Source organism: Ammospiza nelsoni, chromosome 16 (genome assembly GCF_027579445.1).
Source record: "Ammospiza nelsoni isolate bAmmNel1 chromosome 16, bAmmNel1.pri, whole genome shotgun sequence".
Lineage (NCBI taxonomy): Eukaryota > Metazoa > Chordata > Aves > Passeriformes > Passerellidae > Ammospiza > Ammospiza nelsoni.
The window spans coordinates 10,493,742-10,560,667 of record NC_080648.1 but is presented as its reverse complement, the minus strand read 5'-3'; the positions used below and the strand labels follow the sequence as shown (position 1 = coordinate 10,560,667).

General features: G+C 44.8%; 1 protein-coding gene across 3 annotated transcripts; it reads right to left on the bottom strand.

The window, feature by feature from the left end:
* Positions 1 to 17,974: 17,974 nt before the first annotated feature.
* On the bottom strand, positions 17,975 to 32,661 carry SLC25A48 (solute carrier family 25 member 48). 3 transcript variants are annotated; one of them, XR_009419558.1, is made up of 9 exons: positions 32,616 to 32,661; positions 30,315 to 30,358; positions 26,482 to 26,553; positions 25,587 to 25,839; positions 24,125 to 24,373; positions 22,782 to 22,915; positions 20,338 to 20,467; positions 19,358 to 19,767; positions 17,975 to 18,747 (listed from the first exon to the last, which is right to left on the bottom strand). XR_009419558.1 is itself a non-coding variant. In XM_059483522.1 (8 exons), the coding sequence occupies exons 1-7, from the start codon at positions 32,659 to 32,661 to the stop codon at positions 20,345 to 20,347; spliced, it is 921 nt and encodes a 306-aa protein (XP_059339505.1). In that variant the 3' UTR covers positions 19,083 to 19,767; positions 20,338 to 20,344. The 3 variants fall into 3 exon arrangements, 2 of the variants coding, with proteins under 2 accessions (XP_059339505.1, XP_059339506.1); XM_059483522.1 differs by lacking the exon at positions 17,975 to 18,747 and having other exon boundaries at positions 19,083 to 19,767; XM_059483523.1 differs by lacking the exons at positions 17,975 to 18,747; positions 20,338 to 20,467 and having other exon boundaries at positions 19,083 to 19,764.
* Between the last annotated feature and the right edge of the window lie 34,265 nt (positions 32,662 to 66,926).

Genomic DNA, 66,926 nt, shown 5'->3' with positions numbered 1-66,926 from the left:
AAATCTCCCTAATAAACTGAGCACAGTATGGGAACTTTTCATTGAACCTTGCTGCTGCTTCTGTCCAGCTCCTGGAGAACACAGCCCATGCACAGCTTGCAGTTGAGGATCTGGGTTTGCTGCTGTTGGAGCTGTAGATACTCAGGGTGGCTGGTTTCCTGGGAATAGGAGTCAGCTTCCATGTGAACATGGGCCACCTTGTCTCACCACTGGGGTGTGTCTGGTCCCTCACACATATTAACAAATACAACAGCACTGCTGTTAGATTGTAGTGGCCCTTTGGCTCATCACATGGCAGTGAAGCACTGCAGTCCCACTGGAGCAGGGGACAGACCATCAGGTGACACTTACAGCACTCAGGCAAACTGCTTGATTTGTCTGTCAGGTGCATCATGTCCTTTTTGCACATTTTCCATTTTGTCCTGTGCATTCCTTAGCTCCCTTTAAGTGTTATTTCTGTTCTACCCTTCAACTGCAGCCTTGTGGAGAGCATCCCCGCCATGGAGACAGTGCTGCACATGCAGGGGCTGTTGGGCTGCACGTCACTGATGTGCTGCAGTGGATTTGGGGCCCTTTGAGAAAAGAGGTGTCCTGCACCAAAGGGGGATTACTAGAAGAACTACTACATGTTTTGAGATCTGGGAGATGTTTGGATTCAGGAAGCCCAGAGTTGATTCTGTTAAACTGGCTCTTGTTTATTCAGTGAAAGCCACTAAGGATAGAAGTCAGCTTTCCTAACCTGAACTTACTTACTGATCTGTGAATCACAGTTGATGTCTGTCAGTTTTGATAGATAATACAGCTCCTAGTCCTGAAACTTCTAAGAGAAGATAATGCATAAGTAATCATTAGCTATAATCTCTACATCTGATTTATTAAACAGCCTAATTACCTATATAACTGCACCACACCTGCATGCCATTATCCTATTAGTTTGATTTTGTTGGATAACAAAGTTTGCACAATCTAATTTTCAAAGTCTTGAAAGACTGGGATTAGTCCAGAAAAGCTACAAATAATGTTAGACCTCAAGCCAGGTGTAGCAGCCAAGAGCATGTCTCATGCTGTTAGAATTTACCACATCCTTTGAGAGGAGGAGGCTCTGGCGGGACCTTATCACTCTCTACAACTGCTGAAAGGAGGGTGTAGCCCGGTGGGGGTCAGCATCTTTTCCCAGGCAACCAGCTGATGGGAGGACATTGTCTTAAGTTGCTTCAGGGGATGCTTAGGTTGGACATTAGAAAGAATTTCTTCCCAGAAAATGTGATTAGACATTAGAGTGGGCTGCCCAGGGAGGCAGTGGAGTCACCATCCCTGGAGGTGGTAAAGGAAACAATGAACATGGCACTCAGTGCCATGGTCTGGTGGCATGGTGGTGTTCAGTCACAGGCTGGACTCAGTGATTTCAGAGATCTTTTCTAATTTAAATGATTCTGGGATTCTGTAATTCTGTGTGTGGTACCACAACCTGGATGTGGGCACAAACACTGCTAGAAAAGGGAAGAAAGACTCTCTCAAGGCTGTATCTTTTAACTGCTATATTTTTGTGTGCTGCTGATTTTGTGTCTTGATTGTGTCTTGATATACTTTTAGATGCCCTTTACTGGTGTGTCTTTTTGTAATATACAAAGCCAAAAGTGCAAGCCTGGGTGGTCCTCCTTGGAAAAGGGTGTGTGTTAATTTTGAGTCTGGGCTCTAGCTAATCTAATCCTTGTGGATTAATCTGCAATAACTGGTTTTCCAGTTTCATCACGAATTTCAGTAGGGATGACTGCAAATTTGTAGTGTGAAGTATAACCAAAGCACAGCAAAAACTGAACTTCATTTCAAAATGGAGCCAGAGGAGTGCCAGCTGTAGAACTACATGACAGGTTTGCTTGATTCCAAGAAATTTTGAGGAAAAATCAAATGGGAACAAAAAGCTTGTACTCTTCATTATTAATTCTCCCAAGGTTTTTTCAGAACACCTCATTGAAAAATAGGGGGTTTTCTTTAGTTTTCAGTTGTTGAAAATAAACAACATTTCTGAAAGTTTTCAGTAAGAATAGAGTTTTCCAGTAAGAACAGATAGGTGTTGCTTGAAGATAGTTTTGTTTTGAGACACAGACACTTAGGATGAAAGGATTCATCATAGATCCATCCATTATGTTTACTGTATCAGATAAGACTTGTAAGGAGTGATAATTCTGCCAGATTTCCTTTCGTTACTGATAAATCTGAATGGATAAAACTTGCTGCCACAAGTACTTACCCGGGTGTTGATTGAAAAGATACCTTTAGTGAATGTACTTAGAGTTGGCCTTTGTGAACAGAAAAACTGACAGTTGTCCAAGTATCGTTTAATGATTTGCCTAATCTAATTTCAAAATACACTAACTTAACTGAGGGCACCCAGTGAGTCTCATTCTTCTTTGCCTTCTCCCTCCTGTGTGAAGAGTTGGATGGAAAATGAACAATTGTTTTTGGGTGGGACAGTTTTTCATCCCACACAGCCACGTTTTCTGCATACAAAACTGTTAGGTACAGCCACCTCGTTCCAAAGTCCCAGGCATTTTGTAGTCACCCCATCACCTCCTGGGATCAGTAGTAGCAAAGGTGTCACTTGCTGGTCCGTATCCTCTAATCACTGCTTCCCTGGAGAATTTTTGGGGCTTCTGTTTTGATATTATAGTCAGCCTATAATATCTTGCCAATAACTTCAGATACTTTGTTTATAGCAGGAAATCTGTCTGTATTTTGACTGAGTACATTCTAAACCACTTCATAATGTATTTGTATTGAAGAACACGACCATTCCTAGGATGTGTCATTTGATAAATATCTCTGGTATCAAATCAGCACCAGACTAGGCTTCTGTATGCCTCCATGGTTGTATGCCTCCATGGCTAGTGCCTGATGCATGACAGAGGTTTTGCTCATGAACTTGGTAATAGTCCTTCTTCCTTGTGTTAAATAAGTATAAACTGAGAGTAATATAACATTCTCTGTTCATTTCTGTAGCTGGTGTTGCCTTGCTGTCAGCAGTCATGGGGTTGGCAGCAGAGCATTCCTGCACCTCTTGCTTCTGCTTTGTCCACATTATTCCACTTCCCTTGTGGGTTTTCCTTCATGCAAGGGGAATTCTCAGAGCCTGGGAATCTCTGCATCCCTATAATCAGTTTGTTCCAGTCCCAAGCTTGTTCTACCTACTGGACCTCTACAGGAGGTAAGTAGTAAGAAACAAAGTTTTCAGCAGTCATGGGAATGGTCTGCCCTTCCAGTCTGACCCAGGGTTTGGCACAGTTAAGCAGGGGCAGAGTGGCAAAACCAGCAATATTCCAACAGCAACATGGAATAGCAGCTCCCACATAACCCAAGAAGTCTGTTTGATTCATCAAAATCAAACAGATTTGATGAATCTGAGGTGTTCAGGGCCAAGTTGGACAGGGCCTTGAGCAACTTGGACTCATGGAAGGTGTCCCTGTCTATGGCAGGGGGTTGGAATAGTATGAGCTCTAGGTCTCTACCAACTCAAGCAGTTCTGTGATTCCCTGATTCTTGCCACTCCTTTCTTTTCCTCATCTTTATGCTCTGTGTTAATGAGGGCATTATATTTAAGTATTCAGAATATGTGCTGTGCTCAGAACTCTTCTTAATTCCACAAAGATCAGTAAGAGGATTAACAAAATGGTGAAAACTGAATTAAATTATCCTTCACTTGCACATCTTGTCCTCAGTATCAGAGTGTGTGAGGAGCAGGGACACTGTACTTAAAAATTGATAAATTTCTCTTCCCTGTTCCCCAAAACTGTTGTACAACTTTTGCTGCCTCAGTCAGCCATCACTGAAGGTATAAATGCCTGTTCTCTTAAACCTTTGTGAGATGTGCTAAAGCAAAAGGTCTTGTAGGGTACTTGCTTCTGTGTAGGTGACAACAATTAAATGCCTGTTTGCACTTTCCTTCTCTTTGAGAATTCTCCATTCTCTTTGAATGCCACAGCCCGTCTTTCTAAGTGCTCTATATTGCTGAAAATCCCTTGTGGTCAGTAGGGATCTTCAGTTTCATGTTTTCCTTTCTGTTCTGTTTTACTTAATTGCTTGATGTCAGACATATGGAAGTATGGCAGAATGAGAGTGAGAAACTTTGTGCCACTGTGGAACAATCTTATATCAGTGACTGATTTATATCCTGCCTGAAGACAATGTTAGACAAAAGATGTTTCTTCTCTCCCACAGGATGCTTGCAAAGTCAGAAGTTTGCAGATCACTATCTTCTTCTCTTCAGTCATGATTTCCCTCTTCTTTTGCTCTTTTACAATTCCAGTTTGTGGGGAGTTAGGGGGAACTCCCCACACTCCTGGGCTTTTTGTTGACTTATTGGGAAATACTTATTTAGTCTGAAATTTATCAAATTAAAAATAAGCAATATGAACACAATGAAAAAAATCAAGGGCATCTGTTTTCTTGTGAAGTACCTTGATGATGCTGTTTCCAACTTAAGTAAAAAGAAATATCACTGGTACTATACACAGAAAATTATCTTTAAGGTAGTTTTGTACTTATTGATTTTTAAAATATTATAATCTGATATACGCATAATATTTTATCATGTGTTACTTCATTACTAGATTTAAGATAGCAGAAGCAATTTAGACACAATCACTCATTGATAATAAGCATAATTGATTTTTTTGTGTGTGATTCACAAAAAAAAAATATTGCAATCATGACATTGTGTTACTGAAGCTTTTTGCCTTCTCTTTTCAGCTCTTTCACTCCTTTGTGACCTGAACTATATCTGTATCCCAATAGGAAAAAGGCAGCCTTTATGTTGTATCTCATAACAGTGGTGTAAAAATTGAGGATTTTTACAGAGGCTCATGGAAGATGACAAAAGATTTATTCTTTGAACACGTGCAACTTGTGCCATGGAGTGTGTCCATGAAGGTGCTGCAATTTATAGATCACTGTGGTTGTTTCCATGGCAGATGCCCCCAGAGGTCCTGAAGAATCTTTAGTGCTCACTACTGGAGATTTTTCAATTGATTGAATCAAAGGTGGGAGGCCAATAGAGGAGATGGGAAGGGAGCTGCAAGCACCTATGAACAGGTAGAGATTTATCTGGGACTTGGAACTGTAGTTCCTTTGGCTTTAGTCTTCCCATTACCACCATCTGATATTGTCACTGTGATATAACTTTATGTGATATTATTGACTCTTCACAATGTTAAACCCTGGTGTGTTTTGAACTTTACAAGCAAACACTACCAGTCTTCAGAAAACTGTAAAATGCAGAGAAATGAGTTCTCCATCTTAGCAAACTAATTTCCTTACTTTTTTGTAGAACTAGAAGAGGGAGGCTTGTCCACATGCCTCAAGAGGGTGTTGTGAGGATAACCCAGATAAGATCAGCTTTCTTTTACAAGAATGCAAAGCTGCTTTTGTATACTAATTGTGATTTATGGCTGGGAGCATTTCAACAGCAAGGACAGCCTGTGCCTGTCCTTCCCATAGCATGGCATATACCAGACTTGTTCTTACAGGGGTGCAGGAGATTAAGGTAAGAACAACAACATGCCATATGTGTTGGTGCAGTTCTAGTGCCTCCAGAAATATCTTCAAAAGCTGTTTTCATTTGTTTGTCATCAGAGACAGATTCATATTAGACCATTGCCACTGCTCAGGGCTTGGGCTTGTCCTGAAGCAGGTCATGGAGTTAGGTAAAATCAGGGATAACAGACTGCAGCACAAGAGCTTTGGATCTGCTGCTGTACTTCTGCCCTGGGAAGAGTCCTAGCAGAGACTCCACACATAAAGCTGTCCTGCTTTCTGAAGACAACACTACATGTTTTGCAATATCCATGCTGCTATGTGGATGCCTGGACTAAGAAAATTCTGCTGTGAAACTGCAGATTTTGTGAATGAGTTTCTAGCTGACAGCAACAAAACCCTTGAAAGAAAGAGTTGTGTGCTGGCTGCTGTAGCAGCATTGGGAGAGTTCCCCTTTGCTGAAGAGCAAAATAGCTTCTCAAGTGTCTTTGGGTCACTCTTAGCATACAATTTTGCATTACTTCATGCTAAGGAGGAAAATACTACAGTTGTGGTGGAACATGGTATGGAACTGGTCTGTGTATGCTCAGCACTGAACTCTCCTGAGCAGGCATTCCTGAAGAAAGAGGTGCTTTGTACACAGGTAATGGTGTTACTTCCCAGTTTGCAGAAAATAGCCACTCCTATCCTGCATCCTCAGCTACCAAGTGCTTCTGTCTTTGAAATCAGAGAGCAAATTGTCCACCTTGTCTCTGAGTTTCCTGTAGCTGATGTGAGGGGTAGAAACAAGGCAGATGTGGAGCTGTGCACACTTTAAAACAAGCTCACACTCTGCTGTGGGCTCCTGGGCAGGTCTGAATTGCTGGAATAAGGGCTCTTTCCCAAAGTCACTGTTGATTATCAATTAGTAATTGTCAATCTTTTCCACAATACAACTGACTTGTGCAGACAGGTTGGTTATCTTGCACACGGAATGTCTGACCTTCTTCACCTCCCCTGTCCCCCCTGCCCTAGGCCACATCCTCTCCATCAGAGCATGATATGACACATCCCGCTAGAGAGCTGCAACAGGCAGATAATTGAGATAACAGAAGAAGGTGCTTGTTAGGGTAATTAAGTAACTAATGGATTAGTTGCCTTTTGTTTTCATCTCTCAGTTTCCAATCCTATTGAGATGCAAAAACAAGAGTGAGAGGAGGACCATGGGCATCCACAGGGTCCCAGATCCCCCAGGAGCCAGCCCAGAGTCAGCTGAAGGGATGTTCTGGCCTGCCAAGAGACATCCAGCCCTGCCCACAGCCTGCCCTGGGGCTTGCAAAGTCTTGCAGGGTGTAAGAGTACCTGGGGAGGAGATCTGAGTATGCCTGTGGGGAGGCAGACAGTGAAAATATTTGAGGATGAAGGACTGCCTCATTCCTGGACTCACAGGAGCTTGGGGAGGTCACAGTGCAAGCAAACACTTTGCAGCAGCTCTCAGGGGTTCAGTGGTAGCCGGCAGTGCAGCTCTTCTTTCAGGTTGCACAATCCTGCGCTCAATGGTTTAAGCACACAGTGATCACTTCTCTCACGAAAGGGCAGACTGAGGCATCAGATAAAAGATATTTTGCAGATGTATCTTTTGCAGTTTTAAAGCTAGGTTTGTTTTTTTTTTCAAAATCTGGTCAAGAGTTTCCTATTATTGTCTCTTGACTGGAAGTTGACTGACTGTATTCCATTCTTGCCAGCTTATGCTGGAAAAAGCTGAATTTATTGTGTATCTTTTGGATCTCACCATTCCTGTATTTCATAAATTTAATGAAGCAAATTTGGGAATAAAAAGTATTAGACAAAGAGTTGTATTTTTCCTTGCAGTCCTATGACTTGGGAAGTCTTTTTGCTCATCCATAAAAATGAATCAAATTCTTTCAGATTTTCCTCTTGCTACATAATATGTCTACACACAGTGCAGGTGAGCTGCGCACACAAAGCAAAACATCAGCAAAACAGAAAGACTGGAATAGCTTGGATTTGCATTTGGGAAATATTAACAAGACTGAATATCAGTTTGGTGGAGATGATACTTAGAATTTTGGGATCTAGCATCATAGATTCAATATGGATGTTAATGCACCTTTTTCTTCTGCTTAGGGCCAGGAGCAGACATAAGCATTGTGCTGATTTGTCAGATGGATATTTTGGGATTGAATCATTGTGCTGATTTAATCGTACGTGATTCTTCTGTGCATTAGAATGCAAAAAAAATTGGTTATTTAGGGGAGAGCTGCGTGAGGTGAATGGTATAGAAAATGTAGGAAGATATGAAAATGTGAGAGAGATGAAGTAGTTGTTTTATTACTTGGTTTCATCTTTGTAGGTGTTAACAGAGAATAATCTTTTCTATTTTAGCATTTGTTATTTCTTTATCATATTTGAAACAAGCAGCAGAAACAGATGAGAAAATGCTTCTGATCTATTACATAAGTTTAACTCCTTTCATATAGGTGTATCAGATGCATTTTCTACGACCCAGTTCTGTCTTTTCCTGAAGCCCATACAAATGAGAGGCTTAAGAACAGCAGTGGAGGTGAGCATTTCCACCATGCTTTTGATCCCAGAAACACATCCATCCCATCAATGAAATAAAGAAAGGAAATTAGTTGCTTTTTGTCTCTATCTGGAGATTCTGAAAAATCCACCCCACTCCACTGGAGGTGGTGAAGATATGAGTCCTAGAGATATTTAAGATATTCCATCTCAAAGGCCCTGTTACAAAGCTTTTGCTTCTCTCTGAGCCACAGCAGAGATGAAATTTGGGATTTCCCTGCTGTGAAGAGATCTAAGTGAGATGTTGGTAAGGGTGGAATAGGTGGCTGAGATAAGCATCTTCTCTTACACATTGGTTGGTTTCTTTTTCCAACAAAGCTCCATTTTTGACTTTTCTGTTGAGCTGACTAGAGAAGTGATAGAGAAGCATTGCTGAGCTCATGGCTCTGTATAAAAAAGCCAGCATTAAATACTGAGAAAGAAACAGTTGTCCACAACACATTCCAAATGCATAACCCCATTAAGAGCTTGTAATTAACGCTGGGTTTAGTCTTGTTTTTGTAAGTTATGCTCATGAGTTGTCTACTGCTGAATATTTAGATGAAAAAAAGGTGGCTATGGGCAGGAAAACCTGCAGCCTTGCAAGGAAGAAGTTAGGTGACTTGTTTATGGTGTGCAGATATTATCAAGAAATAAGTGATGCAGAAAGAAAACACAGATTTTTTGTTTCCATCTCAAGTCCTGAAATATTTCTTTTGCTATACAGTGGGCAGAGTGTGAATTTTGCTGGAGCATCTCCTATTGGTGAAATTGTTGGACTGCAGCTTTGCAGAAGCACTTTGACACCTGCAGGTATGATAACAGGGTGTTCCAACCTTTCACCAAGTACAGAACATAAAATGAAGACTCAAATACATTTTGTGGTCAGGCAAATTATAATTTTATTGGTTTGTTAATGATTATTTCTACCTTATGTATTCCAGGTGGACAATAAATACAATAAATAACTCTTCTGTTCCCTGTGCTTTTTAAAGACTTTGGATTTTAAAAAATCTTTTAAAAAATCCCATTAAGCATTGAATTTCTCAATTTCTTGATAGGTTGTCAGGATTTTTTTCAGAAATTCCTTCACATTTCCCTTGGTTTCATATTGACATTGGTCACCATGTGCCAGTCTCTGTGAAAGAAATAACAAAGATTGAGTTAGCAAAGATTTTAAAGCTAAATAAAGAATTTAGATGAACCAGTGAAAATATACATTATTTGGAGCTACACAAGGATTTCAAAATCATTCCCAGAGAATTGTTCCTTGAGCAGTGAGTGTAAGAATGGCTTTTCATGGTGACTAAGAAGGTGGACGGTGGATTGTCATATAATTCTATATATTCAGTTCATATATTCAGTTATAGCTGAAGTCATTTAAATGAGGCTGTTTCAACCCAGAAAACAGGAGCTGGGTAAGATTGGGGCAAGGGGTCAGTGTCTCAAAGCCACCCAGACTATTCCTCCTTGCAAGTTTGAAGGCAGCTTTAAGGAGCTGGAGACACTGCAGCGTCAGCATCCTCTGTGTCTCACCGAATCACACAGGAGCTGTCCTCAGTCTGTAAATAAAGGATGTTTCACTGCCAAAGAAAAGGCACCTGAGGGAGGACCCAGGAGCCTTCCTGAGCATCATCACAAGCTGCAAGATGCTGCAAGTCACAGCTGTATTTCACAGCTGAGAATCAGTGAAGACACTGCTGCTTGGGTGGGATTAAAGCTGCAGAGGAGAAGGATGCTCTGTACACCTGGCTCCAGCCAGGCAACCCCTGCACATCCAGTTCCCAGTGTTAGATCATTACTATTTAATGCCAAAACACATTTTGAGAAGGGAGAATAGAAAAGCAATTTAAATAAACCTCCTTTCCCACATGTTTATGTTCAAAGGGTTTGGAGAAGAGAAAGGGCACAATGGGGCAGAGCCCATCCCTCTTCTTCCTCTGCCAACTTAAAAAGCTTTTCACTGCCTCACACATGTTGTGGCTTTATCTGGCTCCTGCACAATATGAATATTTAAAACACATCTGAAATCAATGAAACACTTATCTGCAAATGTTTAGATTATTTAAAAAATCCTTTATTTTGTAAAAGATAAAAGAAATCTGTAGAAAAGTAAGAAAGTCTTACTTTACAGAGGCTTCTGTCCAGTTGAGCCTGGAAGGTCCAGTAAAGCCTTTCAATTACTGGATTGGAAGGTGTGTTTTCCTTCAGGTGTTTGGTTCCATCCACAAAGCATGCCAGTTCATGACCACTCTGTTCAACAAAGAAAGTATTAGAAAAACCCAGAATGCATTGTGTTTGTCCACAGAAGGAAGAAATTTGTATTCCTAAATGTGGCAGCATGTCACAGTCAAATGCAACGTATTTTGCAATATATTGAAAACTGATAGAAGACCTTTGGGGGGACTGTAAAACAGTGAATTCTCATGTATGCCATAAGAAACAACTGTCCTATCTCTCAGAAAACCTCAAACTGTAGAAGTTACCTACAGAGGCATAGTTTCAGCAGATGCTGGGGCTTCACCACATCTGAGGAGGTTTAAAACAATGAAACAGTGCTGGATACACCTAGAGCTAAGTCAGAGGCCTGACATCTCTAGCCCAGGTTCACTTAGTATTTAGGCACCCAGCCATAGAACAAAGCGTTGCAGAGATTTTCAAAGCAAAAGCCTGTATCTCTTGATATGCAAGTCAAGCCTACAGAGGACTTTTGCCTGAAGCTGGGCTCGATTCTGATTGCTCTGTAGTGGGAAGGCTTCTGCTCCCCTCCCCACAAGTATTCAACAAGCTCAGTTTTGCTGCTATTGGTGTATTAAAGTCGTCCTTGTAACTGAAAGCAGAAGTTACATAAGGAGCAAAGTGAATAAATTTAAACTCAGTTAATACCAAACTTCTTTAACATCTACAAGACCTTGAAAAGAAATATACTTACTTCAGGAATGGGGAGACATGAACATGACTGAAAACAAAAAAGAATGAGTGTTAACATCCAGCATTCAATGTACAAGAACAGATTTTTTCAGTCTCATTATATTCCCAAAAAACATGTACTCACACTGGTAGCTGTCTGCCTACATGGGCAACTCACAGAACTATCATCCTGGAAGAAGAGCAAGTGAGAAGTCAGTATTTGCTATCATCTCCTGCACAGGCATGCATTTGGCAGAATGAAGGTGCTGAGCAGCCACTTACAAGCAGGAGCTGTGTGTAGCGGATAATCTCCCGGACACCACAGTACTCTGCTTGCACAGAGAGCAGCAGACAAGAGAGGAGAATGTATGACAGCATGCTGGCATTCATGTCAACTCAGTCTGATGGGTGACACAAGAATGGGAGGACGCTCCTTTTAATTGAGTCTTCACAAAATTCCCATTCTAATATGGAAAAACCCAATTATAAAACCGATACCAGGTGCCCACTATTTTTTCCCATAGCTTGGACAGCATTTTAAAGAAATCAAACATGGAATTGAGTCACCTACTTCAGTGACTTTAGTACTGTGGAAATTCACAAATGCTCCTCAGAAGTGATTAATTTAAACATTATGATATCACACCCCAGCAGGAAACAATGGTTAAAAAATCTATGAAAGTTTTTTTTTTTTTCACATGTGAGGTTTGCCTCCTTCACTTATGTAAATTATAGTTACATGAAAGCAAAGAGATTATGATGTTTCAGCATTGCCAAAGTTCCTGAGAAAGCAAACTGATGTGCTGCAGGGTGGCTTTCCCAAGATTCTGAGCAGAACCTTGCTCAAAGAAAGCTGATGACACTGCAGAGGTCCGTGGAGCAGACAGACAGACAGATGGATGAAGTTGTGGAGCACTGCCTGGACAAGCTGTCACACTGAGTTACAGCTGCTGCATCCAGAGAGCCATGCCATAGTCCTTGTCCATGGTCTCACCTCTGCTGAGTGCAGGTGCAGCAGTGTGTGGCTGAGCGTGGGGCCCTCAGAGTGCAAACGGGCTGGCATCCCACCATTGCCTTTTGAGCTGGAAGGGCTGGATGCAAAAATAGTCCTAGGGAACCCAAATGGTATCAACTTGGAAATTCTCTTGGAAATTTGGTGGCCTCTCCAAATACAGCTGAGTGCTGGTGAGAGCCCTCCCTCGCCGCAGAAGTTTCCTTTTTGCAAGTTGCACACCTGGGCAGAGCAAATGGTAGCCCTTCAGATTTCTTTTAAATCCCCAGGGTTGACTTCTAAGCATCCCTTCTGTTTGCCATAAGTCCCATTATGCCTTAAAGGTCTCCTCCAAAAGCTTGAGACTTCTTCAGGTCAGTGTGGCTGAAGGAGAAGTGTGATCCCTCTGGAAACTGTCCTGGAAAGAGAAAACACTGAGCTACAATTAGCTGTTTTTTCTTTGGCATGTGCCAGCCAGCAGTGGGTTCACCTGGCTGAGCGTGGCTCCACTACCAGCAAGGGGAGCAGAGGAGAACCTGCCTGCTGCTCCTGCCCCTGCCTCCCTGCCTGCACAGCAGCACCTCCTCTGGGCTGGGCTGGATGCTCCCTGCCTCAGGTGATCCAGTGTGGAAGGTGTACAGAGCCCACAATTAACACCTTTCCATGCACAAGGTGTAATTATGGACTTTGGGCAGTGAGCAGAACTTCTTCCCAGGCCTACAGCCCAAAAGGCAAGGTCTGTGTTTTTGTTCCCAGGTGCAAATGAGAATGGCAGAGCTTCCAGAGCTGCTTCTGAGCTGCTCCCATGCCCCGTGACTCCTCCTTGTTCACGGTCACTCTCTGCCAGCAGTGCCAGCATTATCTCTACATCTTAGCTTTTCTATTTGATTGCTTAGTGAGATCTGCCTCACACTGTTGTTGCTCCAGGCTAAATGAGCTGTCAGAGAAGCTGCACTCAATTTACAGTAAAAGAGAAATCACCAGAAGTCAAACTAGCACTGAAAGATATTTCCATGTATTGGTTGGAGCCCAGGTGGATGAGGTGCAGGAGCAAGTGGCACCAGTTGCAGCTTCTCTTTAGAGAGTTTAGATTCTTTTCTGGCATTTAGAGGCTGATCCAAGGCTGTAGAAATTAATATCTGATGCCATCCCAGCAAAAAGACTAACTTTTTAATAGAATCTTCAAACATTTAGCTTTGATATTTTAAAACTATTCATTATGATGACAACCTGCAGCAGCATATTTTCACAAATAGGTCATCATTTGCCAGTTAATTTTCTGTCCTCATGTCTAGGTAGCTGATCATCCACTCTTCTCCCTTAATCTCTCTTTCAGCAACACAGACCATCACCACAGGTACTGCCAGCACCAGGGCAGCCGATCAGCTTGGATTCTTAATATCCCATCAATATCCAGTGATGGGATATTAACATTCCAACCCTGAACAGATTATTTGGAAAAGGGGTATATATAAAACTCTCCAATGTATTTCTGTGGTTTTACAGGCAGCTTGTTCTCATTCCTTTGGAGACTCTAATGTCCTGCACATTTTGGTTTATGTGTAAATACTTTGGGATATGTATTTTCTTATAATGCCTTTGCTTTGGTGCTAGGTTGAATGGCCAAAAATGCTGCACACAACATCCAATTTCCAGATTGGTATTTAATCTGGTTTGCATAAACCTCCAGAGTTTATGAGCTCTCATGAGAGAATTTGCATCCCAGTGTAGAGTTTCTAAGAATCTCTACGCATTTTGGGTTTTCTAATGTAGAAAAAACCAATTCCCTGCAGAGGAAAAACACCCAGGTAACAAAGCAGTTTGTTTTACGTTTGCTGTGTGCACTGATCAAGATAGAAGAGATGCAAAGACCACAAACGAAGAGATCATTCATAGTTTCGTTTTCCAGTGATAAGGCGGCTTGGAGGATTTTTTTCCCTATCTCTTACATAAAGATGACATACGCTAATGTAGAAATCAAGGAAAATAGGGGCATTCTAATCCCTTTGTGAAAGGGTAAACCATAGCATAGTAATAGCAAGATTACTTACAACAGAAAGGCATCAAATCCTGATGAACATTTCAGAGTCAATCCAATCCAAGGGGGTAGTGCACACCCTGAGAGCCCTAGCAAGTGGACCACAGGATTTTCTCAGGACTCACATTAGCTTCTGTAGGTAATGGAGCTCTCATTACTTTCAGAAGAGTTTTAATTAATTTGAAACCATTTAAGCTTATTAACAAACACTAGTGGCACTCAGGAGCCGTGAGAGGGGAGAGCACATGAGAGAGACCTTCAGGACTGCAGGTCCTCCTTGTTTCATGCACTAGTACAGTCACCAGAGCTGGGGTGGGTTCAGCCAAGATTTCCATGTTGCAATGATATTTAGCAAGAGCCAAGACATCTAAAAGAAAAAAGCCCTGACAGCAGCAGGCCAGCTATGATGTGTGTCATGCCTATTAAAAATGCTTCCCACAACCAGCTATCTTTAAAAGCAGGCAGAAGGCAGCAGGAATTGATCAGACAGGTCACCAGTTCTCTTGTATTTTAAGATTTTTCCTAGTGTCCTCTTCCAGTGTCTTCTTTTGTGGCCTTTCATACCAGGAAAGGGAAACACTGAGGGCTCTCACATCAGAAGTCCACTCACCCTTCCTTGCTTGTCCCACTGTGCGATGACCCTGTGGGCTGGATTCCCCACTCAACACAGCATGCAGAGGGCGGCTGAACATGCAGGACACACAGACAGCACAGGGCATTCACTCCATGGCAGTGTTAGAGCTCTTCACCAGCCAGCCCCACATCACAGCTCTGTTTTCATGCTGGAAGTGTTGAAAATCCACCTGCAGGCTGCCTGATGGAAACACAGCAACAGCAATTTGACAGGGAAGCAGGGACGGATATTGGTTCCCACCTGGTTGCATAAGTAAGAACAAGCTGGCCCTTATCCATGAGAATTGGCAGGATTTCTATACCATGTGTCTCTAGACTGTGTGTGAAGTAGGCTACAGTAATGATAAAATGTTTTGAAACATGGGAGAATAGAGCAGTCCATGAAGATGAGCTAAGTCCTGGTGCTTTCACAGAGGTGCCAGTTTGTTGCAGCAGGTGTTGGTGGCAGGGCACCTTAACATGTTTTTTCCCACTTGCAAGGTTCTGGTTTCTCCAACTTTTTTCTCCTTGTGACTCAAGGTTATCCATTGCTTTCTCCACCACTCAGAGGACCTTTGTGTTCTCTTCAGAGACTGGGTGTTGTACAGCCAAGTAGCCTTGGAATTTCACCCTTACTAAGCAAGGATTTCTTGATGTGTCCAGCACTTTATATCTTACAGTGAAACTGCACATGGGACCTCTAAAACCCCTTTAAAAATACACTTCTGCTGCACAAGTGGCTCCTAACTGGTTAATTGTTCCACTTGTGTGTGATTCCAGAGCTGTCACAGGACCTACAGATTAGGAAAACTGCCTTGAATATTACTATAACTACTTAAATTTCCTCTCACTTCATGGCTTCATTTCTTTTGGAGCCTGTCTCTGGAAGGATATTCTACATAGTGCTTATCTAAGCTGGCAGTGATCAGTCTGTGCAGTACTGAAGGAGCATGTACAGGAAGAAAAGGGCTTTAGAGAGAGGAAGCTTTTCTTGTGCAGTTTACATTCAATCTAGCAATTGAACTTCTTCCCACTTGTCTCCTTGGATCTCATCATTTTTCTGACTCTACACTTTAATTTTTTTCTTAGGAAATACAAGACAGGCATTGGCCTTCTTGGCTGACATGGATGCCACGCCTAGGGAGAAGAATCTCGACTATAACAACTTCTATGACGAAACAAAGAACTTCAGATAAACCAAAGAGATATATCTTAATGCCTGCAAAGACGTCACCTACTCCTCTGTCTCAGAAGAAGAGAAACTGAGATGTGGATTGTGATCTTGCCTTCCCCTGTGGTGGGGAAACACCAGGCAGGGACTCCGAGGCATGAGAACATCACAGCCTGGCCTGGAGCCACCATGAAATCATTTAGGCTGGAAAAGTCCTTTACAGGCAGGGTTTCAGTAGATGCTAAAGCTGCTGGGAAGCTTCTTCCCACTCTATGCACCACAGACATCATGAAGCCTCTCCCAGCCCCAAAGGCCTTCATCCAGGTCAGGGCTGTTTTCTAGAAAAATGGATTTTCACTGGGACATTTGTTCCTGTTTGATTGGTTTTTTTGAAGGAAACAAGCTGCTGTTTCCTTTCATATCACTAAATAGTTTATAAAGTGTGAAAAACAGCCTGCATCTCATTAAGTAATACAGGCTGTTGTAAGAGCTGGAATGCCACCAGAGACGTGAAAGTTGGGCAATTACAGACTTATTTGAGGGATGACAGGTCTGAATATGCTTTCATAATCCAGGCAACAAACACATAGAAGTATGTGTCCCTGGTTCTTCAGGTCTCACTTCTCATTTTTTGACCATTTCAGGATTTACTGCATTTATTTTAGAAATGAGCGTCTCTGTAAACACCTTGAACAACCTACCAAGCAGATGACTTCTACCACTCTGGCACGTGTGGGGAACTTGCCACTGATGGCAGGTCAGTACAGACACAGCACTGACAAAGGAGCCGGGTCCATATTCTGAATCCTGTTGACACAAGGGTTTTCTTTCTTGTCTCTTCAGAGACAAAATTGCCAATATATGTAATCAGTGCCCCACTGAATCAGCTGTGTGTCTGTCTGTCTGCCTCCCAGGAAAGGCTGTTTCAAACTCCCATCACCAGATCCCTGAAAAATTCTTTGAAGATCCTAATTTATATCCATGGATAATGATAGTGATTTAATTTCCAAAAATTAATGCATTTGATATATCATACAGAAGATTATTCACAAGACACAGACTTGGCAAGTCTCTGTGTGTATAAATTTTAATTGCCATCCCTCATCTTTGGGAAACAGGGCTCGGCCTCTGTGGTGTCACACAACCCCAGCCCCACTGGACCTCTCCCACTGGTGACACAGCCTCACACTCACTACTGCAAAAGCAAGACTAAACATCTGTCAGGATCAAGGATCATAGACCCATAGAAGGGTTTGGGTTGGAAAGGACCTTAAAGCTCATCTCCTTCCAGCCCTCTCACCATGGGCAGGGACACCTCCCCTAAAGCAGGGCCCTGTCCAGCCTGGCCATGAGCACTCCCCAGGGGTGTGATCGGTCACAGCGAGGGTATCACACAGTGCTGTGCCTCAAAAGCTGCTTGTCCCGGCCCCAAGGTGTCCTTGGTCACCAGCAGTGGCCCAGAGGCAGCTGGATCTCCTTCACCTGTGCTGCTGTCACCCTTGAAACCCTCGTGCTTAGCCCGGAGTTGCTGTGCCTCTTTTGTGGTTCATGAATGCTAATGGTGCACTAATTAACCAGTGTGTCCAGGGCTTGCCTCCAGTGCTGCCAGACCAGGGCAGCCTTTGGCAGGGCAGGGCCACCTCAAAATCATCCAGAGGCTGTGCAGTGTGGGGCTGCCCATGGGGAAGGGAATGTGGGTCGGGCAGCAGAATGGACAAGACACAGAGGGATTGCTTGGCAGCTCCACTGAGCCACACGTGCCCTGCCAGGGATGAGGATGCCATCAAGTGGCCAAAGCTTTGTATTCACTTCCCACTTGATCTTCATGATTTTATATTTATGTTATATATATTTATATCATGTATATCTGTATTATTTAGAATAACTTTCTGCCCTCTGCTCCCTTTCCACACCAAGCTGCCCATGGCACTCCCTGATAGCTCCTTCTGGCAGGTGTGTGCTACACGGGAGATTTGTCCAGGCAGATCCTGGGCTCCAATCTCAAAATTGGTTTCATTGGATGAATAATACCATGAAATATCACTGTGAAACTCCTATGTGGGTGTCAGGGCTTTACACCCAGAGAGCACTGAACAGATCAAACCTGGACACCATGAGGGCAGGATCATGCAGATACACAGCTTGTTGTGAACTCCTCAGTTTAATTCATTCATGATCCATTTTACATTATGCAGGCAGATGAACACACCATTTATTTGCATTAAAAAATAGTCTGCCCAAGTATTATCCCTGGAGACACATGATATTGTCCATCTAAAAACATATTTTACATACATGCAGTAAAATAGGCATCATGAAAAGGATGAATCCTTAAATGCAGCCAGCAACAAATATTTGTGTGAAGGATCATCAATTTTTTCCATATTGTTCATTAAAAACTGTTCCAGGTATCCTAAAGAGGATCAAAGGCACTGTGAGCCTTTTGAGATGAGGCAACACCAGCTGTTTCTTCCCCATTTTAAGGCCAGTTCTGGAAGCACCCGCAGTTTTGTTTTTAGTCCCCATTTCCAAGTACTGCTCCAGACCCAAAGTTTTAGGCACTTTCTGCTCTGATCTTCAGGTGTTGTGACCAATTCCCTCATTCATCCAGGGAAGAGGATGAAGGAGTTTCTTTTTCTTTCTCCTCATTTTATGGGGGAAAGCTGTACATCTGCTCCACATTGTCTTCAGAAACCTTGTTTTGAAGGCATCTGCTGAAACTGCAATCACTGGGCTTTCCCCCCAGAGCTCTTCTCCAGAGGAAGAGCTGTTCCTCTAGAACATTTCTCTGATGAAGTGTTGTCCTAGATTATTCCCCCATGTCATGTGTCACTCTGCATGTGAGCTCCCTTGGCCTGTCCTGCCAGTGCCACCAGAGTCCTCTTGTCACAGCAAAGCTGGTTCTCCTTGGGCTTTGGCATCAAAAGCTCCATGCTTAGAAAATAAATCATAAGGATATTTAACATTATAAACAGAAAAAATAATTATGTAAATGATCTTGGAATAATTGAGATGCTGAGGTAGACCAAAGAGAGACTGGGCCTGCCCCAGTGGTCTCAGTGGGATTCCAGCAAAGAGCTGGAGGTCTCAAGCATGCTGTGTCCTAAAGAGACTTCCTTTGGTCATGGTCTGCTCATGGCTGCAAAGTTTTGTCTGCAGGTTTTGGCAGCTGGCAAATCATGCCAGGGACCTCAGAGGGTCTAAAGAGATACCTCAAGCCAGTCCCTGGAGGGCTGCACCAGGCAAGCTATGTAAATTAATAGGCAGCCTTCTATATAAAATGCAAACTTGTTTTATTGTTTTCTGTATTTAAAAAAAGCACCTTAGTGTCTGAATTTAACATCCTCCTGTTTCCCAATTTAATTTATACCTTGGTAAACAGACTGGAGTTGTTAAAGCCTTTACATTTTTCATGATAATGTGTAAATTGTGCTAAACTGCGTTGTAGAGCATACGTGTTTGTATGGGAGGAGTCACCCACTTCTTTGAACCTGAAAGCAAGATAGGATTTGTTGGCTACCAGAAAAAGCACCTGTGTACCCACCATTTTCTCCTTTCCTTTTTCACCAAAGAAGATGAGTGTTCTAACACCATGTTGTACAAAAGACACTTCCTTGGTGATTTGAGGTGGGCTGGGTGTGGGTACATCCCTTGGGAAAGGGAAGTTCTCTTCCTGGTTCAGTACAAAAAATGCCTTTGGTGAAGAAGCTCACCACCACCACCAGAATTACTAGGGTGCTCTTAGTCAACAGTGAGAGATTTGGTAATGAAATAGTCTTTGGGTTTGGTTGAGCTGGTGTGATTCTCGGCGTGCTCCACGGACCACGTGTCCACAGCAGGTGCTGCAGGTGCAGGAGGGGAGTCTTCAGTCAGGGCAGCTGAGCCCTCACCAACACCACACTGCTGATCTGGCTCAGGAAGGCAGCAGACTTTCTGGTGCTCTTGGCAACACTTCTGAAATAAGAAAGAAGGAGATTTATGAAGTACTGCAGAAAACAGCAAAGATTGCCAAGAAAAATCTTGAGTATCTAGCTGCTAAAAAAGTTTCTTTAATGAGATATTTCTAATGCTGCTCCTTTATGCAACTCCGTTACCGAGGGAAAGAGTGAAACAGTGACTTGATAGTCAAGGCACTTTGAAAGAGGTTAATTTCATATCTTTGGGAACAAGTGAGGAAAGAATACTGTGCAGGGACTATAGTAAAAATTATATTTCAAAACTCATAAAATATTAGAGAATAATCTCCTTTCAAATGTTTACTTCTGATTGATATGAATTAAAAGAATCACAACAATCATAACAGATTACAGTGAAGCTGCAGGAGATGTGGACTGAAACTAAAATCCATTGGCACATTTGCAGTCTGCTCTGAATCCCACAGACCCAAATTGTGTTTGGCTATTCAGGTGTAGATATCCATGTAAGTTATGCAACTTTCAGAGGATCTATAAAATTGCAACTCTATTTGATTCAAAGATTAATATTCTGTAATTTTAATAAAGCTAGAGGTCCTTATATGCTGACCTGGAAGTTAGGGATTGGTCTCACTTTGCCATCCTTTCATTGCTCTGAGACAAAGTTCATAGCCAAGAAACATGGCTGCACTCGATGGGAATCCTCTTATTGTATTGACCAGGAGGCCCCTAAAAAAGACCTGTTGGGAATGAGCAAGGTTAGAGGATAGGAATATATGGGCTGTTTTAAGAAGAGAAGGAAAACATTGAATGAAGTCATGGTGGGATTCTGAAGGACCAAATCTTTTGGGTTTGCTTGGAAGATGTGCTCCCATATGGTCTTGGCTGAGGTCTGCACTGGGGAAGGGGAGCACGGTGGCAGAATCACTGGTTTGGCATCATGGTGCTCCTCACTACAAACACCACACCCTGGCGTGTGTGACAGTGTGCACAAACTCTTTACTTTGGGGTGAGTCTGCTCACAGTGTGGTGCTTCCAGGAGGGATGTCTGCTGGCTTACTTCTCACAAAATCACTCCATTAACCACCAAGGCTCATCACCACAAGTCACTAATCTAAATACCCCAAGTTCAGGATAGATGTGAAAAGGAACATCAGCAATCAAACTCCTTTCCAGGCTTTATAACAGCAAAGTTCCCACAGCTACTGTAAAAAAAACATGAAAAATCTTGGCCCCAACATCAGAAGCCCTTAGATTTAAGCATATAACCAATTTTTGCCCTGAAATTACTGAACTCTACTAAACACCATCATATCTTGTGTCCAACAAATCCTAAGAATAGTGCTGACTTGAGACAGAATCAAAATATGTTGACGTAGTTTAGATAAAGCTTGCAATGTGAAATTGCAGTACTGGGACATTTAGGATATTATTTGATTTATTGGGATGTTTTATTTTGTTAGGAAAGACACATTTCTGGGAGTAAATTCAATGTTTTTGCATTATCCATAAAGTACCATGAGAGACACAAGTTAAATAATAGTAAAGGTTTAGGATGAAAAGCCCAGAGGCATAAATTTTTCTTATCTGAGTGAACACACCTGGCCGTGGAGAAAGACAAGGGTGTAGCTTTGTTTCTTTGTGTACATCAGGCAGTTATTGCCAGCACTGAGAATGCTGTTCCTTTGTCCCAGAATGAAAACATCCAGCCCTGCATGTGCCATTTGTCAGTTGTGAGTCTCCCAACATTTAAAAATATTTTCCTTGTGAGAGCAGGTTCCAGTCTTGCTATCAACTAATTACTCAATCCTACTGATGGCTTTGGGGCAGGTGCCAGATGGGACAGCAGAAAAACTGCAAGAAGTACAGAACTCTGCTGTAAAACTCTTTTAGTTGTTAGTTCAGGCAGGACAAGGAGGGCAGAGGATGAGGATGGAGAGAGAAAGGAAAACCCATGGAAATTCCCATTTCAGCCACCCTGCTGTGGAAGTGGAATGGTAAGGCAGGCACCATAGAGCCTGGCACCCTGTCCCCCATATCTGACTGTCCAAGCACTGTCCTCAGCATCTCTCCAGGTGCTTGTGCTTCACATGAATGTGACTTTCTTCACTCAGTGGCAAAAGCTGAACCAGACCACAGGCTCCTGAGACAGCTGGCATAACGTAGTGGCATGTTGGCAAATATTGAAATCACACTGACTTGTGATTTTGCAGGATATTTTCCTGTTTGTAACTTGTTACATTTCTCTCAGAATGTGAAAATTAACACTTTTCAGCTAAGAGACCACATGCTGTTCCAATGATAAATAGAGATTTATTTCAATAGCAGAAGACGTTACTTCCCACAACCGTGCCTTGGCAACACAATAAAGCTGCAAACCATTATTCTCTGCCATTCACATTTAACTGAGGCAAAGTTTCCAGGTAGAACAAATATCTTTTATTACACTAACAGACAAAGTCAGAAAAAGGAGATAAGTTATTTGGCACGCAGCCCTTCTTCATGTTTAAAATGAAAGCAATTCTGATATAATAACGCTGACATTCAACTCCACATTGGTGCAAAATGAGGGCAAGCAGTGCAAAAGCAGCATTAGTTCCACCGAAGCATTGCCCAAGGTGACCAGGCACACCCAGAATGCCAGGACAGTCCCACTGGAATCAGTTTAATGACACCAAAGTCAATGGGAAACATTTGACCTCTGCATTTTGCAGAAGAATCGCAGAGGTAAGGCTTTCTACCTCTGATTTATGATAAGTCAAATTATATCCATGATTAAGTGCACTAACATGAAATGTTGTTTGAAGTTAATTACACCAGCAATATGTGACCCCCCCAGTCATTCATTTCTTCATTATGTAACATGTATTATAACTCTCACTATTTTGATTTAGAATGAATCTACACAATAATTACCTACTGCCATAATAATAATTTAGCACTAACTGGCTTTAGCTGTCTCTCAACACTGTAGATAGGTTTTTAACAGTCACTGTATTTTCCAATGGACAAGTAAATACCTAATAACCAGATTTAACTTCAAATGTCACTTACTTTTAAGCCCTCATTCTGGTAGCTCTGCAATATGCAGTCAATGGTCCCTTTGTACTGCTTTGAATAAACTCCATCTGCCTGAAGTCGGCTTTTCACAACATCCATTGGAGTACATACTGCCCAGGAAACAGCTCCTGGAAAAATGCAAAAGTATTTGAATAATTCCTTCTCTATACTTCCTTGCCTGCAGGTCAGTGAACCCAGAAATTCACATCTATCACATCATATTAATGTGATTTTCATTCAGGGCATTCACCCTGCTCAGGCACAGAAAGAGTAGTTCTGGGAGAAAGTTCCCTGTTTCTGGAAGGTGTTCAGATTTTGGAGGTTATGCTGCTGATCAGATGCAGGCAACCCAAGAGAGGCTTCTCCAGGTGCAACTAGATCTCCTGTTGTGCTCCTGGTGGAACATGGACATGCCATGGGAAGAGCCTGAGCTGCTGCTTGGGCGATTTCAGAGAAAACTGAGTCTTCTGATAATTCTATTGTAAAGCAAAGTGTGGGCTGAGGATACAAATAATGGGTAGGGGCATCTCAGGGTGCCAGGATTAGACTCCACACAGTGAGATACCCTGTCATACCTTTAAAGAAATGCCTATTCCCATTGATCAGCCTGCAGCTGAGTGGGATGGTTTGCCTCTTTGCAGAGATCAGTACATGACTGCAGTCCATGGTCCAGCTGGACAGACCAGAGTTTGTCTGGACCTACGTGAGTGGTGGGGCACACGAGAAAAACCATCCAGAGGCACCAGGAGCCTCTTTATTTGAGGAGAAGGCATTTTGTTATCATTACCTGAGCTAAGGATTGACTTGCCTTTATGGATCTGCAATTTAGAAATGGCCAAGAAGTGGGGAGTGGGAGTAGGGGTGACCTTCCACATGGTGGGGGCACACATGCCAGTTTTACTGGAAAGGTAGATATGGAAAAAAGAAGAAGATCAGTAACAGTCAACTGGGCTTCTGCTAGTTGTGGGTAGGTGCACACCCTCCTGGTGGGCAGCCAACAGGTTGAAGTCCTCCTCTGGAGGCATCCTGGCTACCACATATCCCTGGCAATGGGCTTGGCAGGCTGCCCTGAGGCACCCAGGGAGATGAAGGCGCTGTCTGTTCCCCTCTTCGCTGACAATGAGCCCAAGGAAGGTCTGATAACACAACTTCCATAAAGTTTGTCAAGTCATAAAGTGCAGCTGTGGTGCCAGGGAGCCCAGCCCTGGGGAAGGAAGGTTCAGTCCCATGTCCTCTGCTCAGGAGGATGCAGTGGCCCTTGAGTCACCCTCGTTATCTGCCCCGAGAACCTTCCTGTTCTTGTTCTGCCAACGCTGTGAAGAAGTAAAGGTGCTTACCTGCTACACCCCCTGCCATCCAGATGGTGAAGGGATTAGGAGCAATGCTTCCATGAGGGGTTATCCAGTCACAGAACATCGCGTACGGGACGAAATAGGCGCAGTACCCGGGGACGTCCCTCAGGAGCATTGCTACATTGCCTCGGTATATTCCTGGAATTCCCTCTTTCTGCAGGATTGTCCTGAAGCAGTGAATTGAGCCTCTGTACACAGAAGATCCAGGAGTTGTGGAATTCTGTTTAATGTTTGCTACAGAAAAAAAAAAAAAAAAGAAAAAAGATACAACTGTTGGAATAGATATATTGCCACAGAACTGCTCTCCAAAGCCCACTGCCATTGATTAGAAGTCACTGCCATCCAGTTTCTTCTCTGGGGTCAGCAGATAACATGGGGAAAATGTTTTAGGAGAGAGTATTGAGGTCCATTTTCAGAAAACGTGTAGACACTTCATACATATTTTCTTAGATGCATGGCATACCTCCCAATAGGTATGTGCCCAGTGAGACTTCCAAATAAATTTAAGGCAATATGCCCAATTTTCATGGATTTTAACTTCAACTTATGCCAAGTCACATGTCTGAAAGCCTTAACATCTTCAGAGTCTGGCCCTGCCCATGCAGACCAAGATGTTTTTGTAAAAGGCATTTGGTTTCTAAGCTACACGGAGGCTTTAAAAATGGACATAAAATTGTTTTATCAAAGCAACAGAAAAATGCCAGCATTTCACAGTTAAATGCCATGACTGTAATTGTGAGAAAGGTGAAATGCTGAAATCCAAGCTGTTCAGCTCTGAAGCTGCTCCATGTCTTCATTTGGCTGTGCATGTGCTCTGGTGGGGTTTGCTCCATGCTGGCAGCCTGCGATGGAACTCAGCTGCTGTCTAAAGCTGAAGCAGCCCCTTCTGCCTTGTGGACAGGGAACAGCCACCCACTGCCATCCTGCTGGTGTCCCCTCCTGGCCCATCCTGCTCACACCTGGGCTACCTGGCACCCTGTGTGAAATAAGTTGGGTTTTAAATGTAAATGGAAAACTTCTGCTTTTGAAGAGAGAAGGGTGGAATAACAGAGGGCAAATATATGTGGGACTGAGAGTGTGCAGAGGGAGATGGGGAGCTGGCATTGCCACTGGCAGCCATGGTGCTGCTGCTGGGATCTCCTAGGGACTATTGGAACATCACACTGCAACAGGGGACTCCACAGCCCAGGGACTCACAATTTCTGCAGCTTCTGGTCTTGAGCAGACCTGCCTCATGTTCCATGCCAACTGTCTGGAAAATGCCATTGGTAAAAACCCTTTGGTTGAGCTGAGCAGGATGGGGTCCATCCTCAGGCAAAAGGAAGAATTTTTAGCCCAACTGCATCAGCACAAGGCAGCAGAAAGCCCAGCCTTGCCCAAAATTGTAAAGCTCTGCGCACGTACCAAAGACCGCCAGAGACAGGAAGACAAAACTCTCGCTTCCTACCTTTGGTGTAGGGCTGTGTTTGCATCTGCAGCCTGATCTTGACCAGTTCCACGGGGGTGCCAATGCCCACGGAGATGACCCCCGCCACGAGGCTGGCCAGGGTCATGTCGCCCAGCGAGGGCGCGGCGGCCGGGTCCCCGTGGCGGAGCTGGCTCAGGAAGCGCTGCGTGTTGCTGAAGACCCCGAACACCACCGAGCTGTAGATGCCAATGCTGGCCAGTGGGAAGGACATGCCCTTGAAGAAGCCGGTCAGCTACCCAGGAAAGGGAGCAGGGCTTAGGAGAGTGAGCAGGACTGAGCAGGGTAAACCCCAGCTTGTCTATCCGGTTAGAAATCACAATGGTTTGGGTTCGGAAAGGACTTGGGAAGTTGTCTCCTTCCAATCCCCTGCCATAGTCAGGGATGAAATGCAAATCCAAGTAGCAGATGTCTCCTGGAACCAACTGTTTGCGCACGCTGAGCAAAAGAAATTGGTTCATGCTGCTAAAGGCTTATAAAGATTGTGCAGAATATGGGATATGGCTGAACGCACAGGAACCCCTGTAGAAGTGCCTCATATAGACAGTGTTTGTTCTGGCTTCACCAAAGTCAGCAAAATCCTTCTGGTGACCTCTGCCAATGAGATCAGGCAAAAGAGTCACTGTGGATGCAACCCATGTGGAGACACTGATCATTCCATGCCAGGGATCTCCCTTTTCCCTATAGGAGTCACCAAGTGGTGACTTAACCTTAGAGTTAAGCAAGAGAAGGGATTTGCAGGCTTAATTGCATAAACTTTATTGGTCTTTATATAATTGCTGGTGTCAACAGCATTTCGTACAATTGCTTTATATATTTATCTATTTATTGACTTGCACTTTCTACCAGCACATTTAATGTGTGATGAAGTACTTACAGACTCATTTCTGTACACAGTGAGAACACACTTGAGTGTATTTCCATATCCTTGTCCAGCTTGCAAACGAGTCTGCAAAAGACATTTGTAAAATGTGATTAAAATCCTATGTTTCCAGCCCAATGGAGGCTCATGCTAAGTAAACAATGTGTACTTTGCTTTGAGAGCAAGTCCTTCCTTAGTCGTAAAGAGAACTGAGCAATAAAATAAGATATATGTGCATCCACCCTCTTGAACTTTGCCAGAAGCAAGGCTAAGCAGGATCTCACAGCCTGAAGCTCTCTGCAGCATCTGGAATCAATGACTGTCAAAAATTGCTATCCAGCCTGGACCAGCCACCATGACCCAGCACGGTGCTGTCATTGGCAAGGGCCTGATTGATGTGGAAATTGGATTAGTGTGGTCTTCTCCTCTCCATTTGGAGACTCAGGGAAGGCTGGGATGTGTTGCAAAGAGAGGAGAGGTGAGCTCTCCTGAGAAAGTTCTGGGGCCCTTCTGCTCCAAGGTGGATTTTAAGACACAGAGATTCTAATTGGAGCTAAAATAAATCAGCTCCATCTCTGAAATTCTCCATGCTTCACTCAAAACCAGTTTTATATAATTTCAAATAAAGACATTTTATTTCTGGAAAGGAAATTGGTTATTCACCTTCCAAAAGATGTAAGAAATGGCACATAGGTCACAACAAGGCCGACAGGATTAGGCATTTCCCTTCTCATATATATGTATTTAGATCATCTTTCATTCCAGCTGCTCACAAGGTTGCACTAGAAACATCCTAACAAGGGATGCATTTTTTGGGCTTAGAGGTGTGCAAGGAAATGGAAACACTGCTCATTTGTTCATTTCACAGCACCTCAGGCTTCATCTTGGCTGAGGCCAGAGCTCATTGGTTATAGAAAGACACTCATGCTCCATCAGGAATGTTTTTAGGAAATGGGGACATTTCTGACTGTATTTATCAGCACTGCTGCTAGCAATGAAGGCTGAAGGGACACTGCCAACCTGTTCTGGGGGATGGTGTCCAATCCCATCCACTGGCTCAGCCCTGATTTACACCAGAGTGAAGCAGGAAATTATTTGGGAATTTAACACCCAAGGGAATGTGTGTCTGCCAGAGTTCATGGCTGGTGGGAGCTTCTGGATGGCAAACAGCAGGTTGGATGCTACAATCACTTGGCCCAGAGCCCTGCACGAGGCTGCCAGTGCTGCCGTGGGACCCTGGCAGGAGCAGGAGGGACCAAAGTCTGAGTTCACCCTCAGCCCAGGCTCACCCCTCACCCTGGGGCAGCTCCATGCAGCTCTTTGCACACATGGAGCATCCCTGCTCCACTCCAGGCCTGGCCAGAGGCCACAGGGAAGCAGCAGCCACAGCAGAATATCTCCTGAGCACTCAGAACAAGCTGGTACATGAAGCTGCTGCCCTGGCTCAGCAGCACGCGTTGTGCAATGTGGGCAGGCTCAGGGGTGCACACTGGGCACACTGTGACTCACACTGGGATAGCAGGGCTGGGGGGACAGGGGAAGGTGGTTACACCAGAGTGACCCAAGACAAGCTGACCCCAGTGCCCAGCCCTGGGTTCATCTTAACCCAGACATTTCCACTTCGCCTCCCTGGGCTTGTTTTTTGGTTTTGGGTTTTTTTTTTTTTTTTTTTTTTTTGTACTCAGTAACCAGGTATTTAGAAGTTCAAGTTAATATATTTTTTGAGTAACTGGGGGCAACTGAGTGTTCTCACAATCTGGTTGTCACACACGTCCCTTAGCTAATCTGTTAACACCCAGCACTGAAATCCCTGCTGACATCTGTGACAAAGCCAGCTACCACCAGCATGGATATACCTCTGCAAAGTTCTCCTTTTTGTTGTGTTTTGATTAGATAGGGCTCTTGGGTGACACCCAGAAGCTGAAGAAAGTTCTGGGAGAATGAATGCAGTGGGTAGGATGAAAGTTAGTAAAGGCACAAATTTTGGAGTTTTGCAAGGATGTAGGAAAAAACAGCTGCTGGGGTTTGATGGGAAGAGGTGGCTGAAGGGGGAAGAGGTAACTTGATGGGAAGTGTGGTGTAGAAGCCACTTACCTCACAGAGCCTTACACTCAGTCCTGCCTTCTACCCTAGATGGGGAAAGACAGCTGATCCCCTGGAGGCTGCAGATTCTGCTGAGCAGCCCCTTTGCTGGCCTAGTGCTGTGTAAAAACTCTCTTTTCCCCTTTCCTGCTCCTGAATTTGGAACATAACAAGTCTGCCTATTTGGTATTCCCAATACAAAGCCTTGCCCAAAGCCAAGAGCAAGAGGGGGCAGCCTGACATTGTCTTTACAACCACTGAAGGATGGGCTTGCTCTTTCCTGGCACCCACACTCGATGTTTCCAAGCAGGATTCCCATAGCCAAACTCTGCCAGACCAGGCAGTGATGCCATGGGCACCAGCCTGAGAAGGGGATTGCCTTGGCAGTGCTGGGCAGAGCCTGCTTTTGCTGCCCTGCCCATGGATGGGTGCTGTGGGCAGCCTTGTGGCTCTCCCATGTGGGGTCTGCACCACCTTTGCACAGGGATGCCCTTGGGGCTGGTATCACTTTAGCAGCTCAGAAAGGATGGGGCTGGCTGGGCACCTCCTGATCATCCCAGGAGAGCCTGGTGTGTGCCAGGGGATGGATGTGATGCTGGGAAGGGATGTGGTGTGGGCCATGCTGGGCTCTGCCTCCTTGGCATCACCCTCCAAAGGGTGGAGGCTGCAAACATGACCACAGCTGGGTTTGCCACAGCTGGCAGCCCTGCCTGGTGCCAGAGCCAGGGCTTGAACCAGAGCAGGGAACAGAGTCACAGAATTGCTGGTAATTTTGAGCTGAAAGGGATCTTTGAAGGCCATCTCGTTCAACCTCCCTGCGGTGAGTAGGGACATCTCCAACGAGACCAGGTTGCTCAGAGCCACATCCATCCTGCCCTTGAATGTTTCCAGGGATGGGCATGTCCCCACCTCTCTGCCAGCCTGTGCCTGTGTTTTACCACCTTTTTTGTATAAGACTTCCCTATATCTAATCTAAAGCTCTCTTTCTGTTTAAAACCAGTATCCTTTGTCCTATCACAATGGGCCCTGCTAAAATTCTGGTTTCATTTCAGATCCCCTTCGAGTACAAGAAGGGCACAATAAAATTTCTTTGCAGCCTTCTATTCTTCAGGCTGAACAACCCCAACAAGGGCAGAGAAGCTAAAATGATGAAAGCTGCCCAGAAATGCCTGGACAAAAAAAGAAAGGAGCAGGATCCTCCTCCCTGTCTGTGCAGCAATAGGGATGGTCAGCTTGATTGAACAGGATGCACTGGTATGTGCATGGGCTTGTCTGCACCATGCTGACAAATACTTTCTTACTTCTCTAAATCCTTCCATTGGAGCAATAATTATCATGAGGGAATCATAAACACTGTGTCACAGCCCTGGGGTAACAATTTCAGAACTCTGCCCTTCCAGCATTACCAGTACTAGGAAAACATGAAAATGTGCCTGCAGCAAAACTAATACAGTGCCCTCAATGCCCTTTGAATACTAGTCTGTGGCAAAGTTCAATAAAACATTGCCAGAACTGGTCAGTGAACCACATATTAAGGAAGGCCAGGTTAATTTTCAGCATTAATTCTTCACAGAGGAACTCGCACGTATCAGTCAGTTCTTTTAGTTTCTCATTCAAAATGAGTCTTGGACAGAAAGAAAGTCTGTGAAAACATTCCAAATTCCCTTCTGGGATAAGTGAAGGCCCTTTGAGGCATCAGCTAGAGAGAAGGTCTGAATTGGTGGGGTCTGGGTGGTGACATGTGAACACAGCTCGAAGTGTTTTACCTTGACCGTGTCCAGGGGATGGCCCGCAACCACACTGGCGATTCCTGGGGATGAAAGCAAAGTATTATGAACAACACTGAAGCTTTTGTGGCAGGAGAGGATGCAATGGGTTTAGAGGAGAGATTTCCATAGGAACAGTTGTAAAAGCAATGACCAGCAGGATGCCCCTTCCCTGACAACAGCTAAAAGCTGAGCTTACACACTTTTCTGTGTACACTCTCCTGGACCCCTTCAGCTCTCAAAGGCACCAGAGAAGGACAACTCAGGTTTGTATATCTTGTCCAGGACCAACCCTTTTGCACTTCTGAAAGCTCACACAAATGTTTAGCCTCAGAATGGTGAGATTCCTGTCCAACACAAGGCAGTGCTTTCTCCTGGCTCAGAGTGATGTCCTGGTCCCATTAGCTGACTGCTAATAGGTCCTGCAAGTTCCTCCTCCTTTACTGTTTTAGGAGCAGTTTATAGAGATACCAATCAGAGAGGATTCAGGTACAGAGGATCCTGCTCTGCACAGAACTGTCCAGTGCCATCCTGCCTTCCTCCCTGTGGTTCTCTGGGGAGAAATTGGCCCATATTCTCTTACCTTTCACCCACCTACTCACACCACTCACTACCAGGAGCTCTCGTGGCAACACAGAGCACAGTTTGGTTTCCCTCCTCTCCAGAAGAATGGAACACCTGTGTGCCATAGCCAGGATATGGTTTTGTGTCTTTGTTGCAAACAACACTGGCAGGTTTTAGGGCTTGTGAAGAGTGGGTAAATTGTGATGCTTCCTCACCAGCAAATCTCTGTGCAAAACCAGTGCTCACAGGTGCTTTGGGCACTACATATAATTTCTCACTCATAGTGGATTGGTACTGAAAAGAGCATCATGTTCTTGGTCAACACATTATGACTTTTCTAAAAATGTGTTTAAAAAATGTCCCCTCTCCTCCCAGACCTGGGACCACCCATGGTCAAGTGCTATGAATGAAAACTCTCATCTGTCACTGCAGCAGAGCACTGGCTCACCTCCAGGACATCCCGTCCCATTGCCAAAGGTGTGCAGCAACAGCACAGGGCAGCGGAGCAGAGACAGCAACCACAGCCTACAGAGAGCCAAAAATCAGCTGCTCACGCAAACTTTTGGCAGAGCTTTTGGGTTTTTTAGTCTGCTAATTTATTAACCTCATCTGGGAGGACATCTGTGAGCCACCTCTCACCCTGCTCCTGCGTCGGGTCTGAAGGGTGACCTGAGCAGGGGTTTGCTCTGCCGTAGCTGGTGACCCTGTCCTGCTGCAGCCCCGGGGGCAGCAGAGCTGGTCGCCCTCTCAGCTGGCATCTCTCAGTTCTGTGAACCTTGGCCCATCACTGACGCCGCTATGTGTCGTTTGCCTTCCTTTTCTTTCAGTTTCCCGGTGTTTGCCATCGGAATTCCCGGCAGACGGGATCAATCCCTGCCGTGTCGATCAGCCCAGTGGCGGGGTGAGGAACCTGCAGTGCCTTCCTGGGGGATGGGGACACGGGGAGCCCCGGGCTGGGGGCGTGCGGGTGCCTCTGCAAGCCAGCCCTGCACAGCAGCATTACAAGTTCTAAACTTGAATTTGAATAAACTTGACTAAACTTGAACCATCCCGCCCATGGAAGTGGGATTAAACCGCACTTGTGTAGCAAAGCAAAGCAAAGGTGGGAGACGCCGGGAAGAGACACAGCAGACCCCACCATCCGGAGGGGTTTTATCCCCGGGGGTTTTTATCCCCATAGTGGAGGGTTTTATCCCCGGGGGCTTTTACCACCGGAGGGTTTTATCCCTGGGGAGTTTTATCCCCGGAGGGTTTTATCCCAGGAGGGTTTTATCCCTGTGGGTTTTATCCCCGGGGGCTTTTACCACCGGAGGGTTTTATCCCTGGGGAGTTTTATCCCCGGAGCGGAGAGTTTTATCATCGGGGGATTTTTTTCACCGGGGGTTTTATCCCAGGAGGGTTTTATCACCGGAGGGTTTTACCCCCGGAGCGGAGGGTTTTATCCCCAGAGAGTTTTATCCCCGGAGGGTTTTATCCCCGGAGCGGAGGGTTTTATCATCGGGGGAATTTTTTCACCAGGGGTTTTATCCCAGGAGAGTTTTATCCCCGGACGATTTTACCCCCGGAGCGGAGGGTTTTATCCCAGGAGGGTTTTATCCCCGGAGGGTTTTATCCCAGGAGGGTTTTATCCCAGGAGGGTTTTATCCCAGGAGGGTTTTATCCCCGGGGGTTTTATCCCGGGTGCCCCCGCCGTGCGCCCTTGGCCGCCTCCCCAGCCGCGCTCTCGGCATCACTCACCGCCCACCAAGCCCGCCACGAAGTCCTGCAGCTGGAGGCTCCCCATGCCCGTCCGGCGGGGCCGGCTCCCGGCGGGCGGGGGGTCCCCGCGGGCTCCGAGCGGGCTCCGAGCGGGCTCCGAGCGGGCTCCGAGCGCTCCGCGTTCCGCGCCCGCGGCTTCCAAGCGCTGTGACATCACGCACCGCGGCTTAAAGGGGCCGGGGACACCGCCCGGCCGGGCGGGGAGGGACCGGGGCAGGCCGGGCTCAGCATCACCCGGGGCGGGAGCAGCAGCATCGCTCCTGGGCAGGGCAGCGGGGACGGGGGAAAGGTAGGGGTGTGGGAAGGTCATGTACGCTCGCGAACTGGAGATGGAAGTGCAGAGATAAAGAGTATTGCGCCCGTAATCAGTTGGAAAAATATCTCCGTTCCCTTCACTGGAATGACTGGGTCATCGTTTGAGGAGATACGCCCAATTTCTGTATGATCTTTCCAGGAGATAACTCCAATTTCTTTATAATCTTTCCAGGAGATAACCTCAATTTCTGTATTTTGGGGAGCAATGAACAATTGGCCTCTCGAATGATTCCTTCTACATTGTATTCACAATTTTCTTATACTCTGTTACATGCTTCTACCTTTGTCCTGTCTTTTCCAGAGTCAAGATTCCAGATCTGGTGTATTCTGCTTTCATGCAAGACACTCCTTTTCACCTTCCCCAATCATTTTTGTCTAAAGTCTTTCAACTGTGCAGCCAGAGCCGGAAGTGATAGGAAAGAACCACTCAGCAGAATATTTTCTGTTTTGATCTCAACCCCTTTTCTGGGGATTCCTAACATGCCTTTCTGACTGGGGCTGCAGGCTGGGCTCCCTCTCTTGAATCACCAATACCTGATCTTGAGCCCAGCCTGGCTGTTGTGCTTCCTCTATGGCATTTTCAAACAGTAAATCTGATGTTTTACACCCAAACAGCACCTGGCCACTCAGCACAGGACCTCCTCACCATCCCCAACCAGCTCTCCTTGTGCTCACCAACTCCATCAGAAATGTCCTCTTGCACTTCAGGGGCATGACTGCTCCCAAAGAGATGGCCACTGTACACATAGATCTGGCTGAGGTTTATACCACAGCCCAAAAGAAATTTTATTCTGTCTAGGCTAGATTTCTGTAGGTGGCAGTTCCATGGGTCAGTTTTGGAGGCTTTCTGACAAGATTGGCACCAGGTTTGCTGCAAGGTTGGATTTTCTTGAAATGTATTTTGTCTGCATGTTCTGGTAACTATAGAAAATGTTGGTAAGAGCAAGAAATCCTGAATGCCAAAATACTGGCTGAAAATATAAATATTTAAATTTTTTCCTTAAAAAATTGGTATTTCCATTGCTAAATTATATATTCCACAAAAAGGTCTTAAAACAATGTTCCCTTATGTGCATGCACATATACACAAGAAACCTTATTACCGACTTGGCTGAAGGGGGCTTTCGTCTAGAAATTGCTTATAGAAATTTAATATTGTGTGCATGGTTATCAGCTCAGATAATCTACACCTGAAACTTTAGATTTTTCAATGCATATAACAATGCTCATTCTTCCTGAGGAAGGTTTTCCTGAAGCACCACATCTCTAATGAATTTTGAAGGGGACTGGGGTCCTGGATAGATGTTGGAGAGAACATGTGTGCACAAGCACTGTGGAAACTTGTCAGTTATTTGTTTTCTTAAACTTGCTTTCTTCTTTTTAGAAGAAATATTATTCCACGTATACGCTAACACAGAAAAAGGGTTTTGTCCTCATTTTTCATGCACGTTTTCTTGCACAACCAGAAGAAAAGCTGGCTGAATGAGGTAATTATTCAGACAGCACATTAATCATTAATCATATGAATTCTCTTTAACTGGGAGTAATACATTTCCATGACAAATTCAGAACATCTGCTAACTCAGGGAAAATACTGGATACGATCTTTGTGCAACACTGAACCTGGAGCTGGAACCACGTGTTATGGAGAGTTTAAAAAGCTCCTGGTGTGGAGGAGGAGGCAGGGGCAGGCTGGAGGGAGATTCCCTTGCAGCTCAGGACACACCCAGGGGTGCAGGATGCTCCTGCTGACAGCAGTGCCCACAAACCTGTGGGTGATCCCAGTGTGGGCAAGCCAGGACAGCCAGTGTTTGCCCTGCTCCTCTGTGCTTGGTGAGGGGGTGTTTGTCCCTCTGAAGACACTCAGAGAGTTTATCCTTGGTGCCAGCTGTGGGCTGGGAGCAGGTGAGTCTGTCCCAGCCAGGCTGAGGCACCTCTCTGGTTATGCACAGGTGAACCCATGCTGCAGCTCCTTCTGCTGCTTGGAGCAGCCTGGCCTTGTGGAAGGTGTCCCTGCCTGGCAGGCAGGTTGGATCTGGATGAGTTTTAATGTCCCATCCAACCCAAACTGTTCTAGGATTTTCTCATTCTGTGATTTTTACCAAACTGGGACCACTAAAGCAAAGCTCCTTTTGAGCAGTGGCATCTTTACTCTCAGGACTCCTTCCAGCACGCTGCCACATCGAAAAGCTTGGGGCTCTTATCTCCACCTGCTGCTGTCAAATACAGCTCTGTTTGTGCAGAGCTGTGCACACACCTCCATCTCCCAGCTGGCAGAACATCTCCTTGTTCTGGTAACAGGCAGCAGGGACACATGCAGAGCTGGGAAGGGATCCATCCTTTCTGCTGCTCCGAGTCCCAGCCTGGCTTGTAGCCACTCACAAGTGCTGGTCACAGGCAGATAAGTGTGGTTCCCATTAGGGGTGGGGAATTCTCTTCCCCCTGCCAAGAGGGAAGCAGGAAGATTGTGTCATCCTGAACACTCTGCATTCTGCCTCCTTCTCAACCACAACTCCCCCTTTTTTTAGAGTACCACTCTCTTTTACATAGTTTCCACAGCAGGTTTATAATGCTACCAATTAAAAGGAAGGAATTTCCCGCTGGAAAATTCCTTCCTGGAGGAGAGAAAATACACACCTTCCACAGAGAAAATACACACCTGGAGCTGTGTATTTTCTCTGTGAGAGCGTTGCAGTGAAGGAACTGGAACAGACTCAGGAACTTGTGGTAGATTCACACGTAACTGCTCTGGGAATTAAAGAATCAACTCAGCAGAGACAGAGAATGTTAGAGATAGAAGGGAGTTATTAATTTCATATTCATCTGTAAACTATTTCTGGGCTAGGATGCATTTCACTGTAAATTCACTTTCAGATTCCCTTTAAATATTTCTTCTAAATTCTTTTAAAATATTAACCTGTTAGTAACAAATAATGGCTTAAGCTGCTAGACAAGATACAAGTGAAATGACATTAAACCTCACTGCTGCAGCCAGAGTCACTGGTACCACATTCTAATGCTTGGTGTCTCTTTGAGGGGCTGAGTCACATGAGCAGAGCAGACTCAAATTAAAAAAGCAAGGTACAAACAATCTGAAGCAATGTGTAAGTGGTAATAGGAGGACAACTTCATGGCTAGAGCAAGCAGACAGACCCAGGCTGTGGGAAGACATGTCAGGGGGCACATAGCCGAAATAGTTTTTCCCTCCAGGAGCTACCAAACAAGCCTGTTTCTGTAAGCAGCAAAACACGAGTGCTTGCTCTGCAGGAATGTGCATGGCAGATGAATTAGAGGATACAAACACACCAGAAACAGGCATGGAGGGCCCCATGAGAACAGCTGGAAAGTTGTTCTCTGCCTTTCCTTGCCCAGGACCTGGGTAGGGTTTACTGGAGGAGATGAATTCCAGGAAGAGCTAGAAAATTAAATTCATTGAAGGGAATCCTCTGGTCTTTTCACCACCTCTATCTATATAATCATATCTATCATATAAATCATATCATATCATATCATCATCATATCATCTCTCTATCTATTTATTTTTATTTAGGGAACTCTTCTGATGAATGCCATGAGAAGATCTCTCTCCAGACCTACAGACAAGACCCAGTTGATGCAGTTCCATGGTGCTGCACAGAGCTGGGACCAACTGCACTCAGCCCCAGCACCAGGATCTAACAGATCTAACATATCTAACAGATATCTAATATATCCAACATATCTAACATATCCCCCAGATCCCTGGCTGAGCACCAGCCAGCAGTCAGGGCAGACATTCCATGAGCAGCTCCAAACACCATTCAATACCTTTTCTTCATATCTGCAGTCAATACCACCAGGGAGAGGAATTGCAGACACAGTTAACCAGAGATTTCAAAGTTGCAAATACCAATCACAGTGCTTGAAAGCTGCAGGAAAATTTACATGAGAGAAGCAAACACCACTGCTTTGTGGGCACTGCTTTGATTGAATGGGCACAGTGAGACAGTTTCTCATTTGTGTTAATGGAGAAGCATCCTTTGTTTGTGTTCAGTCTCGCTGATTCCCTGCTCACAAAGTCCCATTTAAGCCCCATTAATTCACTGTGGAGTCTATAGGAAGAATTTGTGTTCATCCCTTCTGGAAGGCCTTGCAGCATCACTGTTGTGAAAGGAAAAATCAAGACAGCATCAAGCTGAGTAGGGCTTGGGTAGGAAAAATCAGCAGAGTGAAGATGGAAAAATGGAGAGCAGAGCCTTGGGTCTGCTGGAGAAATCCTGTTCACCCTTTGTCACAGACATCTTTTATGAGAAGTCCTTTCCTTAGGATTTTTCCTCTTGAGAAACTGAGAGGCCTCAGGAACAAAATGTAAACAATGATTATCTGCTGCTGTGGAATGCAACAGGTGGATCTGTGATTGGTCTCATATGCTTGTTTCTAATTAATGGCAAATCACAGTCAGCTTGTTCAGACAGAGAGTCCGAGCCACAAGCCTTTGTTAACATTCTTTCTTTTTCCATTCTTAGCTAGCCTTCTGATTAAATCCTTTCTTCTATTCTTTTAGTATCGTTTTAATATAATATATATCATAAAATAATAAATCAAGCCTTCTGAAACATGGAGTCAGATCCTCATCTCTTCCCTCATCCTAAGGCCCCTGTGAACACCGTCACAACCCTTTGCAAATCTCTCCATGGCAATTATCTGACATTATAAAAGGACTCCAGGAAGGTCCCTCTGGAGGCTTCTTGAAGCCAGTAAAGCAGGGAAGAGTGCTGCACCTTCATCCTGAGCTGTTTGTGTCCTTGTGGATTTTGGTTCCGAGAGCTGCTGAAGACGAGGAAAGCCTCAAGAACAAATTCCTGCTCATGGCTCCTTTCCCTGGGACAGGAGGTGTGTGAGCTGTCCTGGAACTCACTGGGGGCTTGTGTGGTGAAGAGTTACCTGTCTCCTGCACACACAGGGAAAGCAAATGCTCTGCAGCAAAGAGCCAGGCATTCTGCTGGGCTTTAGCAGAGGGAGGCTGTGGCAAACAGTGCAAAGGGAAAAGCCCAGCCAGTGGAATCCTGGCTAAAGCAGTTGCTCATCACCCACGGTCCCATTGCCATGCAGTTGGGTCTCACAGTGAAGGGTCAGTTCCCTGCAGGACAGCATCTCCCACTGGTTTGGTGTTGCCATGGGACACAGGGATGTCCCAGCACCCACATCCCCACGCTGGGCTCCACACAGCTCAGGCTGCTGGGCTTTACAGCAGGAGCTGGGTCCTGCTGTGCAAATTCTAGAGCTTCTCACTCTGCAAGTCTGTGGATCAGAGCCCAGATCTGGTCTGAGTTCTGTTCTCGTGGTGTCTGTCCAAAGCTCAAGGAAATGTTTATTCTTCAAAATGTGTTATTTTGCCAGTGGCTCATTCCTGTGCATCCTTGCTGTCATTCCAGAGACACCATCAGTGTTTACAGCACTACCAAAAGGAACTTATGCAGAAAAACTTCATGTATTTGTCACAGATGCAATGCTGAGTAACTACCTTGTTGCATATATCAACAATTTTCCTCCAAAACCTATGAAAGCAACAGAAACAAATTTCTGCTTCCCACAGCACCAAGAGCCAGATTTTGGTACTTTGAGAACGCCAGAGCCCCAAGGTCCTGGACCTGATGTTTGATAATATTCGGGCCGACAGTGCCACCAAAAGGAAATGGGATAAACTACTCGTCCTAAAATGCCTCCTGACGGTGTTTTTGGAGCAGTTTCCCCAGCTGCCCTCCCTCCAGATCTCTGCTTTACCCCTCCCTCCGTACATCTGTCTCTGTAAGAAACACTCACAGCCCTCCTGAGGCAGAGAAGAGAAATTATTGGTTTAGCTGGGAGAGTCTCTTTTTAGCAGCTGAAGACATTTCCAGCTCTACAAAATCATATAAAATTGCTTGACTACTAAATTACAGAACATGGAAAAATTTTTTTCTTTGTTTTGGAAAACGTATTCCCCATATGCTGCAAAATAGCACTTTCTTTGCTTGTGGTTAACTGGAATGATTTTATTATTTGGTTTCCAAGCAGGCACTATTACAAGAAATTAAACATATTAGAGTTTGCCCAGATCTTTAAAGCACCCGTTGCTGGAGCTGACTTTGCTGAAGTAAGCCTTTCTGATGGGCTGTACATTAAGCTGGTATCACGATTGCAAGTTTATCTTAATTTAATGAGGATTCCCGTACAGAGTAATGTCTCCATGTACAGAGGAAGATGGATTAAAATGCTGCTCCGAGGATGCTTTTTCCCTGCTGTGGCGGCCGGGGTGGCTGCAGAGGGTGCTGTTCACACACCGGTGCCGAGATGGGCTCTGCACAGCAGGACACAGCCCTGGCACCCAGGGGATGCTCAGGAGTTTCCTGCTCGGATGTCACCTCAGGCTCTGCACAGAGCTGGGTGCTCCAGCTGCACCTGAGCACTGTGATTGAATATGGCAGAGAAATGAACATCACGCTCTGCCTTGGTGTGGTGCCTTGGATAAAACAGTTTGGATATGCAGCATGGCAGGATCTTGTAGCTCCTGCTGGGTCTCAGCACACCCCGGGTGTGCCCAGGTGTGTTTGAGGGGGAAAAGCCTCAAAGAGAAGGGGGTGCAGTGAGGGCAGGCTCATCACCTGGAGCAGAGCAGGGAGGATCAATGGGCTTTGCACAAGCTGTGTTTCCCTTGCTGTGGGGGAAGGACCTATATCCCTGTTTCTTTTTAATCTGATGATGAGGAAAGCACAGCTTGGCCTCCCTGCACTGATGAAGTATAAAAATAGTCTTTTGCCACAGTCTTCAGGATCTTTGTCTCTCCCCAGCATTTGGCACGAGCTGTAATTTGTTTTACCAACCTGAAAATGTTCCATTTGTTCCTGAGGAATGGTCCAGGCTGTCAGTCCCACCCTTGGGGCTCAGAGCTGGAGCTCTCCTGCAGCATCACATGTCAGGAGTCAGTAATTCACTCCTCTGGTATCATCCAAAACTTCATCTTCTCTTTTCAAAGGCATCTTCTTGCCCTCAATAATGATAAAACCAGGCTGTGCTCCTCCTACCAAATGCTGCTTTCTGTCCTTTAGTTTGATTTTCTCTGTTTCAGAGGAGCAAGGCACAGGTTTTAGTGCGGCCCCAGGATGAGGCAGGGATGAGGACATGGGTGCAGGTGGCAGGTGATGGTGGGGACCACAAATCCTCTCCAACCATGGGACATCCTGAGGAGCTTTTACAGGACTCACAGCTGGGATAATTTTTTCATATGGCTTTTAAACTCATTTCATTTCATCATTAAATGCATTTGCCTTTCTCATCATCAACTACCCAATGGTTTAGAAAGCTGTTTTCTTCCCTTGAAATTCCTGCCATGGTTTTGCTCCTGGTTGCCCTTGGGTTTCCTCTAATCCTGCTTCTCTAGCAAAGGCAGCTGCATCTCCCCTACTCCTCCAGACCACCTTGAGGACCATGATCTTCAGCATTTGGCTCATCGCTATACAATTATTTTCCATTCAGAGCGTGCACACTCGTGCCAGCTAACAGATGCAGCCAACAGAGTGGTGTGAATGGGCCAAAGGTAATGGTGACCTTTTGAGTTGTGGCTGTGACATTTTTACAGATGGAATATTTTTACCTGCTCAGGTTTTCTGGGTTTGTTTTTATTTGTGATTTTTTTTTAATTATAGTTTCAACATCATTTTTCCAGCTTTCTGCCTATCCCTGTTAGGAGGAGTGATGTCAGAGTCAGTCCAAAGCTGGTTGAATTTCTGTTAATACTGCTGTGTGAGCATGTGGTGAGGAACAGGCATTGGAGAGTGGGGGATCTCCCATGAACAGGCTAGGACTGTGCAGGGAGGAGGCAAAAAGCTCCTGTTTTCAGCCTCAGCATCCCCCTCAACAGGGCATGTGGTATCCAGCCTGTCAGCCCTATCCATCAAACCACAACATTTTGCTTGCAAAAATACAGAAAAAAAAAAGACAGAAGGGAGAAAAATGTTCTCAGTGAGGGACTTAGAAGAGGCATCAGAAGACTTGTTCTCAAATTATCCCAAGATCATTCCGTTCCATCCATCGCTGCTGCTGCTCAGTGGAAAAATCACATAAATAAAACCAGTCCAGACCTGCTGTACATGAAGACAAGCAGAAACTTTATTACCCCACAGCTGCTTGCTGCTGCATGGAGTTTTCTGTAGTTGGTGTGAACCAAATCTCAAAGCTGTAGGTGCCACACACCTGGATGTGCTGTGACTTCATCCCTGTCCCTTCTCAGGTATCCTGTTCTTCAGCAGCAGATCCAGGGAAACAGGGAAACAGGGAAATAACTGCAGCAGGTAGTGCTGAGGCTGTGTGACCCCCAAAGTCACACAGTTAGTACAATTAGTGCTGGGGCCAGGATTGAGCTACCCAAGCTGCTGCTCTCACTGCAGCTCACCCCACTCACAGCCTCTGCTTTCTCCTTTTCCTTCTGTGAGTTTTTGTGTTTTATTAATTTTCAGAGTTCCAGTTCTTGTCTCTCCCATCTTTCCCTCATGAGACTGCAGCAATGATTCGTGAAAAAACAAAAAATGTTGTTGGTGTTTTTTCTCCCCAACTCTTTCATTGCTGGTGATTCACGAGTGCCGTGATTTCCCTTCGTTTCTCCTGAAGTTTTCAGTAGTTCCTTCCCCTGCCCATTCTGTGTAACAACTCAGTCTGAGAAACATCTGCACCCCATTAGGAACAGCTTTGGGTACATAAAGCCCAATGCAAAGGGTAAAAAAAAAAGTTTGATGGCTGAGTTAGGCTGTCATCCAGGAAGCAATCTGGCAATCAGCACAGGGTCCCCAGGGTGCCCGAGCTGAAAAACAGCTCAGCCCTCACTCCTAGCACATCACTGAAGCTACTCACCCTGCTAAAATACTAAATATTCTATTAATCATACCTGGAGCATGAAGAAGCTGATGGCTTCTGTGTCACCTAGCAATGCCAGCTTCCTTTTAAATAAAAATTACTTGGTGGATGGCTCTCCTGGAGTCAGCACCCAGCCACCACCCTACCCAATTTCTGGCTGCTACAGCAATCAACTTCACTCCATAGTTCCTCAAAAGCTGGAACAAACTGGGACTGGGAATCTGACTTGTTGTCAAGGGGCTTCAGGTAGATCTGATTTTGGTTACTCAGGGACTCTTTGGCAAGTGGCCCATCAGGCAGCAGGGGCTTTGTGGTTAATGCTGGCTGTGCATCTGAAGTCAGCACAGAGCTTTGCAGGGGCTGCAGCTCGGTGTGGGACCAGAAGGATACAGCTCCATCGCACTCGAGTCACGAACCCAACCACCTCCCATGGGTGGTTTTACACCCCATCTGCCTGCCCTGCTTGTTTCAGCATGTCCTTTGAACCCTTTCCTCAGGAAATTCTGAACAACCTTCAGTTTTGGTCTGTTTTAGAATTTTTGTGCTCCCTGATAAAGGATGGTTTCTCCTCTCTCCAGATGACCAGCACATTCCCTGAGAGCTCACCTCCCCTTTCTGCCACTGTCCTTCCTCTTAAAGCATTTGATTTTCCTTCTCTTTCTGAGAACAAGCAAAGATAAAAGTTTTTATCAGCCACTTAAAGATTTATTTTTCCATTTCGGTAATCTTCTACAACAAGAGGAAACAGCCTCATGTTGCACAGGGGAGGTTTAGGTTGGCTGCTAAAGAAGATTTCTTCACCAGAAGGGTTGTCAGGCATTGGAATAGAATTCCTAGGGAAGTGCTGGAGTCATCATCCCTGCAGGGATTTAGAAGACGTGGATGTGGCACTTAGAGACATGGCTTAATGGTGGACTTGGCAGAGCTGGGTTAATGTTTGGATGATCTCAGAGGGCTTTTCCAACCTAAATTGCTCTGTGACTCTATTTTGAGGCTGTTCTGACTGTGAAGCTCCTTCCAGCTGTCACTGCTGTCCCCAGACCCCTCTGAAGGGTGAGCTCAGCTGTCCCTCCCTGTGTTGGACATGGTGAGCCACATTTCCCAAGGGCTGGAGCATTCCCATCAGTTCCTGGAGAAAAATCACAACTGTGCCAGCAGCTTTTTGTTTTATATCCAACCTGTTGGTGCTTTCCCTATGCCAGCATGGTTTAACAATTCATTTTGGAAACTGTAAGGTTGAAGGCCCTGTGGGCTGAGGAGCGTTTCAGACACAAAGACTGACTGTATTTCACATCCTCATCTGCTCATTTTCTTAGTCTTTATATGAGCATAATTGTAAGATTATCCTTCCTACTTTCAAGTGAGAGCACCATCAAAGCAAAACAATATCCAGCAGGTTCAGGCATGTCTGGGGAGGGTAATAAAATGCTAAAAAAAATGGAAAATGTTTTTGATGCTGCCTGTTGCTACAGCTGTGAGTGCGTTGCTGAGAGCTGGGAGGAGATTCTTCCAAATTTCGTAGCCAGGACATAGATGGATAAGTAGAAATAAATCAAGACAGTCACAGACCAGAGCCAAATGGTTTGCAGTGGTGTAGAGAGAGGATCTTGATTTGGGAAACACAATGATTAATTTGTTTTCATAGAGCAATTACCAATTAATCATTTGGCTAATTATATTGTGTCATGAATTAGTTATAAACAGACTTCAACCCAATTATGAGGACTCAACTAGATCATTTAATTGAATGTTTATGCTTCCAAAAAGGCTTCAAAAGACTTTATTTAGAAGCTGAACACATACATCTAACTGGAAAATGGCACACATTTAATCACTGACAGCTAAAGATGCCTTAAATTACACCCTGTTGTAATTAGGAGCCTAAGTGGTGTATCCATAGCTGAGCTTGACCTCTGTGATAATGTCAGTTGTTTAAGTGTGTAATCATTCCTTTACATCAGATCCTTTTTTTCATGAAAATGTTGGTATCTAAGGGAGTTCCTTTACTTCATCAGATGAGGAGACCTAAAATAAACATTCTTCTCTATGCTGACATGTGACAGCATTAACAATTGAAAATAAAATTGCTAACATAATATACTCTTTCAAAGAATGTCCTCAAAGTTTCTGGAGAAAATACCAGCTGTACATAGCAGACTAATACTTAGCAGCTCAAGTTATCCCTTGGGGGTACATCTGCCAAATATAAATATTAATGAAAGAGAATTGTGGCAGGAAGATTAAGATTCATTAATCATTATTATTAGCCATCATCAGGCGCTAACGGGGCAGCTGCTTGGAGTGAGACCCCCTCGAGTTTACCCAGAGCACCCATTCATGAGGATGCCATAAGAGAGTGAGCCCTTCAAAGGAAGGGACCAGCACTCTGCTGCCAGAGGAAATGCATTTAGGGAGTAAATCCAAAGCCTGGTGGCTGTGGGTGTGAGTTGGGTCTCTGGAAGGATGTGGTGAGAGCAGGGGCACAGTCTCTGGTTTGAGGGAAAATCCAGCAGAGAAGGCAGGAAAAGCTGCAGCTCCCATGCTCTGGTGGGATACAGAGCATTTCATGAGCTTCCCAATCCGAGGCGTTGTTCAAACACCGTGCAGCTGTCAGACCCCATTGTTAGCTTTATATTGTGTTGGGGGTTTGATGTCTCAGCCATTGCAGAGCTTTGGAGTGGGAAAGAGTTCACTGCCTCCTCCCAGGCAGGTTGGTGTCTATTTTCACAGCTCTGGTCAGCCAGGCAAGCTTAACCCCTCACTCTCCACCACGCTCCCTTTGCATTGCTTGTGTTGCCAGTTTCCTTCGGGCCTTGCTCCTGCAAGAATTTCCAGTTTATCTGTTTGCCTTTGATAATTTTGCTGAGTACAAGCCACCATGGAGTATGCTTACTCTTTGGTGTAACTGCAACAGAAGGAGCTCTGTGCCACCTCTAGGCTTTGGCATTATTTTTTCTCAGCTAAAATCATGAGAAGGTGGCCCAGTCTCCCCTCAGACAGGCTGTGCCCCACCCTGTTACTGATGCACAGGACTCAGGGAATGGTTCACACTGGAAGGAACCACTGGAACTCATCCAGTCCAACCTCCCTGCTCAAGCAGGATCCCCTAGACCACATCACAGAATTGTGCCCCAATGGCTTTTGATATCTCCACGGAAGGGGGCTACAGAGCCTCTCTGTCCCAGTGCTCAGTCACCCTCCCAGTACAAAAGTTCTTCCTCATGCACAGAGGTGGGTGCTCAGAAAAGCAGAGCACATTCTCCTGCACAGTGGGTATATTTCAAACACGAGTTTGGAGGAGGCCACAGCTCAGGTGATCCTGATGTTCAGCTGTCCTTGGGGATGAATTTCTCCGTTTATATTTGCCAGTAGCAGAAAGTAGCCCAAGGACACCAGCCTTGACAAAAGGCTGCAAACTAAAATACATAGCACATGCATTTTTCCACATGTGAATCTCTAATGATTGCTGCAGAAGTCAAGGACTACTTAATTTGGATCAGGTGCTGGCATTTCTGCCTTGCCCAATGCCTGCAAATGCCATCAGCTTGTGTTCCTGGAAAAGGCAAAAGTGCCCCCAGGAGCCTGGCAGGAGTGAATGGGAGCTGGTAGCACTGGGGTAGGGACAGATAGATTTATGGGGGATTATGTAGGTCAGCAGGCTGTTTGCTTTTTCACCATCCCTTCCCACCTGCATCATTAACTGAGAAAGGGCTGCAGACTGGCCCAGCCTGTGCCTTCAACCCAGCCCACCTTTTCACATTTTAAGGAACAGTTTTGTTTTGGGCAGGTACCTCACTTGGGCCCAAACACCCATTGGTTCTGGTCAGATTTAGGGTGTAGCTCTAGGTGTGTACAGGAACATGTCTACGTGTCAGGACAGACTGATGGGATCCATTCCAGGGTCCAGGTGTGACGGAGGCACAGCTGCTTCCCCTCCTGTTGCATCAGCTTCCCTGTGCATAACCAGACCTTGCAAGCCTTGCATCTTCATTCCTTGGTGTTTCCTCGTGTTCCTGTTGCTGATCAGCATCCAGCACAGCCCTCAGGCACAGCCTGCAGCCTCCCCCTGCCCTGCAGAGCACAGTTCCTCCTCATCTCTGATGTGGTTCCTAAATTGCATTGGCAAAGCACCGAATCCTGGATTAGGCTGTCCCAGCAGGAGAGCTGTGCTGTTCCCCAGCCCTGGGCTTGCCCAGTGATGTGCATGTTCTGGTATTTGCATGGAGGTGTGTATTCAAGGTATTCTCCAGTCACTCACCATAAGTACAGCTCTGAAAGGAAGCCAAGTTGTTTCCTATTAATGACTCACTTCCATTCCTTCCCATCACATTGCTGGGCAGGGACCTGTTTAAGCCTCTTTGTTTCATGCTGAGTTCTGCTCTTCTGTGACAAATGCTACTTGCCAAAATCTTCCCTTCTAGCAGAGTTCAAAATAAAGTTATTAAATCATATCCATTGACACAATGCAGATTTAGGAGAGAAAGGGGAGCCCTTCTAACGCCAGTCCTTGGGGCAGGGGGCACACCAATGCATTTAAGTGTTGGGGAGCTGATTTTCTCCCTGAAACAACATTCAGTGGGGTTCAGGTTTGAATAAGGAATGTGTTGTTCTGTTCCACATGGGGAGACTGGAGGCCCAAGCTCCACCTTGCTGAGGTTGATGGATTTCTCTCATTGATTTTAGAAATCTTTGGGTCTAGATCTTAAGGTCTGCAGTGTTTTACTAAAACAAGTCTCTTGTACCTGACTTCAGAGACAAATTCCATCACCTGACATGCCTCTGTGAGTATTTTTATTGACTTTGAAGTAGGTTTTTCCCAAGGGGTACACAGACTAACAAATATTGTAGCTACAGTCTTGTCCCCTCTTTCCAAATGAAATCTGACATCAACTGTTGAGAAAGAAGAATCTGCATTATCAGAAATCCCCAAAGACATCTATAATCATCACCACTTTTACTATTAAAGGGCATACTTTGCCGTGGTTTGTTTGGTTTGTTTTATGAATTAACTTTGTGAATTCATGAGATTAAAAGCTTAAACAGGATCAATGAAGACTGCACAGCATGCATCAAAGTAATTGCAGATTGTTTTTCAAACTTCAGAGGATTGCTAATATTGAAGAACTGAAGGTTTAGGGCAGTAATTATGAATTTTTCAAATAGAGAGATGAAAGGAAATACATTATCAGTACACAAGGATGAAGCACACTGTGTGACCAGGATCATTCTTGGGGAGAAGGCACATGATGTCCTCCCCAAGGCAGGAATCTGATCCATGGAGCAGTTTGAGAAAAATGGTTTGTTGCCTGTGTACAGGATGTTAACTATGTGGAAAAGTAATAAAGTAGCATAAACCTTAGAGAGAAACACAGACACTTCCAGCACTGCCCTCCATCCTTTCCTTTTAACCTCTGAGCAAGACTGTATGGAAAAAACATTAAAATCATGAGTTTTGCTCAGCTCCAATTTCAAGATGGCAACATATGATATGATATTTGCCAGCTTTTGATTAAAATTAGGTTTCTCTGATCCATGAGGATAAAGCTTGTAATATTCTCATCTTCCAAGTCCTTGATTTCTGATGTTCACTGCTCCCATAAATTATCAAGTACAGCCAATAGAAAGCAGCTAATTTCTATCTTGTAAAAATCAGGCAGATTTGTGGATTTGATACTACATCGTTCAAAGTATTTTAATATGCCAAATTTATGGAAATGCTGAATTTAATATTCACAGAGCAATGCACACCTGCTTTTCAGACAGAATTTCTTCCCTCCTCTGCCTGATCCCTTGAGTTGGATAATCTCACTCTATTTTGTATGGCTTTCTTTCAACCTTCCCAAGACATCAGCCTTCTTTGTGCTTAAAACCAGAAGCTGTTTCAGTCTGTCTTAGCTCATCTGGAATCTGATTTATCTTGTTTTTCAGCGGGAAGGTGGCACTGGGTGCCCTGGGAATGCAGGGATGCAGGAGGCATGCTTGGTGCTCTAGCTGCATTCCTAATTCCAGCTGTGTGAGGACATTGGGGTGAATTTTCACCAGTCTGGAAGACCCCAGGTTATTCAACATTTTTTAAAAACCTGGGTGTGAGGCAGCACTTCATCCTGAGCAATGCCTAGACAAAAGACTGGGATCAAAGCTCCTGTCTGGGAGCTCTGCTGGTTTCCAGCATCTGACCAAAACCCCTTCCCAACTGGTCAAAAACCCCTGGAGTGTAAGCAGAAATTATTATTAAAATTATCATGTGCCTTGCATGGCTGTAGCACTCCTGGTCTCAGTGTCACACTTACCACAGGGAAAACTGGTTCACCTATAGAGATGTGAATAGTGAATAGTGAAATGTGATGTGTTTTTCTTCTTCGATCCTTAAAATAGGTAAATTGGTACATTTAGACACAGCTGTCAATACACTGTCATACCAGTGTGTAATCATTACAGAGACACTTGTAGCTTCACTAACTGGTTGAACTCACCTATTTTGAGCAGAAATTGTCTGTGCACAGAGCAGGGATGGGAAAGGGCCTTGTTTCATCAGCTCGTGTGGTGTCTCGAGGAGGTGACATAGTTGGCAGTAAGGAGAGGATGTTGCAAGATTTCACAACTGCAAAGAAAATACTGAGCTGACCTTTTTTGGTTAAATTCTCATCTGGTGTAAATCAGTCAAGATTCACCAATGCCAAAAATGTTTCTGGATGCTGTTTCCCAGTTTTCCAGCATCAAAACTGATGTTTATAGAAGCTCCTAGTTGCACATATTAAAGTAATCAAGAGTATTTTCATTACTGACTGTGCAAGTGAAATGAAGACAGACATAATGGAAATGTATTCAAAAAATCATATTGACAAAGAATTTAAATAAAAATGTGGTTTTTTCTCCTGTGTATGGCTGTTGTGCACAGGTCTAACAGATGCCAGTAATACAATGGAAGGATTGTAGTGAGGGGGAAAGGAAATGTATTTCCCAATCCCAACTGGAAATTATGTCTCTTTTTAATTCCTCCAAGCAACTTAGATTTAAATAATTATTAATTTTTTCCCATTGGCCATTTCCCATTGCTGTACATCCCTTGAGTGAGCATCTTGCCTTTGGGATTAGCTACAGAGACACACAGTTCTCTTCCTCACATCTAGAGAAATTTTATTGGATTTCCCAAGCTCCTGCTCTGCTTCTTTCTGCTTCCATTACACAGTCTGGGATATCACTTGTTGGGTTGTGGTTTTTTTGAGAGAAGGAATATTTTCATTTTATTCAAATTCATGCAGATTTCCATATTGTCATAAGTTTCAAGAGTTTCTCCTTCATGTCTGCATCCACAAAACCCCTTGTTTCTTCTCAGGACACCAAGCAGCTTCCACGGAGATTCCACATACTTGATCCTGCCCTTTGTCCTGCGTCTTTGATCTCCACAATTTCTATCCTGGTGAAGGACTCTGTCCTTTCGAGTGGGCCAGTGCAGATCCCTGCCTCAGTCCTGTAGTAAGGGAAGTACCCAGAGCAGGGAGGGGGCTGGCTCAGGGCTGGGGGCCCAGGGGGGAAGGAGGGCATGGGCAGGCAGAGTGTGGAGCTGCAGGCTGCCAGCAGCTCCTGGGGCTCTTCCTTGCTTGGAGGAGAAACTGTGCTCTTGCTCAGCTCCAAACTTGGCAGGATGCTCTGAAAAACACGTACAGGACCAAGAGCTGGGGTGTCAGATCATGGGGTATTGGGAACAATGGTGCTTTTGGGAACACAGCAGTGGGACAGGTTTTAGCCAGAGCCAGCAATGTCCCACACAGCAGCAGGCTGGGTCCACAGGCTGTTCCAAGGCAGAAAGGAACCTTACAAGGGCTGCTGTATCTCGTCCTTGCAGATAGCTCTGCTCCTGCCTTGTGCTTTCAGAGCACAAGTCATCATTTTGTTCCTAGGGGGCTAATTTTGAGTAACACTTTTGTCGCAGACATCTTTTCATGAAAAATCCTTTCCTTAGGACTTTTCCTCCTGAGAAGCTGAGAGGCCTCAGGAACAAAATGTAAACAATGGTTATCTGCTGCTGTGGAATGCAACAGGTGCATCTGTGATTGGTATCATGTGGTTGTTTCTAATTAATGGCCCACCACAGCCCAGATGGCTCGGACAGAAAGTCCAAGGCAACTGCCTTTGTTATCATTCCTTTCTATTCTATTCTTAGCTAGCCTTCTGATGAAATCACTTTCTTCTATTCATTTAGTATAGTTTTAATGTAATATATGTCATAAAATAATAATTCAAGCCTTCTGAAACATGGAGTCATATCTTTGTCTCTTCCCTCATCCTAAGACCCCTGTGAACACCGTCACACATTTTTATGTCAGGTGGGCCTGCCTCTCTTATTCCCTTCCTACCACTTTTAGAAACATCCAAGGTGAGTTCACCTTGCAGGTATTTAACCCAATTTAACCATATATGTCATCTGTATGAGTGTTTGGCCAGGAAGCTCTTCAGATGTCCCACAGCATGGAAGATTTCCTGTGGAGTGGCTGAATAACTCACTTTCTTATCCTGCCTAGTGTTAGCCTGGCCTTCATTGGAGCTTTCCTCTCTTTCTTTGCAGATGTGAGGTGCTGGGCAGACACAGACGTGGGATGTTCTGTAGTAGGGCAGGTACTCAATGTCCAGCCCCTGGGACTCTGGGCCAGGCTGCTCATTGCAAAGCAGGAGGTTGGGATTGAGGCCTTCAGGCCTGTCCCTGGCCAGCAGGATGTTTTCCAAGCCTCCTGAGTAGCATGACAGGGCTGTGGTGTTGTTCTGTCTCCGCATCCTGAAATAAAGTTATATTTGGTTGAACATGATAAATTTGTGCCATTAGTGGGCAAAAGCCACAAGCAAAGTCCCCAGTGTTGATCCCAGGCCATGGCACTTGGCCTCTGCTGAGAGAGAATCAGGCCAGTGAAAGACCAAGGATTGAAAGGATTTCACATTGTCTTTCAGCTCTTTCTTCTTGAGTCTTGAAATGTTTCCTCATGTAGGATTTTCAATTAAATCAAAATACCAAGTTAGTTCCTATACTCTCAATCAGTCTTTAGTAGTTCACACAGGAAAAAAATGTGATTTGGTGTTTTCTCCTTGTTGGTTAAGAACAGCAATAAAAAAGCTCAAAAAACAACCCCCAGTCTCAGTACCTGATTTTTCACAGGCTCCTGTTCTGCAGTGTATGAAACCATAGCAGAGAGAATGCTTTTACCTCCTTTGAGGTTAAACTTACATCAGATTTCATGAGCTGCTTTGGAAGATTGCAAGCCAAAGAAAAGATCTCCCACAGCCTTAGGCTATTTAGGGTGATTTATGGTCTCCTGAAAATCTTTGTGGATCAGCAATGATTATGAGCATTCTGGAAATGGAAGAACATTGAAATTTGGGTAGAGCCTGAAAAAAAAAATTGTAGAATCCTCCTCTCCTCCAGATATATTCTTTTAGAGTTTTCTGTACAACCAAAATGGATATATGCAATTCAGGTCTTCAAAAGAGTTTGAACTTGAAGTTTCAAATCAGTTCTTTTTCTATCTTTGTCTTTATTTGGAAAGCTAATTTAACATATCATTGCTATATAATGCAGTTTTTTACTGGGGGGAAAAATGGTAATCTTATCTGTAACAACAGGTAAACACACACAAATATTTTTGCACTCAAAAATTTTTCTGCTTCTTGGCTATTTGCTACTCTGGTGCTGTTATTTCCCCATCCCCACTGACTTTCTCCTGCTTTTTTCTTCCCTAAAGCCCTGTCTCCAAGGTTTTTTGCACTTTAAGGATACCTTAAAAATATTTCATTCAAATGGGCCTGAACCTTCACATTGGGTAATGTAACTGCCAAGCACCTGCTCACCAGGGTGACACCAAGGATGTTTTTGTGGTTACCACGTGCTCAAGAGGAGTCCAGGAAGGGGAAAGCCAGCAGGGAGAGAATGTTCATCCTGCATCTCTGGCTGCCATGGTGATGGGGTTCCAGGGGAGCATCACAGAGGGGGAACACCCCACCCAGCCCAGGGGAGCATCACAGAGGGGGAACACCCCACCCAGCCCAGCTCCCTGCTGGCACAGCTGTCCCTTTCCTCCTCCTCCCCATACATCCTGGCTTTGCTGGGATGCTTGCAGATGGCCTGGCTGCTTTCTAAAGAAGCATCTTTAGAAAGATGCTTTTGTCTTTATAAAGATTCTTTTATCTCTGCCAGTGAGGTAATGAGCTCCTGAGACAGGCCCTGGTATAGCAGACATCACCTTCCTTCACCTCCTTCTTCTCTGGTGTAAGAGAGAATGTTTGATGAACTTCCAGCCATGTGACCAGCAGCCAAAGTGACACATTCAAAAGGGTAAATTTTAATAGAAATAGATTCAGATTAATGCAGGGTTTTTTTTTCATTTTCATGGTAATTATTTTAAAGACAGTGGTAAGTAACAATCCATTCTATTGCAGCATTAGCACAGAATCACAGAGTGGTTTTGGATGGAAGGAACTTAAATCTCATCTTGTTCCACCCCCCTGCCATGGGCAGGGACACCTTCCACTGTCCCAGGTCACTCCAAGCCCCATCCAAACTGGTTGTGAACATTCCCAGGGATGGGGCAGCCACAGCTTCTCTGGCAGCCTGTGCCAGCACCTCCCCACCCTCTGAGTAAAGAACTTCTTCCTAACTTCTTCCTAAATATCTCATTTTTTAGTTAAAACCCTTGTCCTATTACAATTGGCCTGTGCACGAAGCTGCTCTCCCAGTATCTGCCCTCATAATAATGCATTTCTGGTTTATAAACATAGAAGAAAGCATGAGAATGCCTCAGTTGTGGCTTTTAAGGTATTTCTAAGTCATGTATTTTGATACTTTAAAAGAATTTTTGCTGTAAATAAAAAGAAAGAGACAGACTTGATGATATTTCACACTGAAATAGTTATCATTTCGTGCCTTCCATTTAAACTTAAAATACATTTTGCTACATTAGAGATTATTTTTCTTATTACTGCATCAACATGTATGTATTTCAGAGCTTAGCTGGCAAGTGTAATGGAGTGGAGCAACTTCTCTGACAATACATTAAAAATGCTCTTAAATAGCTGGGGTAATGGAGTAATTCTGAATAAGATTCATTTCTGCATAGTATTCGATCTATTTACTGAAAATACAAAGCTCTAAAGCACAGGAATGATTTTGAATGGACTATTATTATTCATCCCATATATTATCCTGGTTGGTGCCTGCAGTAAAAAGTGCTTTATTATAATGTGATTTCTCAGCTGCAACAGTCTGATATACCAGCAGCTGATGAAGTGTTCAGGCACCCAAAACCCCACCATCATTGAAATTCATTACCACAAAGGTTCTGCCAGAACTAATTGCTGTCAAGGCTGCTTATGCACATCTTGGATTCATTTCACAGAATGGCAGAGCTAGTGCTGGTACAAACCAACAGGAGCAAACCCCTCCAGCCTGCAGCACAGCCCAGCACCCTGCTGGAGCTTCCTCCAGGGAGTTAACACTCTGGAAGGGTCAAGAACACTCTGAGGATTTGGATGGGCTTTTTCCCCTTGAAATTTAAATATGGAATTTTTGGGCAGAGGAAATAATGGCTGAATATGGGAGGGACTTAGGGGAAAAGTAGGGAGGTCTCTGCTGCCTCCAGCGCACCCTGAATCACTGGGGTTTGGGCAGGGCATGGGCTTTGGCACAGAGAACAGCTCAAAGACTCAGCCTTGGGGTTTGCAGATGGGTGGTCAGAGTGAGCACCAGCCCATGGCTGCTGTGGTGCTCCAGGCCCTCCTGCACCCTGAGCTCCCACCTCCAGCTCCCCCTGCCCTTGGCCCTCCTCTGGCCAAGGCACAGATCTGCCTGTGCCCCCAGATTTATACCCACAGGCTGACATCCACACATGCCCTGAGCTGCAAAGGCTCTTTAGCAAAATGAGGGCATCTTTAAAGATTCTTTTATGGCAAAAAACAGTGGAATTATTGAATCATTAAGATTGGAAAAGACCTTCAAGACCGTGAAGTCCAGCCTTTGACTGAATGACCACTTCCACACACATCCTGAGCTGCAAAGGCTCTCTTGCAAAATAAGTGTGTTTTAAATGATTATTTTTTGGCAAAAACCATTAGAATTATTGAATCATTAAGACTGGAAAAGATTATGAAGTTCAACCTTTGATTGAATGACCACAAAACCATATTGTGAGTGCCATGTTTACTCACTTTTTAACACTTCCAGGGATGATGACTCCTCCATTTCCCTGGGCAGCCTCTTCCAAAGTTTAACCACTATTTCAGTGAACAAATTTTTCATAATATCCAGTGTGAACCTTCCCTGGTGCAACTTGAGGCCATTTCCCCTTGTCTTTTCTCTGGTTCCCTGGGAGAAGAGGCAACCCTCACCTTGCCACAACCTCCCTTCAGGTATCTGTAGAGAGCAATAAATGCAATTTTCAGGCAAGGAAGGGAGAGGAAGTTTTGAGCTCAGCAGAAACGTCTGAACCCTGGGACTGCCTGAACAGATTTGTTGAACAACTCCATTTACATGCTATTTGCACATTCCTGTTTCAAAAGTCAGCCTGCACGGATTGCTGCTGATACGCCTTGCCAGAATGGTTGGGAGGGATCCAAGGGAATGATCATGACTCTTGCAGGTGGGCTGTGGACCCCTGAGAGGTGCTGGAGGTGTCAGGGAGCTCACTAATTACGGCTCATTACAGCATGCAGGGGAAGGATGTTCTCAGCTCAGTGAGTTTGGTGCTTTAACAGGACACCTTCCCAAACACCTCCTGACATGGGGAGCAGCCATGGGAGTTCTCTGTCTCAGCCTCCTGCTGTTGCATTTTGCTGCTGGGATCAGTGGGAGCAAAGCTGCCCTTTTGTGGAGCCTTTCAGTGTTCTCTGCAATGATTTCCCTGTGACTTCAGACCTCTGTGACTTGGCCAGTTTGTTTCAACAAAGACAATTTTTATTATCTCGGTGAAAAGTCTGGATGTGCTCGTATGTTGTACTTGCTACATACACATTTGCAAGCATTAGTCATGCCATAACATCTGCTTTTTATTGGTAATTACACTATCCCCATTTTAATAAGAGGTAATTCTTAAATTTCTCATAAAATATACATGACTCCAGGGAAGGAAGGTGAAAGGTTTTGCAAGCCTCTCACAGCCACAGACCAAAATGAGTCGAAATAAATCCTTCCTGAGCAGCACTTGTCCAGCCACTCACAACAGCACACTCAGGGATGCCTGTGTGACTTGCCATCCCTTTTTCTTCTAATTGTTCATGCTCTGCAGACCAGACCTGCAGATTCTGTGCACCACAGCCCTGCTGGGGGCTGTTGTTAATGTGCCCAAAAATGTGGACCTGGTCCTAAAATGGCATCTATGTTACACTTCCTGGGTGTAACTGGACTGGAATTAGCATGAAGGGAGGGGGATCTGCGAGATCAGGTCTGAAATGAGGAACAGTGAAAGTTTTTGGGGTGTTTCCAAGTGTTTTAGATACTTTGGAATTGCAAATAGGTGTCTGGATTAATGGACCATAGCTTGTGTGCATTCATATTTATGGTGGACTTGGTGTAATAGTGTACCTGAAAAATGAGTAACATCTGAAGTAGAAGACCAATATCCAGACAAAGGATCATGAAGAGGAATATTTTGGGGCTCCCTTAAAAGCTTCCAGTTTCTCATTTCTCACTGTTTCCCTGTAGGCAAGTGCTGTTGTGCTGCTTTGGCCTGTGGGAACTGGGCTCTGCAATTCCATAGCCTGTTTCCAGGGATTTCCTAGTGATTCTGGACAAGGAAGGCAGTGACAAATGACACTTTTGCAAGGTCATCCCTAAATCTTTGAAAAGCAGGGAGCTTTTTCAGTGGCTCCTGCCATTCACTGAATGCCAGCAGCCAAGCCCATATGGAGCATTGTGTGCCGAGCTCATTGTCGATGCAAATGCACACAACTAGTTTTGATTAAGAACAAAATGAAGAATTGACTCAATCTGCTTTTTCTTTGTTTGAAACGCTTCAAGCCTCTCATTATCATCAGGGTTTCTTTCAGTGCAGGAAATCAGAATTTCCATAAAATAATGCTGAAAGGCACAGGGTGAAGTCAAAGAACATTTACGTTCCTAACGAATGGAAGGATAAACATGCAAAACAGATCTGGGGACACTCAACTAAACATTTGGGGGCATGTTATAGCATGATTGTTTAAATTATTCAATTTATATTAAGCAGCCACATAACGGTAAAAGGACAAAGCAGGGGGTTTGAGAGAGGCCTTTTCCCTTTGCACAGTAACTCACAGCTATCCAGGGTGTGATTATTGCATTCAGCAGCCAGGGAGAGTTTGCATGGTAGAGTGCCCAAATTGCAATGTTTCCATTTGGGGGTTGGATTAGATGACCTCCAAAGGTCCCTTCCAATCCAAACTCTTCAATGATTCTATGATTTATGGGAACAAGGAGTTCCTTCCAATGCCAGGAAGGTCCCATGGCAGCATTTGTAGCCTTGGGGTCACTGAGGTGGGATCAAAAAGACTCTGTGTAACCTCAGGGCTGTGTTTGGAAACGCTGATGCCTGGAGGGATGTGCTGGCCACTGAGCACAGCCAGCACGCAGGTGGTCCAGCACCATTTCCCATCCTCAGGATGGGCTGGGTGGCTGGAAAATCCTTGTGCCAAGGGAAACTGGAAAGTGGCAATCACATTCCTCTCTCTTTCCACATCCTGATGATCTGGCCAGAGAGACCCTTCATTTTTTTATGGGGTTTAATCATAGCCAGGGCTGGAAGTGCTCCTTGCAAATCTGAGTGTTTGGTGTTTCCAGTGCCAGACCTGGCTGTCCCATGTGTGATACTGCAGGGCAATTGTTCTGGGAAAAAGGAGATTAAGCGAAGGACATTTTTACTGAGGATGACATTAAAGAGCCATATTGCAAAGCCAAGCTCTCCAAAATGAGAAAATGGGGGAATTGAAGGTGCTTTTCCCCTATTTCTCTTCATGCCTCATCATGAAAGTATCAATAACAAAGCCAGCTCCTGATTCATGGTGCTGCCTGCCTGCCTCCCCTGGGTGGCACACAGAGGTCAGGCTCCTTCCACGTGGGTGCAAAGAGGGAAAGCTGTGCTTTCAAGGGACAGCTCTGCAGAGAACAAAGTACCTGTGAGCAGGTGAGATGGCCATTGCTTTACTCTGGTCCCAGGAGACATTAATGGAAAATAAATTGTCCTTGAGACACTTACAAATATGGCTGTCATCTCCAGAAATATCTGATAAATAAAGAATAATAAAAAAAAAAGAGTCTTAAAATCTATTAAAAGCCTTAAAGTAATACATATGAGGGAGATTACCCATCCAATTTTCTTTTGACAAAATTGGTGATTCCTATGTGCTGTCTTAAAGGCAAATGTTCCTGGTGTAGTGTTTGCTTGCATCACCTGGAACACCCCAGTTCAACCATTGTCCTAAACAACACAAAATACCCTTTTACTTTGGTTTGATGACTCAGACAACAGCTCCCAGCTTTTTGTGCTGTGTACTCAGAAGAGGTCAGAGACAGTGGGGTAATCCTAGAGACAGGAGAATATTTCCCCCATATTTGGGAGCTGGGGGACTCAAAAGGCAGATTTCAGGGTGAATTTGTTGAAACTTGGATTGAAAAAAATAAAAATTAAAAAAAAAAATTTTTTAGTTGGTGCACCTCAATGAAATATTGCTTTATCTGCACAGGACAACCCCAAGTAAAGGAAAAAAAAATTACAGCTGGCAACATCTGGGAAGCAGAAGAAGCCTAAAGCAGAATGCAGAGAGAGGGAGAATGTGTCAGAGATTGGCACCATTAGGTTTTCTTAAAGCAAATCTATCTCTATCTTCACAGTGGTAGGTGGAAGTGGAAAGAAAACCCATTGTGTGTTTAAAAAACAGGTCATCTTCAAGAAATGTCACAGAAACCTTGAGCAGACATGAGCAAACAGCCCCAGGGGAGTAATTTGTCTTTGCTGTCAAGAGTAAAATTAAGACTGCAGGGGACACTGGGTTTGATGGATGCTTGAAGCAGAAGGCAAGTGGGTCATCATTCCTGTCCACCAGGAAAACAGGTTCTTCCCCTGCAGAAAAGTGGCTGTATCAGGTGTACACCTGTGGGGAGGAGAGAGGCAGTGAGAAGATAAATGGTGGAAAGTCCCTAAAATCTCATTTGGGATTGACAGCAATAACCCCACCGTGAGCTGGGCGATGGTTGTTCTGTGGTTACAGCAGTGGTTACAGCTCTCCCCAGGCCCATGCTGGATGTTTCAGGGGATTGGTGCCAGCACTGAGGGGTTTCAGTGCCTGTCCGGTTCATGTCCTACACTGAGAGATTTCAGTGCCCATCCAGTTCATGTGCAGCACTGAGGGGTTTCAGTGACCCATTCTCATGTCCAGCACTGAGGGGTTTCAGTGCCCATCCAGTTCATGTCCAGCACTGAGGGGTTTCAGTGCCTGTCCGGTTCATGTCCTACACTGAGAGATTTCAGTGCCCATCCAGTTCATGTGCAGCACTGAGGGGTTTTGTGACCCATCCAGTTCATGTGCAGCACTGAGGGGTTTCAGTGACCCATTCTCATGTCCAGCATTGAGGGGTTTTGTGACCCATCCAGTTCATGTCCAGCACTGAAGGGTTTCAGTGCCCATCCAGTTCATGTCCTACACTGAGAGATTTCAGTGCCCATCCAGTTCATGTGCTGCAGCTCCACCCCATGGCACAAACCAAACTGCCCAGAGTGGAGAATTGCTTCCAAATTCTGATCCTAATGACAAACCTTACACAGATATACCTGGGTACCTGTTAGGAGGACATTCCTGTGATGGATGGTGCTCTGCAGCCCCCAAACTACGCTGTGGGAGAGCCAGCCCTGAGAAGGAAGAGAAAATGAAATTTCTGTTTTAGTGAATGTCCAAGAAAATATTAACTCTTGTATATCCTTGGAGCTCCCCTAGATCAATTATCTTGTCATGCCCCTAACATACACATGCAGGGAAGATAACTGCTGATTAATAGCCTGCAGACTTTTTAGTTGATCCCTGGTCAGTGTGCAATATGTATCTCTACTCAAAATCAAAATTTGAATTCTATAAGCATCCTATTTCCATCAGTGAATTTCCATCATGGTGAATCATGCCACTGGTTTCACTATGTTTCTTTCTGTTTTCTAATCAGATTTATTTCAGCCATAAAACAGAATTTGGTGATTAATGTTCAACAGATTTCTGTGCTCTTGGGTCATTAATACAAAGAAACAAGGAAAAAATATTCTGATACTATTTCAATGTTGTTACCTGCCAATGCTGGAAAAAAAAAAGCCACAGACATGCTCCAAGTCTTGAGGTCATTTTAAATAATATTAAAAGTTTTCAACTTTTTAATTAAGTTAGTTTCCTGGACTACTTTTTCAGTTCAGGCATTGAGGATATACTGAAGTCTTTAAAGGTATTTTTCCCTCAGTTCTCACATAATCATGGACTGCAGGAGGGGGAAGCACCACAAATAATGAGACATCTTCCTAAGCTGCACAGTTTGGCAGGCACAGAGCTCTCTAAAGAGACTCAAGGTGTTTATAGACATTTCAACTACGTTAGATCTTAAGGGCTGTGCTTTAAATTCTCAGCATCTGCAGCTGTTTCCAAGCAGGTAAAGAAGAAAAGGTACCAGTGACACAGAGGGAGGACTGGAAAAAATTGTCCAGACCTGAACAGCAGTCCCTGGTCATGGCAATCACCTCCATCAGTGAGTTCCTGGGAAGGGACAAGCTCCTGCTCATTATGGTGTCCTCCCAGAAACATTAAACTTCCACTGCATCCTGTGACATCCAGCCCTTGAAGGAGAATAAGAAAGGAAATTGCTTTTGGGTTGCCAGCTCCAGCAGCACCTCCATGGCAGTGACCAGTGGTTCATTCTTGATGGTTCTGTTCATTATTTAATTTATTTTAGGAATATATTCTTCACTTCAAGCTGGCCCAGTGGAAGGTGCCCGTGCCCATAGCAGGGAGTTAGAACAAGGTGAGCTTTAAACTTCCTTCCACCCCAAACCCCTCTGGCATTCTGTGATCTGCCATCTGGGACTATTTCCTCTCAGGCAACAGCAGCAATCGTTTCACTCAAGCTTCCCTCCTTTGCCTCTGGCAAGGTTTGGATGGTGCAGCTGGGAGCTGCGTCTGCTCCTGCCCCCAGGGCAGACTCAGACCAGTCAGGCCGGGGTTTTTTTATGGGGTGGCCCATCCATACTCACTATTTACCACAGCAGCAGCTGCAGGCAGCTGTGCTCCTCCAAAACACAGGTCCTGCTCCTTCTGCAATTCCCCCATGCCCAGCCTGACGTGTCCCTTTGGAGCAGGCTGAGCCAGCAGAGGATGGTCCTGGCACAACCAGGCCAGGCAGCTGAGGGACATGGATGCAGCATGTCCAGGAAACACATTCCTGGGACCTGACAGCACATCCCAGGGGCTGCACTTGTGCTGGGAGGGAAGGACTGGGCTTGCATTCAGGCTCCCCTTCTCACTTGGGAGCAGGGTTTGAGCACATTTTCTAAAACTGCTTCTGTGATTTTCCCAATCTCCTCCCTCAGTGCTTCTACTGTGATTCTGAAGGGAAAATAATCCATCATCAAGGTCAGCCTGCAAACTGCTGAGTGCCTGTGCCATAGCCAGGACCTCACCTGCCTCACTTGGGTGTGTATACCCACATCCATGGAAAAGGGGAATTTTGTCCCACAGCAGCTATCAGGGGGCCCCACATTCAATAAAGCTCCAGAACAAGGAGGATCCTCCCAGGTGCAGCCCCAGGAGGTGTAAATGAGATGTGGAGCAGCTGGACACCACTGGCTGTGTCCTCTCCTTCTCAGCAGCTTCATGGTTACCATGTGGTGAGGGCAGGTAGAGCAGGGCCTGAGTATTCAGCCTCATTTCAACTGGATCTACTTTGCCTGCAGTCGTGCTCAGTTTTGCCCAAAAAAGGTTTTTAAGGAAGGAATCAAGATCACCCACACAATGCTCAGGTGAAATTTGGATTCACCTGTCGTGGCCTTCTTATGCTAGAGTTCTGATTTCAGTGTTCACACTTACACAACTCAAGACTGACAAAATCTGCCATTTCCTCTTCTCCTGAACTACACTGGGCAGCCCAACCAAACTCTTTAAAAGGATGAAAATGAGATTACTCATTTTAAAGTCATGGGTATATCTGAACATATATTAAAAGCAAATGAGAAATGTGGGATGGAGCCAAGGCAGAGCATGATCACACCCCAAATAAGATTTGGAAATAAACCATCTAAATGGATGCAGGCTCCCCCTTGATGATGGGCTTGCAAGGCTGCAGAGGGGCTCTGGGCCTGGAATTTGCTGTGAGGGAGCTGTGGTTGAATTTCTTATTGTCACTGTTGTTTTGCAATGCCATAATAAATGTTGGTGGATTTGTAAATCATAAAAGGAGGGACCATGGGCGGGTGCTTTCATCCAAGGACTAGAACAAACATTTTTGGTGTCAACCTCTCTTGCTAGGGAGATTCAGTATTATAAATTAAAAACAAGGGAAAAAAATTAAAAGGCTAAACAAGCAACAGCTGTTTGGAATGGGGCCCTAAACCCAAAATATATAAATGATGTTCAGACTCAGCACAAGAACTGCAGGGTCATTAATCACTGTTCTGCTCACAGGACACTGTTTTTGTCCAGCCACATGAAATAAGTCATTTTCAGTGCTTCCAAGAGGTTTTGGTAGACCCATCTTCTTCCACACCTACCTTGGGCTGCACTGGTCAGAGCTGACAACTTTGGGATTATGCAGAGATGTGGCACAGCCTTGCACAGCACATTAGGAAACATTAAAAACAGCTGAATTGGGAAAGTGTCACTGGACATTTTAACACTGGGGATAGCAAAGCAGAGGTAATAGAGAATAACTATGAAAAGGAAACAGCAACTGCCATTGAAAGCCTTCTAGAAGGAGATTGTAGACATATACACTCTCCAAGATGAATTATGAGTATTAGTTTGTTTGGAAAAGTATTTGCCCTTTGGACAGCCATATTTTTGTTTTGAGCTTCAGAAACATAAATTACAGTCATTTAAACCCCAGGCTTACATTTTACTTCAATGACGTAAACGTGTTCCCAACTTTCAAAGGCCAGCTGTCCCTTACAGCAAGAGGTAGCAATTATATAAAATTCTTTTATTGCATGGAGGTATTTTCAGTCCTTTAAGTTTAAGTGCCCCAGGTGAAGCTATATAAACAAACTATAGCTGTCACAATTGTGTTAATAATGGAAACTGCATTTGGGAAGTTTTAGGGATAAAACCTTTAACTTTATACTGCTGAGGTGTCAAACCTTTCTAATGTAAAACAGAAGTGCAGCTGTGAAAGGCACCAAGAAAGGTTTCTGCAAAACCAGCATTCACAGACTCTTTAGCTGTATAAAGGTGGTGGCTTCCAAGCCACAGTCGTTAATCAGAATTGCTACAAAAAATAAAGTTAAAAATGCATTTAAGTGTCTCTGGGTTTTGTGTAAACTTCAGATACACAAAGTTAAATCCACCCCTAATCCAATGTCACTGAAATCCATATTTTACAGATGTGTTTGTGCTCCTGGCTGATGGCAGCAATGAAATGCTGAGGCACAGCCTGAGCATGGACACATCAGAAAAACCATCCTGGCTCTTGGCTCAGGGAATTGCTCCTTCTGCCCCAGTGCTGGACTCCTCTATTGTGGATTCCTAATCCCTTGATTTAAACTTCAAAAACAGACCAGGCAAAGCAATTGATTGCAACACTGCAGGTATGTGGGTTTGGTGTTTTTTTTCCCTAACCCCAGGAGATGAATAGAGAAATGCTACAACCTTAGAAGAACTGTTAGAAGGTTCAGAGCCAACAAGAAGCACACCAAAAGTGCTGGTGTGCCTGTGGGTGGCTCTAATTTGCTGCTCTGTCCACCCTGAGAGCAGAGCACGGTGCAGCCTCCAAAGGCACTTGGTGTTCCCAGCTGTGCACACACCTGGAGCTGAGCCTGTCTCCAGCTCCAGTGACATCCTGAGCCACGTGGAAGACACTCATTCTGCTCCACAACAATTTCTCAAACCAGTTGTCATTCTGCAGCCAGAAATCCTGATTTCCTTGCATAGAATCACAGAATGGTTTGGGTAGAAAGGGACCTTAAAAATCATCTTGTTCCAACTTCCCCATCATGAGCAGAGACACTTCCCAGTAGCCCAGGGACAGCTCCCACTAGCCCAGGTTGCTCAGAGGCCCATCCAGCCTGGAACACCTGCAGGGATGAGGCAGAACAGCCCCATCCTGGTGCCTCATACATGGAAGAAATTATTCCTAATATCCAGCCTAGCCCTGCCTGCTGTCTGAAGCTATTCTCCCTTGTTCTCTCACTCCAGGCCCTTGTCCAAAGCTCCTCTCCAGCACTCTTGGAGCCCCTTCAGGCGCTGGAAGGGGCTCTCATCTCTCCCTGGAGCCTTCTCCTCTCCAGGTGAGCACCCCCAGCTCTCCCAGCCTGGCTCCAGAGCAGAGGGGCTCCAGTCCAAAACCATTTATGTCCACAGAAGTGAGTTCACACTCACCCATGACAAAGCCAGGGAATTTGCTGACAGTCAGTGTTCCAGCAAGGCAAGGCAAGGTTTGGAGGCAGAGAGGGAAGATTGGGATGCAGTTCACGTCTCTTTCTTGGTGAACTGACAACGAGGAAAATTGAACTTCAAAGACTTCCATTACACAGTCAATGACATTTAGGAAGAAAAGGAAAATTACCACTTTTTGAGGAGATTTACAAATGCCATCCATGTCCATGGGTGTAATTTTCCACTGAGGAAAAAGAATTTCAGAGGCAACATATGGACCATGCAGCAGTTACCATAGCAACCAGCCTCCTAAAATTCCCTATATATGTATACAGAAATCAAATGCATGTAATAATTATGGCCACGTATCTAAAGTAATTTATGAGTTCCATCTTCCTAGCTTTTTTTTGGTCTATTAAAAGTCTAATTCATGCCTTGAATATCTGCTTACTCTGCTGCCTCTTGAACCTCCACGCATTTTGCAACTGAAATTCAAAAGCATCACAACTGACTGTCACTGACAACAGAGTGAAATCTAATTTAGCTAATTCAAAATATGTGCTATAAGCATAAAAGAATGGTTATAGGGCCAGAATGATTTAAGTTCTGGGAATACAGCTAAGATGACATTTAAGTTCAGGAAATGTTAGCTGTTAAAAACAAACAGATGAAGGGGTTTGAATGTCAGGAGAGTATTTCAAAACCAGGGTGTTTTACTGGGGAGAAGGGAATTGGGGGGGTTCAGCTCTCCCTCCCCTCAGTGATCCTCTGTCATGGATGAGCCCTGGTGCTCCCATCACACTGAGCTCATGGACATTCACTTCTGCTGCACTTTGACATCCCTGGGAGGATCTTACCAGATTCCATGGCTTGGCACAGCACTCTCCCATATTTCTCTGTGCCTGGCATTGGGAACCAGAGATATTCCCTGTTGTCTGCTGGATACTCTGGGAACTTAGCAAAGATGGATTTCCTAGATGGGAATCTAGGAATACAAAACCTCTGCTGCTGAGGGTGGATGGAGTCAGTGCCAAGAGCAGATCTGACTGTGGGACAGGAGGCATCAGGTGCATTGACATTTTCTTCCAGATCCTGCTTCCAAAGATGCTGTGAGGAAATATTTCACCCTTGCCCCTGGTGCATCAACCAGTCTTTTTGGCTGGCCAAAGTGGGGAGAGCTAAGCTCAATTAAATGTAGATTTTACAGACTCATGTCACAGTTTATGAGTCCCATTTTGTTCTTCCTTCAGCCAGGAAACAAATCAATGAAGTCTATATTAAATGAATAGCCTCTTTACCAGTGTCCTGGCTCTCAGTGAGCTGTGACACATGCTCTAACTCAGCAGTGTTAACCTTAGCCTGTTAAAAGCATTTTCTCACCACACCTGAGCCTTGTTCCTGCAGGTGGCAGCCACCTCTGTCCTTGCAGTGCCAAACCTGCACTGCTGTTGGTGAGATGCTGCATCCCCATGTGCAAACAAGGCTCCTGCTTCCTTCTCCAGCAAACAGCTGGAGCTGCCAGGTGAGCACCTGTTTGTCACTGGGACTTCTCACAGCCCCTCCCTGCCCTGACTGCTGCTCCCCTTCGTGCTCTGAGCATCTTGGTGCCAAAGGAACTGAAATGCAGCCTTGGACAGGTTTGGAGCAGGTTGCCTCCACTTCCATCCTTTCAGCCCCTTCCCTGCTTGTTCTTTCACCCTTTCAAAGCAAGTTGAGCAGCTTGGGAAGAGCGAGGTCCTGCAAATGTCTCTTCTGAGGGAATGCATTGCTAATGCTCTTAAGTGGACGTTTATCCTGCGCTGAAAACTGACAGAAAGTTAATAAAATCAGATTTTTAAGCCCCTTGAGCACTTGTTCCTGATGAGAGTTACTTCTATCACAGGCTTTAGCTCTCTCCCTCTGGCTAATTTGAGGCAAAGTCGCTCAGGAAAAGACCAAGATATTCTTATTGTTACATGAGCAAAGATGTGTTTGTTCTCCCTGAGTGGAGTCAGCACTGTTAGAGAGCCACAAGAAGACCTTGGCTGAACTTCAATCCTTCCTTTAGCATTTAGCTTTTGCTCAAATGTCATTTCACTCTGGTTACAGACACTTGATTCTGTCTTGCTCCACCATAAAATAAAAGGCATCTTTAGGCCTTTTATTTATTTATCCTTTTATTTTTTGCAATATCTCATTGGTCCCTTCTTCCTGCAGTGGGGACTGGTGGTTTTTTTTAGTTTTGCTTCATTTTGTTGTTCTGTTTAGGCAGGACAGGAGGTGCTCCTAAGTCAGGAGTCTTCAAAGTCCACATCACACCTGGACTGAATCACCTGGCCCTCATTATTTGGGAAGGAGAGTTCCAAATGTTACCCCAGTGTGACATGCTGAAATTACAGCTGCTGCCTGCAGGCAAATGAGAAAGAATCCCCAAACTTGAGGGTTATGGGAAGATATTCCACCTTGGTGCTTTGCTTGGTGGCATCTCTGTGATACCAGCCCCTGACAGGGCTCACCCTCCCCAACCACATGGTAGGAGCAAAGCATTGTCCCCAGGGATGAAAACAGCTTGTGCAACAGTTTTCCTAGCTCACGCTAAGTCATAGATGGCAAAACAGATTACTTTTAGGAAACCTGTGTGGTGGTGTTCACAGGGGTCCGAGGATGAGGGAAGAGATGAGGATCTGACTCCATGTTTCAGAAGGCTGATTTATTATTTTATGATATATATGTTATATTAAAACGATACTAAAAGAATAGAAGAAAGGATTTCATCAGAAGGCTAGCTAAGAATAGAAAAAGAAGGAATGATAACAAAGGCTTGTGTCTCTGACTCTCTGTCTGAGCCAGCTGACTGTGATTGGCCATTAATTAGAAACAACCACATGAGACCAATCACAGATGCACCTGTTGCATTCCACAGCAGCAGATAACCATTGTTTACACTTTGTTCCTGAGGCCTCCAGCTTCTCAGGAGGAAAAATCCTAAGGAAAGGATTTTTCATAAAAGATGTCTGTGACAACCTGGAGCCATGGTTGCTGGCTAAGGGAAGGCCACACTTGTCACTCTCAGGGGGATTACAGTTCCACCCACATCCCATGGAGAATGTGTGTGTTTATGGTTGGCACTAAGTGTGGCAATTATTCCTTTGAAATGGCCCTTCATTTCCATTCTGGACATAGAATATTCTTTCTGGTGGCTATACACATAATAATTCTTCTTAATACTTTCCCCATAAAAAATCACTTTACAGAGGGAACTCCACATGCCTTTAGGACTCTGAGGGACACCAATGCTGGACAGGGTAGAAAACCAGCAGCATTTCAAAGTCTGGCAGCAATAACAAAGAGCCAGCCACAAGAAGGGTGCAGTGAGCAGTGTCTTGGGGCTGGGTATTTTGTTTCTCACACTGCAACACTTGATCTTTCATGAAACACAGCACCCTTGGGTCCTTGGCTTAGCACCCATAAGAAGTAAAGATAAAAATGTGTCTGCACATCCCCGTGTTTATTGTGAGAGAGAAACAATTTAGAGGCACCAGGATGCGCAATCTGCACGGGTGC

Excerpts from the sequence above, each read along its gene's own strand:
- SLC25A48 (XM_059483523.1), bottom strand. The coding sequence starts at position 32,661 with ATGGGGAGCCTCCAGCTGCAGGACTTCGTGGCGGGCTTGGTGGGCG. Across the intron at positions 25,840-26,481 it reads CTGTGTACAGAAATGAGTCT|CTGACCGGCTTCTTCAAGGG; the intron begins GTAAGTACTTCA and ends TTTCCTGGGTAG. Across the intron at positions 22,916-24,124 it reads GATGGCAGGGGGTGTAGCAG|GAGCTGTTTCCTGGGCAGTA; the intron begins GTAAGCACCTTT and ends GCATTTTTCCAG.